The 72,089-nt window shown below is 33.1% G+C and overlaps 4 protein-coding genes and 1 non-coding gene across 6 annotated transcripts; 2 read left to right on the plus strand and 3 right to left on the minus strand.

Moving 5' to 3' along the window:
• The first annotated feature begins 609 nt into the window (after nucleotides 1-609).
• LOC145627261 (cationic amino acid transporter 5-like) lies at nucleotides 610-8,393 on the plus strand. 2 transcript variants are annotated; one of them, XM_081679657.1, is made up of 3 exons: nucleotides 610-703; nucleotides 1,228-1,393; nucleotides 6,565-8,393. In XM_081679657.1, the coding sequence occupies exon 3, from the start codon at nucleotides 6,639-6,641 to the stop codon at nucleotides 8,238-8,240; it is 1,602 nt and encodes a 533-aa protein (XP_081535783.1). In that variant the 5' UTR covers nucleotides 610-703; nucleotides 1,228-1,393; nucleotides 6,565-6,638; the 3' UTR covers nucleotides 8,241-8,393. The 2 variants fall into 2 exon arrangements, with proteins under 2 accessions (XP_081535783.1, XP_081535782.1); XM_081679656.1 differs by lacking the exons at nucleotides 610-703; nucleotides 1,228-1,393 and having other exon boundaries at nucleotides 6,439-8,393.
• A 1,220-nt stretch (nucleotides 8,394-9,613) lies between these two features.
• On the minus strand, nucleotides 9,614-17,418 carry LOC145627262 (Dynein light chain type 1 family protein). The gene is made up of 2 exons (XM_081679658.1): nucleotides 17,131-17,418; nucleotides 9,614-10,039 (listed from the first exon to the last, which is right to left on the minus strand). The coding sequence occupies exons 1-2, from the start codon at nucleotides 17,266-17,268 to the stop codon at nucleotides 9,845-9,847; spliced, it is 333 nt and encodes a 110-aa protein (XP_081535784.1). The 5' UTR covers nucleotides 17,269-17,418; the 3' UTR covers nucleotides 9,614-9,844.
• A 2,080-nt stretch (nucleotides 17,419-19,498) lies between these two features.
• Nucleotides 19,499-19,582, minus strand: TRNAL-CAA (transfer RNA leucine (anticodon CAA)). Its single transcript has one exon. It is a non-coding gene; the product is annotated as a tRNA-Leu (tRNA).
• Nucleotides 19,583-20,167: 585 nt separating this feature from the next.
• LOC145629317 (membrane lipoprotein lipid attachment site-like protein, putative (DUF1223)) lies at nucleotides 20,168-24,040 on the plus strand. Its single transcript, XM_081681883.1, has 2 exons — nucleotides 20,168-20,891; nucleotides 23,386-24,040. The coding sequence occupies exons 1-2, from the start codon at nucleotides 20,433-20,435 to the stop codon at nucleotides 23,746-23,748; spliced, it is 822 nt and encodes a 273-aa protein (XP_081538009.1). The 5' UTR covers nucleotides 20,168-20,432; the 3' UTR covers nucleotides 23,749-24,040.
• Nucleotides 24,041-24,726: 686 nt separating this feature from the next.
• LOC145629318 (vesicle-associated protein 4-1-like) lies at nucleotides 24,727-29,884 on the minus strand. Its single transcript, XM_081681885.1, has 7 exons — nucleotides 29,395-29,884; nucleotides 28,198-28,268; nucleotides 27,927-28,008; nucleotides 27,196-27,314; nucleotides 25,416-25,493; nucleotides 25,195-25,314; nucleotides 24,727-25,040 (listed from the first exon to the last, which is right to left on the minus strand). The coding sequence occupies exons 1-7, from the start codon at nucleotides 29,711-29,713 to the stop codon at nucleotides 24,978-24,980; spliced, it is 852 nt and encodes a 283-aa protein (XP_081538011.1). The 5' UTR covers nucleotides 29,714-29,884; the 3' UTR covers nucleotides 24,727-24,977.
• Nucleotides 29,885-72,089: the final 42,205 nt, after the last annotated feature.

Below are 72,089 nucleotides of genomic sequence, written 5' to 3' on the forward strand. Positions count from 1 at the left end.
CTTTGGAAAAAGGTAGGATATGTTGAAGAACTTATGATCATGACTTAATTTGTTTTTCAAAAAATAAAGTAAGAAATAAAATCAAACATAGCCAAAAGAAGCAATGTAATCCCCTGTAACATTTGCCACTTGGGTGTATATATTGTAAAGCGATTATGATTTTTAAGTAAATACATGGACAGACAAAAAAGGCCTTGCACAATATTGGCTCGACCACCCACACACAATATTGATATCAGTTAGATTATCCCCTTCGATATATGTGAGAGATATTATAGTCTTAAACTTATAGAATACCATTGCAAAATAAGGCATTCGAAATACAAGTAAATGTCTTATGTAGATTGAGTATTTGCAATAAAATTAATACTCGTTTTTAATGTAGTACTTGTATCATCAATAAGTAAAAATTATACTCCGAACTTCATAACAACTCAATATTTATAAGGAAAATCAATTCTAAAAAGTACCCATGATGAATAGTGTGAAAAGTGTGATTGTGAGGGCACTGAGGTTCGAACACTCGACCTTATTGCCATGTTGAGTTGGTGTCATGAGTGATGAGTCTTCCTCCTGTATCTTCATTTGGATCTTTTCACTCACTGTTACGCTGCTCCTCTCTCTCTCTTCTCCATTGAAGCATATTCCCAGTTATCCCTCCAAGCGGCTTCTGATATTTCTCTCCTCCATTGTTTCATCTCAAGTAGGATTCATTTTTAATCATCATTTTTCAATTGCAAAATCTAGGGTTTATCGTTGATTTATTTGTCAGTATAGTCAATTTGGGGTTTTATTATGTTGGATTATTGAATTATTGATTGGGATTGCTGAAATTATGAAAGTTTAGAAAGGGTCATTTTGTTGATATTCTTATGCTAGAAGTTTTTTATGTGATTTTTGGAGCTTAATTTGACAATTGAGTTCAATTTGGTTGCCATTTTGTAGCAGCCTTTTGTTTATGACCATTCAATGTTTGATTAGTAGCATGAAATTGACCTATGATTTGAAGAGTTTAACTCAATGTGTGTAGTTTAGTCGATTAGTTTGTGAATGTATTGAGTTTTGATTAGTTGGCTGTTAATTTTGGCTTCATGGGTGTATCTAGATGAAGAAATTGATTGAAATTTGTAATTTGTAATCGGTTTATTTGTTATTGTACTCACAAGAGTCACAGCCCCATTGCTAATTTCTAAATGCTAACAAAGAAACTTGTGATTTCCTTTGTAGTTCATCAATGGCAATTTCCTCCCCTCATTGTATACGAAATTCCATTGTTCCTCGCGTTGCATTACCCAGGGGTTTGAATTATAGATGTGTGAATTTAAAGAAGACGCGGTTCCAAGTTTTGGCATGCTCTTCTATGGCAAACAAAGGTCTTTCCTTTGACAAGAGAGTGAGTTCTCATTCCCTGCTTCTTGCTTGTTTTGGTACTGGTTTGCACTTGCTTTGGCTGCTTACATAGCCTTGTGGTATGCTTTTATAAAAATATTGTGTTTTGCTTATAATAAAAAATATTTGTAAAATTTGGGTTTTAAAAAAAGATATGACTATTCACAGAGGGTAAGTTTGAGATAACTTCTTTGTAGACGATGTTCTTTGTGCTCCTTTTGTATGGACCAAAAAAAATTTAAGTCCTGAAAGCTACAATACAGACCAAACATGATAACTTGCCACGATGTCCGAGGACTAAAACATTTATGCAGCGTTTATTTTTCCTTTCATTTGTCTCATGACTCTCATCTGTTTCAAACCTTGAGGAAAAAAATTTATTCAACTTCCTTTAATTTAAGGAACACAAACTATTAAAACTTTTTAAAAAATTATTTTAAAAAATTAGGAAAATATAGAATTGCACCATAAAACCCTAGCTACTATATTATAGAATTATTTACCCACTGCATTATAGAATTGCACCATTGAACCCTACTCCCTCCGTCTCATTCATAATAAAGTGTTCGCATATACTACCCCCGTTTCTTTTTAGTTAACACGTATTCCTTTTTAGGAAGTTTTTTTAGTTGACACGTTTTCTTTTAGGGTAACTTTTTTACCTTGCATTTACAAGCTACCCCACTTGCCTTTTCATTTTCTCTCACTCTCTTTCCTCTCCTTAATATATGTGCCTAAATCAAACGCATCAACTAAATAGAAATGGAGGAATGAAGTATTATTTTAGAGAATTAAAGAAAGTGAAGGAAGTGTAAAAAATGCCTTAGAAGTTTCTCCATAGAATACTCCATTTAGTCTCAATTGATGTATTAATTGGCGGTTTTTACACCATATGCCCCTGAGTTTTTTGTCTATCCATCATATAAACCTCTGAAATTTTCTTGTTAGATGTTGACTATTGATTGTTAACTTCGTCGGTCATTAGATTTAATTATGACCCGAAATCACCCTAAATACATTTTCCCCACCCCTAAAATCATTCACATTCCTTTTTCCCACTCCCGAAACCACCTTAAATTTCCTTTTCTCATCCTCAAAATCAATCATACGGATATGGTTAATTGGTTATAGAGGTTTAGAGTGGTTTCGGGGGTTAGAGAAAAGAGATGAGTGATTTCGGGGATGGTGGGAGAGATCTAAGGTATGATTTTGATGCATAATTAACCAAATTTCACTCATCTTGTCATTAGAGGTGTATGATGAATTTTTGTCAAAACACGGGATATAAGATGTGTACATTATCGGATCAAATATGTAACTTTCGACAAGTGCAATTTTTTAATAAGTCATAGGTTTTTTTTTTTTTTTTTTTTTTTTTTTTGGTGTGTATGTTTTTTGAAAACTTGATTAATTATTGCAAAAAACCCTAAAAACCCTATGGTTACTCTCAAACGTGAATGAGGTGTATAGCGTTAATTAACCACCAAGTGTAATGCGGTATCTTCTTCTGCGTGGTGTAACAAAGACCCTTAATTAAACAAAATTAAAAAAACATAAGATTTTTTTTTTTTAAAACCAAATACATACATAAGATTATACACATTATATTAGAAGTATAATTAATTAATTAGTCGATGATGAAAAATTATACCTGATGAAATTGTAGTGTTTCCACTCGATCTAGATGATGATGGCCTTCCTCTCCCACCCTTCTTCCACACCATAATTCTGCAATTGCCTGACGACTCTTTAGGAAAATTTTGGCCTGCTACTGCAAAACTTGACCTAAACGTGTTATACAAGTTGTACTGCTGTATTTTTCTTTTTTACACATACTTAGCCCTTTTATTTTCTAAATAAATGCTATTAGCCTACTTCCCTTTTTTTATTTTTATTTTTATGAGGTGCTCCAATAAATTTGACACACATGCAGATAATTTTTTTTTTATTTATAATAATAGTTTAAATTATCAATGAATATAAATTACAACCATTAAATTTTAATAATCTATTAAATTATTAATTGAGACAATTTCAACAAATACCACATTTTTTTTTTTTTTTTTATGAATAATTCACAAACATTGGTTAAAGTAAGTTAAGTAAATACTGCAAAAAGTCCCAATAAAGCACTTGAAAAAAATGGAAGGATTACTTGACCAATGTTATATGGTTACTCGCTCAATATTATAACTTAAAAGATTATTTAGCCAATGTTATATGTGTTACTTCGTCGGTATTATGAGGGTCATTTTGTTCTTTCGTAAGCGGTCACACAACATGGTCAGCCACACAAAAAAATTATGCTACTAATATAAATTATAACTAGGTGATCATTAGTTAATTTAAAACTTTCAATATATGAAAGTGATGCAACTAAAAAGAAATAAAACCCTTAATATACAGAGATATTATTTTATTTAGGAAAAATTAGAAAAAATAATCCCAACTTTCATTAATTTTGGTACAATAATCCCAACTTTGGATTATTATGGAATAATCCGAACTTTGGGGGGTCTTCATTTTCTTCATTCCTAATGTCCGGTTACCTGCTGACAAGGTTAAATTTTTTTTTTCATGTTTTTTAAAAGCCACGTGTCAACACATGATTTGTCCAAAATTAAAAAAAAATAAATAAAAACTTTGAAAATTAAAAAAAAAAAACATATAACCCACCCCTTCCTCCTTAACCGCCACCTAAACCACCCCCTCCCACCAGCCCCCACCCCGAAAACACCCCACCCCAGGAAAACCTCCCCCACCCCGAAAACATCCCCACCCCAACCGAAACACCTCCCCCTCCCTTCCCCCACCCACGAAACCCCTCCCCTTCCCCCACCTCGTAAACCCTCCCCCCCTCCCTTCCCCCACCCCGTAAAAACTCCCCCCTCCCCTTCCCCCACCTCGTAAACCCTCCCCCCCTCCCTTCCCCCACCCCGTAAAAACTCCCCCCTCCCCTTCCCCCACCCTCGAAAACGCCGAAAACGGCAAGGGGGCTTAATTTCCGGCCGTTTTCGGGTGGGGGAAGGGGGGGAGTTTTTACGGGGTGGGGGAAGGGAGGGGAGGGGTTTCAATTCGTGGGTGGGGGAAGGGAGGGGGAGGTGTTTCAGCTGGGGTGGGGGTGTTTTCGGGGTGGGGGAGGTTTTCCGGTTGGGGTGGGGGGTGTTTTCGGGGGTGGGGGCGGAGGAAAGGGTGGGGGAGGGGCTGGTGGAGGGGTGGTTTAGGTGGGGGAACTGGTGGTTTGGGGGGGGGGGGAATTTATTTTATTTTAGGAAAAATTAGAAAAAATAATCCCAACTTTCTTCAGTTTTCGTAGAATAATCCCAACTTTCATTTATTCTGGAATAATCCGAACTTTGAGGGGTCTTCTTTTTCTTCAATCCCAAACACCGGTTACCGGTTGAATGGGTTTCCTGGTTTTTTTTTAAAAAATTTAAAGTGACACGTGTCACGCGTTAATTGGTTAAAAAATATATATAAAAAAAAAAAAATAAAATAAAAAAAAATCAGCAAAACCCCAAATCCGGCCACCCTGCGCTGGTGATTCGAGCCATCTCCGGCGGCTGCTGCTACTCCCCTCCCCAAACCCCGACGCTGGTTTCCCCCCTCCCCTGCGCCGGTTTCCTTCCCCCCTCCCCTGCGCCAGTTTCCCCCTCCCCCAACGCTGGTGATGCGACCCAATCTCCTCCTTTCCATTTCCGCCGCCACCACCAATCGCAACTCCTTTTCCAGCCACCACAAGCACTCGAAACTTCCTTTAAATGTCTCCCCAACTCCCGAAAACCTTTAAACACCCTTCCCCCACCATCGAAAATCCTAGCCGCTAGGGTTTTCGACGGTGAGGAAGTGGTTGTTGGGGGTTTTTGAGAGGGGTTTCGAATGGAAAAGGAGGAGATTGGGGGTGGAGGTGGGTCGAAACGCCGGCACAGAGGGTTTGGGGGGGAAAGGGGCGCACATTTTGGGCAGGGGAAGGGAGGGGTTGGCGCGGCTGGCGGTGGCAGTTGGTGGTGGTGGTGGGGGTTACGGTGGCAGGCAGGGTATTAAGGGTTTTTTGGTTTTTTTTTTTTTTTTTTAAAATTTTTTTTTTTAAAATTAAATTATTTGTTTTTGGACCAATTGCAGTTTGACACGTGGCACATAACCTATTACAGCAGGTCATTGACTTTCGTTGACCGGTTTGGGATTGAAGAAAAAGAAGACCCCCCAAAGTTCGGATTATTCCAGAATAAATGAAAGTTGGGATTATTCTACGAAAATTGAAGAAAGTTGGGATTATTTTTTCTAATTTTTCCTTTATTTTATTTTTTAATTTCTGATTTTTAATTTATTTTTTTTGGACCAATGATAAGCTGACACGTGTCATGGTGACCTCTTATTAAAGGTTGTTAACTCTCGTTGACCGGTTTGGAACTGAAGAAAATGAAGACCCCCTAAAGTTCGGATTATTCCAGAATAATCCAAAATTGGGATTATTATACCAAAATTGATGAAAGTTGGGATTATTTTTTCTAATTTTTCCTTTTATTTATTAATTAATTAAAAAATTGGTTAAAAGTTGATGATAATATTTTTTTTTTTTTTTTTTTTGAAACAAAACTTGATGATAATATGATATCATTGCAACCCTCTATATGCTTCGAAAAATGTTGCCTTTTGTTGAGTTAAAGCAATATGGATTAAGAGTGATTTGGGAGGGAGTAATAAATTTTTTATTTATAGACTTGCTGATTAAAATTAATTCCTTGTAAAAGTAGGTGATGGAATTAACTTCCCCTTCCAAATTCTTATTGTACTGAAGCACATGGCAATGAATAAAAGGACCAAACAAATGAACAGTGCCAGAAATTGATTACACATACAGGACACAGACCTTAACTGACAATGTGATAATTTCTTAAATTCAAGAAAAGATTAACTTGATATGCAATCAAACTCAAGAAAAATATACCCTTATCTTGATTTGATGTTGCTAAAATGCAAATGAATCTGGTTCACAAACTTATAGTCCAAAAACTTTAAAGTCAACAACTGCGTACTACTACTAATTCTACAATTCCTTATTTCATTGTTGCCAAAAGAACATTCTTACTTAGAAAAAAATGGCTAATCTAAGTGAATCTGACACTGCAAACCCACAAAGTTACTGGAAAATGAGTAAGACTGATTTTTTCCCAGGAGAGTCCTTTAAAAACTGGAGTGCCTACAGATCTGCAGTCTCGCAGACGTGCCACCGGTTCACAGACCGTCTTATGAGTCGTTCAAATGATGCGAATGAGCTTGGTGATATTCGACAGCAGAGTAAGAACGATATGAAGCGTTGCCTGAATTGGTGGGATTTAATCTGGTTCGGGTTTGGATCAGTGATCGGTGCAGGAATATTTGTTCTTACAGGAAAAGAAGCCCATGATGATGCTGGACCTGCTATTGTCATGTCTTATTTGGTTTCAGGTTTCTCAGCAATGCTTTCTGTGTTCTGCTATACAGAATTCGCGGTAGAGATTCCCGTCGCAGGTGGTTCATTTGCTTATCTGAGAATAGAATTGGGAGATTTTGCTGCATTCGTAGCAGCAGGTAACATTCTGTTAGAAGGAATTGTTGGGAGTGCAGCAGTTGCAAGAGGTTGGACCTCTTATTTCACAACTTTGTTGAATCTTCAGCCGAATTCTTTAAGGATTCATACTGATCTTTCTCAAGGGTTCAACATGTTGGATCCTATTGCAGTAGGAGTTCTTATAATTTCGTCTACAATCGCTATCATCAGTACTCGGAAAACTTCCATCTTTAACTGGATTGCATCAGCAATAAACACTGCTGTGATATTCTTTGTGATCATTGCAGGACTTTTACACGGAAAAACATCAAATATGACCCCATTTCTTCCCTATGGAGTAAAAGGGATCTTTCAGGCAGCTGCAATCATCTACTTTGCTTATGGTGGATTCGATACAATAGCCAACCTGGCCGAGGAAACAAGAAACCCAGCAGTAGATATACCAATAGGATTACTCGGGTCTATGTCCTGTATCATAGTGATATACTGCTTGATGGCTCTTTCACTGAGCATGATGCAGCCTTACTCAAGTATAGACCCTGATGCAGCATACTCACTGGCGTTCCAGAGTGTGGGATTGAAGTGGGCAAAGCCGCTGGTAGCTCTTGGTGCACTAAAGGGAATGACAACAGTACTACTGGTGGGATCACTAGGCCAAGCCCGATACATGACTCATATAGCACGAGCACACATGATCCCACCAGTATTTGCTTTTGTACACCTGAAAACAGGCACTCCTATAAATGCCACACTCTTAACAACCATATTAAGTGCCAGCTTTGCATTCTTCTCAAGCTTAGACACATTGTCAAGCTTGTTATCTATCAGCACTTTGTTTATCTTCATGATGATGGCGGTAGCACTCCTCGTGAGAAGGTACTACGTGAAAGGTGTCACCAGTCACAAAAATCTGAGGACACTAATTGGTTTATTGCTGATCATCATTGCTGCTTCGATAGGTAGTGCAGCTTATTGGAGTTCAAATCCTAAAGGTTGGTTAGCGTATACTATAACAGTCCCGTGTTGGTTATTGGCAACCATGGGTATAGCACTCAAGCTGCCTCAACAGCGTACATCAAAGGTCTGGGGTGTTCCTTTGGTCCCGTGGCTTCCATCCTTATCTATCGCCATCAATGTGTTTCTGATGGGTTCATTAAGGGCTGAAGCTTTCATTAGATTTGGCATTTGTACTGCTGTAATGTTGATCTACTATGTACTCTTTGGTCTCCATACAACTTACGACTTGGCACATCAGGAACACTTGGAAATTCAGAAGGTTCCTGACAGCAGCACAGTTTGATCAGGATAGCCTAAAAATTGTGAGGCCAGTCGATGATTTAGAAGAATTATGTAAATAATCCTTCTATCTGATTATCACAAAGATTGGAGTAGTTTAAATTACACTGTTATTGTGAGTTTGATGCAGGGAATATATACAAATCTAATAATAAGATTTTAATATACAAATAATATTTGCAATATTCTTATAAGTTTTTATGCCTCTTTATTTTCATTCGACTCAAAATAGGAGGGATGAGACCTTAAGAATAGGTAGTATGGATTGTCATGTGCGTTCTCTCAAGTCAAAACTGTAAGAAAATCCTTGTAAAGTAGGCATTTTTGGATAGCATTGGGAGTGCCACATAAGAATAGGCATATTTTCGACCAATTAAAAATTAGATTTCTATTTTATTTTAGAATTAAAAAAATCACTCGCCACCTAAACAAAAGTGACGAATGAAATTTTAAATTTTTGCCACGTAGGTAAAAACGACGAATAGTAATTTATTAGGATTTTAATTATTTAAGAACACTAAATTTTATCATTTTTATTTGTTACAAAACTAAAAATTTTCTTTAGATATTAGGATTTATATTATTTAAAAAACTAAAAATTATATTTTGATATTTAAAAAATATAAATTATCATTTGATGTTAATTGTTTATGTAAATATTTGATGATATGATACTTTCATACAAAATTTTAAAACTTATAATGCAAGAAAAAAATTAAGAGATCACCAAAAAAAAAATATTTATATACAAAATGTATATAAAAATTCGTGCATCGCACGCCACATAAGCAAAAGTAATATTTCGACCAATGAAAAATTAGATTTATATATTAATTTAGAATTTTAATTTTCAGTCGCCATTTAAGAAAAAATTAACAAATGAAATTTGAGAATTGAAAACAAAAAATAGTAATTTAATATTTAAATTATGAAAAAAAACAAAAATTATCTTTTACATTAGGATTTATATTATTTTAACAAATAATTAGAAATTAAAAAATAAATTTTTTTTAATGATTTTATCTAACTATCCGATGAATGAGATAATATTTATTTCAATTTATATATTCAAGTTCTATATACATAAAATTTGAATAATAATAATTTAAAACTTAAAAAATATTTTAATTTAAATTAATGTTAAAATAATAAAATAGAAAATAAAAACAAAAAATATTAAGAAATTACAAAAAAATATACAAAATGAAATATTTAAAAACCGTGCATCGCACAGGCTTACATCTAGTACTAGTATTATTATAGGACACACTCTTAAACAAGAGCTGATTATGGGCCGAACTTAAAATCAAATATTGGACCGTTTGAGGAATGAGAGTCAAGGCCCTCAAGGGAAAATCAATGCTTGGACCACAATCATTTCGGGCTAAAATGATTAACTTTATCTTAAACACCAAGTAATGCGTTACAAATGACAAACAATTTGTTTTCCGAAATTGATTGTACCAAATATACAACAAATTAAATGATTTACAATGATTACAAACAAATCGAAATTCCCTACACGAATTCACAAATTAAAAATATACAAACATTGACAAATTGACAAAATTACATATAGAAAGAAAAGACTAAAAGAGTGAACAAGTTTCAAGCTTTAGCGGTAGAATCAAAGGATGACAACTTGGTAGTCTGAGCTTGAGGAGCAGCCGAACCCTTGAAGAGCAAAAAAGCTAAGCTTCCAATGCAAAAGTAAATGAAACATCCATGACAATGTGTTACAAATGAACCAAAATCTGTCCCTACTATGCATTGCCACCCACTTCCATACACATTATCAAATTCCTGCATGTCAATTACATACTGTTGAAATATTTAGAGTATTGGTGACAAAATTCATGTTGTTTAATTAGATTGCTTAGGCAAAGGTGTTGCAATTAATTAATCAAATAATAAGAGCAAACCAAGGGAGTTGAGAACTCCATTAAAGCCGCCAGATCGAGCTATGGCAGCCCGATCGACCGCAAGAGTGAGGGTGAATCTCACTGAATCGCCGCCCGATCGGGCCACCACCATTCGATCGGGCGCGTGTGCGATTTGAAGAATTGACGATCTGGCAGCTGATCGAGCCACAGCCGCTCGATCGGGCCCGCACGCACATGTTTGTTGCTGGAATTCTTTTGCCCGATCGGGTGGTTGTTAGCCCGATCGGGCCCGGACGTTTTCTGGGTTTGATGTTGTTTGCGTTTGACGGTTATTCAGTATTCACGTGGGTATGCTCTTGTATATATATTATCTAATATGTGATGAAAGTTGGGGGTAATGAAAATGTACGAACTATAACTTCTTTCATTTTTCTCTTGTTTTGCAAATATTCTCTAATGATCATCATCACAAATCACATACACTTATCTACATTGTATTGTAATCATCCTACTTGTGATTGCAATTGTTATTCGTTGTATCTCTTAAGTAAATTTCCGTGATACTCGATTGTAGTATAGGGTCGGAATTATACTTTTGGGAAAGTGATCCCGTTCACGCCTCGAAGATTTTACCAGTTTATTTTACTTGTTTTCTTTGTGACCCTTGTTAAACACAAAATCCCCAACAATCCAAAAGTATAATCTCTACAAAGATGGAAAATGTGAAGGAAATGATGACAAATTTCCAGAAGTAGAGGGTGTAGATCTTGGTATGGAGATGGAAACGAAGATGGTGATATTTCTTGTGGGATTACAAGAAAAAAGGTTTGATGGAAGGTTTTCTCTAGTCATTTGTATGATCAAAGTCACTCCATTCAAGTAAGAGGTTTCTTATTTGTGATTAATATATATTTATATGTCTGATTATTTATCTCTATGGTTAATTCTTGACATGTTTAATTAATCTAAGTTTATTGATTGTGTCTTGGTTATTATTAGAGATATGCTGTCATGTAATTTTTATGCCGTTAAAGATGATTGGTAAAAATCATGATGATTGGTTAAAACCATGTAATTTAACATTGTTAATGGATGAACTAAGTATTATTATAGTTCATGAAATTGGTGTGAATTACTGTTTATTTTTACATTGATAATAAGATACTTAAGATGTTTTTTGGGGTATTGTTAATACATTTGCTATATAGACGGTTAATGCTTGCTGTGTATGGACGGTTTAATAGCCATGATTTGTTATACAAAGTATGTATTATTTCATCTTGTTACATGGGTTGTCAGTTGATAGTTTGTACTTTGTATGGCCTAAATGATGTCATTTCATGTATGGCAGTTATTTATAGCGGTTACTCATGTATGATGAATTATGTATGGTCTAATAATGTGTTACTCCATGGTACTTATTCATGAAAGGTTGAATGACCTTGTTTTGGTTTATTTGTAATTGTAAGTTTACATGCATGAATTAAATCAAGTAGTCATTTATTATTGACAAAGGTATATGTCACTTTGTGATGTGATGGTATTGTATATCATGGCAAGTATAATCTTGTGATTAATATGTTATAATTATTAGGTTTATTGATGCCTTGTTGTCTTGATATAAAAGTAATAATGACATATGTTAAATTGATGATTAATTTGATTCAAGTTTTTATTCTATGGTATAATAGAATAATGAAACTGCAATGATAAATTATGTTGTAGTTATAGTGAATTAATCATGAATATATAATTCCTTGGTTTAGAGGGTTATGAGTTATATGTCAAGAATGGTTGATTAATAATGATGAATATTTTATGGTGAAATAGAATAAAGGTATGCAATGAGTGTCATGGTCTATGATATGGATTTTGTATTGAAATTATTGTAATTGATTATATCAATGTTTAATTTAATTATTGATGGTATTTTATGCCTCTATGGTGATAGCAGTATAATGAAGTGTTTGTTGATATTATTTGTGAAATTTATTCAAGTTATATGGATAATTATAACCTCTTTGTGATTATGAGTTTATACTCTTGGTTACAAAAGGGTATATATGCATGTATCAGACAAAAGCTATGTAAGTAGGCGAATATCGCTTATGTGATTGGTCAATTGAGTAGGTTCACTAGTAATTCTAGAATGCTATGTTGGCAAACGGTTATTATTTGTTGAAGTACTTGTTGAAAATCATGGATTATGGCTTGTGGTTTAGTGGGTATCCTTCCGTTATTGAAGGATATTCGGATGCAAGTTGGATCTCAAATAGAGATTGTTCATTCACAAGTGGATGGGTATTCTCATATGGGGGAGGTGTCATGTAATGGGCATCAAAGAAGCAAATTAACTTGCATTGTGCGTTCTATAAGACATTGGAGGTCATTGCATTACATTCCACTGGTAAAGAAGCATAATGGTTAAGGGTTTTAATGCATGATGAGATTTCTTTGTTGCAAAAGCCAATATCACTAATAGTGATGAATTATTGGGACAACAATGTAAATTTGGCTAAGGAATATAGCCAAGTGTAAAATTATAAAATGGTGAGTTAAGGTATATTGGTGTAAGGTATAGTTACATCCAAGGACTTAACAAGGATAGTGTTAAAAACTATTGTTTATTTTCGTACGAAATTTAGTCTCGCCGATTGTTTAAAAAGTATGGGTTAGAGATGTTAATAAAATGATGGCAATCATTTTAGATTGGAGCCCCATTGTAATCACAATTAGGAGAATCTCAACTTAACGCCCAATATGACGCTGGGTCTTAAGTTCAATGAGATCAATTCTCTTATTTGATGATTGGGAACTTGTTTATCATCCAAGGTTAAGTTCCGGTTTTACTGTGATGAAAAGAGGTTGTTTTAACTTAATAGAATTCCTGATATACTGCTTGGTCACAGGAGCATGTTTGGAAAGTCTACCTATATGAGTACGAAGTTTAGCCGCTTTAAGAAGCTATTTGGGCATAGCTTTGATGTACTTATGAATGGATATGGACACATGGCTTATAGTGTCAAATTAATATGTATTTAAGTAATTAATCTTGTTTGTGTAACATCTTCAAGTATCCAATATGTGTCGCTTTTGGTTCAAACGTTTATCGATACCAAATGGATACAGATTCTTGAATTGTATGTTGCACTAAGTGGTAGTTCAAGTCTTTGTACACTTTCATTTATGCATGAGATTGTTTTGTGAAGATGATGTTATTTTGCAATGAGTCAATTTTAATACTCTAAATAGGGGAGGATTGTTGAAATATTTAGAGTATTGGTGCAAAATTCATGTTGTTTAATTAGATTAATTAGGCAAAGGTGTTGCAATTAATTAATCAAATAATAAGAGCAAACCAAGGGAGTTGAGAACACCATTAAAGCCGCCAGATCGAGCTATGGCAGCCCGATCGAGCGTGAGAGTGAGGGTGAATCTCACTGAATCGCCGCCTGATCGGGCCACCACCATTCGATCGGGCGCGTGTGCGAGGTGAAGAATTGACGATCAGCCGCCCGATCGATCCACAGCCGCTCGATCGGGCCCGCACGCACATGTTTGTTGCTGGAATTCTTCCGCCTGATCGGGTGGTTGTTAGCCCGATCGGGCCCGGACGTTTTCTGGGTTTGATGTTGTTTGCGTTTGACGGTTATTCACGTGGGTATGCTCTTGTATATATATTATCTAATATGTGATGAAAGTTGGGGGTAATGAAAAAGTACAAACAGTAACTTCTTTCATTTTTCTCTTATTTTGCAAAGATTCTCTAATGATCATCATCACATACACTTATCTACATTGTATTGTAATCATCCTACTTGTGATTGCAATTGTTTTTCGTTGTATCTCCTAAGTAAATTTCCGTAATACTTGGTTGTAGTATAGGGTCGGAATTATAATTTTGGGAAAGTGATCCCGTTCACGCCTCAAAAATTTTACCAGTTTATTTTATTTGCTTTCTTTGTGAACCTCGTTAAACACAAAATCCCCAACACATACATCCCACTTTAATTGGTCATTATGTTTTGGTTCCAACATTATATATAATTGTTTGTTCACTTTGGTAGTTTGGTGACCAATGTTTTTTTGACATGTGTAGTTGTTATCTTCTAATAATATCGTTACATTATCTAATTTTATTATATTTTTTTATTATGCTAGTTAAATCTATTTATCGTAAAAAAAACCTTATGAAAAAAGAACGGATTTTTCACCAAATGCCCTTAAGTTATTTTTTTACTCACCATATATCCATATCAATTTTCAAATTCACCAGATTTTCCCGAGTTTTACAAAAAATAATACAAAATGCCCAAATAACTAACGGATGTTAACTGCGTTAGTGGTTACGGCTAAATTTGCCATGTGGCAGCCTATGATTGATTGCCATTTATATTATTTAAATTTTAAAATAATAACTTAATTAATTATCAAAAAATATAAATAAAAAACTAACCCACCCACCACAACCACAACCCAGCCCCAGCCCCAGCCACCACCCGTCGGCGTCGGCGCCATCCTAAACCCGACGCAAACCACTGCCACCCTGAATCCGTCACCGCATCAGCCGTCACCAATGAACCACCATTCCACAATCCTAAAAACCCCTCATCTTTCCCTCGAAATCCTTGCTCCCACCACCGTTGGTGTCGAAATTCCCATCCCCATGCCGACAAACCTAAATCGCACCTCCCCCAACCACCCCCGAACCATCACGCCAAACCCCAAAATGAAAAAAAAAACCCAAAATTGAAACCTTAGATGTTGATGTTTGGGGTTTCAATTTTGGGTAGGGGTGAAAGTAATGCGGATTAAAACCAAACCGAACCGAAAACAAAACCGAATTAGTAATTTCGTTTGTATTTTTTTGTTTAATTTGGATTGAATTGGTTTGGAAAAATTAAAATATATGGATTACGGATTGGATTCGATTTGGGGTTTTAAAAAATCATAAACCGAATTTCGACCCATAACTTTAAGCCCATTTTTCTTTTTCAAAGTATCCAACCACTTTCCCCTTTCATATATAAACTAAAAAAAAACCCTAATTCTCAATTTTCCTCTCTCAATATCTTAATCTCTAACAATGAATGTAGTTAACAAGAAAAGGTTGGTAATCGTAGGAATTTTCTGGGTGAAGTTCGGGTTTCGGGTTTGAATGTTGTAAAAGAAGAGAACAAATTTCACTTTGGATTGGATTCTAATTTGAAAAACCGAAATAAATCGGTTTGGTTTGAATTGGATTGAATCTTAATTTGATTTGGATTCGGACTGAGATTTCCAAAACCGAATTAATCGAATTGGATTCGGTTTTGGCTATAATCCAAACCGCAAACCGAACTTTCACTCCTAATTTTGGGGTTTAAGGATTTCGGGGGTGGTGGTCTTTGGCTAAGGTGAGCGGCGGCGAGCCGGCGACGTGGGGGGTGGAACCTGGCTGCCGGCAAAGGTTTTCGGCTCAGTTAAGTTAGTTGACAAAGTTAGCCTAGCACTGGGTTTTTTCGAGTGTGGGCTAGGGTTTTAGGGTAGGGGGAAGGTGTTTCTGGGAAGGATAGGGGCGGCAATGGAATGAAATAAGGGGAGGGAGGGTGGCTACCGGTGTTGGTGCCGTTAGTGGGGAAAAGGGGCAAGGGAATAGGCTGCCGTGAGGGTGGTGGTGTGGTGAGGAGAGTGTCTGGGTTTGGGTTTTTTTTTTTTTAATTTATTTTTTTTAACTTTTTTTGTTAAATAAAATTATTTTTAAAATGAACCAATTAGAAGTCGCCACATGGCATAATTAGCCTTAACTCCTTCAGTCATTAAGGGCATTTGGTGACAATTTTGTGAAACTCAAGTGTATTTGGTGAACTTGAAAATTATTATAGGTATATGGTGATTGAATAAAAAAATAACTCAGGAGCATTTGGTGAAAAATCCGAAGAAAAAAAAAAAAACACAGTATATCACAATACAACTATTTAATTCTAATTCAAATTGTAAAAATTAAGTTGTCCAAAATCTCATTAATGTTAGAAATTTATATACTACAATAAGTTAATCGATAAAAACCAAATATATATGATCCGAATTTGAACCACTCACATAGTCATAGTATTGTAACTCATTGTGTGACCAGATCAAATTGTTTAACATTCCACTCAAATCAATAAAGTTCTCCAAAGTCTCATCAATTGAAATTTTCTTTGCGGAGGAATGAACCTATAGTTGTTTTTATAAGGAACATATAATTGTTTTGTAAAAAACATATATCTATTTTACAAAGAATATCGTGTTTTTATGTTCTTTTTTGTATATCTAAAGAACATCCATAACATTAATAAAGAACATGATAATATTACGTAATGAACATTATTTATATTCATCCACCATTATATAAAGACAAAATTTAAAGAACATTTCACAGTACAATTAACAATGAATATTATGTCACAAATAAAAATACATTACACTTACAATCAAAGAACACGGAGATAAAAAATATTATTTAACAGTGTGTTCTTTATAAATAGTGTCATATACTGTACATTGTTATTAATAGCTTTATGTTCTTTTTTTTTTAGGTTCATTACATTTTAACAATATGTTCTTTCACTTTATATATATGTTCTTTACCATTCTATACCATGTTCTTTTTACTTTAACTAAATGTTCTTTACATTTATATACAATATTCTTTCCTTTTTTTTTTTTTTGAATGGATGTACCATGCATGGTACATCCGCCTCCATGAACCACTGATTGCTCATCAATTCGCAATAAACTAATTGACAATAAATTCAGATCCGAAGCTGAACCCTATATCTCATTGTCACTACTGCACTTATAGCATCGCCACATTAATTACCTCTAATTAATGTTCGATATGATATGACACATTTGCCACCTCTAATCTTTAGGCTTATATCTATAATATTGCATGAAGTATAATGATTGAGCAACATTTCCAATCATTATTCAAATTATTATGCATGTACCTTCAACTTTAAGGATATAGTAAAGTCATGGTTTTACCTTTTTGATGAAGCGAGCTATGTCAGTTGCCTCAGTGACATCATAGCAATCAAGGGCTTTTGCTGCCAATTCGAGGGCATCTTGTCGCATTGTTTGTAGCATATCTGTCTCTCCTACAACTGCCTTTCCTTCTAACATGTTTACCTTAATTAGGTTTATTAACTTGTTAAAAATATGCCTTAGAAAGCTAGAAAAGTAGTTAGAAAAATAACAAGAGGACTCTTTTTGAAGACCTTTTTTATGTCTAAAATTGAGTGCTTTTTGGGTGATGAAAGAGAGGATTAAATTGCTTCTAAGTGGGTCAACCGAAGGAGGGAGTAGGGTGTTTGGGACCCTTTTATCTTGTGGCCATTAAACACACAGAATTATGTACTTTGTTTAGGACAAATTTGTTTTGGGCCCTTTTTCTTTTTTATCATACAATCCAAAGTCATATATGGTTATGGATTAATGAGATACAATTTATCTAGGGTATATATGGCCTATTTCGATCACTGTGATTGCTCCCGGTATTTTCCTGATATTGGTTATGACGATTGTTTTTTAATTGACACGTTTGTATAGATAAAGTATAAAGCACGTAGTTAATTGCTATGGTATGTAATCAATAGTAATAACTTAAAATTGAAGTACATAGTATGTAGAAATGCATGTGCACGATACCAAATGAAGATTTATATAAACATATTTTAGCATGATTTAGGTTAAGAATTAGCTAGAAATATGACCTTACTCATACAATTACACTAAGGGCTTGGTCTCTTACGTTGAAATTCAGTTCAGTTCAGTTCAGCTCAGTTCAGTTCAGCTCAGTTCAGTTCAGTTCAGCTCCTAATTTCCTTTTCTTATAAAATATTCATTTCATTTCAGTTCAGTTCAGTTCAGTTCAGCTCAGCTCAGTTCAGTTCAATTCAGTTCAGCTCAGTTCAGTTCAGTTCAGCTGAGTTCAGTCAATAAAAACAGGCCCTAATAATATGTCATGGTTCATTATGAAGTTACTTGTCACTCAATCGATCAGTAGAAAATTAAAAATAAATAAATAAATATAAATAAATAAAAACTCCTAGAATAAAAATATTTTTTTTCTTGAGATTAGAATAATTAGGATAAATTTTTTTATTTCAGCAGGTTAAGATTATAATCCATATCAATTTTTTGTTTCTTAGGCATATTTGGAATGGATTTTTAGCCATGCACTTTTTATATTATTTAGTGTATATTCTTGTTGGACTAGTTTCGATATAATTACTTTCAAATGTTATATATTTACAATTTGTTAGAATAACTAAAGAACGAAGAAAGTATTTTTCATCTTAGCTAGGAGGAATGTCATGTATTTATTACAATTTGTTAGAATTACTAAAGAACGAAGAAAGTGTGTTCTTCAATTCTTAGCTAGGAGGACACCGCTAAACATAATAGTTAGTCTAGAATATTCAAATTCTATGGCAGGGAATGATTCAAAAGTCTCTTTACATGCACAAAAGAGTAGGATATTAGGTTTGTCTTTTAATTTGTAATGAAAACGAATGAGAGTTGGATTATTATTGTTCTTTGGATTTGAGTGTTGCTTTCTTGTGGTTGCCAATTTACATAATAAGGTTTCTACAATTTTCATTTTCAAGAACTTCAATCATATACATTTTTTTATTTTTATAAAAAAAGAAGCCCTAATTTTAATAAGATATGTCATTTTCTAATTCATATGTAAATGGATATATTATCGCAATTTTCAATATATTACGCACTCTAACATATTTATGTGTATGTTGTGTGAGACAGTGAGAATGTAATTATGTGATAAAGATAAGTGTGTAATGGGCAACCCTAATTAACTAACACATCATGATCATCGGACTTTTAGGCTGGGCATTCATGATCCATATGGATTACGGAGTAGCTATATATGGTAATTGATATAGTGGTAGCTCAAGGTGGTGCAAATGTGCAATGATGTTGACCTGAATAAAGGTGGTTGTTTAGATCAGGTTGATATGGGTAAAAGTCATTTGATAAATGTTTATAATTATATTCTATACAAACGTCGATGATGTGGAGTAAAAGAACGAGTTTCCATTGAGATGTTTTAAACACCGATTGTTATTTTTTTGACAAAAAATTTAGTTTTGATGATTATGTTAAAATAAAAGGCTATCGAAGTTAAGTAAATTTAAGGAAAAATAAGAGAGCGAGATAATGTTAATAGGTAAAGTGAACAAATTGTTAATTAACAAAATGATCAATGTTAGGTGAATTTGATAAAAATTTCAAATTCAAGAGAATGAGAAATTTTTTTTTTTTTTGTAAAAGGTCTAAATTAATTGAATAAAATGTTAAAAATATGATTCTGGCGAAAAAAAAAATAAAATGTCAGAAGTGGGATTTGAACCCACGCCCTCTTTCGAAGACCAGAACTTGAGTCTGGCGCCTTAGACCACTCGGCCATCCTGACTTTGCTGAACATTTTATCACACTTAAAGACTTAACCTATAATTTAATCCATAATTTTAAAATACCCCAATCTCACCGTCTTCCATAATAAGAAAGTTGAAAAAACAAAGAAAATAACGCAACTTCGATGGTGTTGTTGCACCTTCCACTGCTTGGAACGTGTCACCGACTCTGTCGTGTCCCCAACAAATCTCTTACCCAACTTCATTTTTTCTAATTTTATTAATTAAACTATATACTTTTTTTTTTTTTCATTTTTAATCAAGCTCAAACAAAATTACACGTACAAAAACAAGAATCTCCAAAACAGAGCATCTAAACTTTATCAATTGTACCTTCAGATCAAATCGCGTCTATATTATTAACCTTTCAGCTTCCCGTAAACATATACGGCTCCAAAAAGCATATACTACCTCCGTTTCTTATTATGTGCAATAAAGGAATATTTTATGTCTCATATTACGTGCAACAAAAGAATAATACCCTTTGTTGCACATAATAAAAAACAGAGATAGTAAATATAATTATAAATAAAAATATATATTTAAAAATAAGATTTAAAATATTTGAAGACCTTTATTCTCATATTCCATCTTTAAGCCCTCATTTCTCTCTTCTCCTCACAATTCATCTTCCACCCACATTTCACAGAATCCAAAACCCACTTTCTAAGAAAACACAAGATTCTTTTTTTTTGTTTTTTTTTTTAATATCATTTCATACATTCCCATTTTTCATTTTATTTAAAAAAAAAAAAAAATACAAAATCCATTGATTCTGATCAGATCATTTTATTATAATCTTGCTCTCCTCTCTTTCACGAGCCAAAACGAGGTCGTTTTGAATTCGTGATGGCTCCTCGGCTAATCTCCTGCTTCGGAAAATCAGGAAGAGCTTCAAAAGGCGGTAAAAACGACGTCGCAGCAACCGCGGACGAGGCGGCGGAGGAGCAAAGAAGAGGCGGAGACAGCCCTGTATTGGTGGAGCTATTTTCATCACAAGGATGTAAAACATCTCCTGAAGCTGAGCTAGTAATATCAAGATTGGGCCGAGGAGATTTTAGTTTGGGCCAGCCCATAATTATATTGGGCTTTCATGTGGATTATTGGGATTATATGGGCTGGAAAGATCCATTTGGGTCAAGTCAATGGACTGTTAGACAAAAGGCCTATGTTGAGTCTTTACAACTTGATACCATGTTTACCCCTCAAATTGTGGTACAAGGTGGGTCCCAATGTGTTGGTAATGAAGAGGATAAACTTCTCTCTAATATTGCTAATGCTCCTAGATTTCCTTCCCCTAATTTTCAGGTTAGTTGTTCATTTCATTTTTTTAATTTATGTCTTTAATTTGCTAATTCTATTATTTCTTGCCTTTCAAATGATGGTTATAATCGTGCTTTTATGTATAGACATGGCCTTGTTTGGTTTTCACCAAAAAAAAAAAAAATGGCCTTGTTTGGTGAATAGCTTAAAGATGAAGTTGATTCTGACTAGCTGATTGTATTAACTAATTTGACTAGTTTATTTTATTAGCTGATTGTATAAAACTAAAAAATTGTTTGGTAAATAGCTGATAGCTAGGGCCGTCTTGAAGATTTTAGAGGCCCTGTTCTAAATTATATATTGGGGCCCTTTAATTTTTTTTTTTCGAGGATAGTACATATATATTTTAATAAGTATGTTGAAATTGAAAATAAACACAATAAAAATTGTATGTTTTATTAATAATAACTTAATAAAAATCTAAAAATTAGATCAACCAATACTTTAAGATCTTTTTTAAATTAAAAAAGAATAACTACAGTAAATTAAACAATCTAAAAATTAATAAAGATTATCCTGAACCATGGAATTTTTTTTTCAGAATTATCATACTCCGTACTTGTATTTAATTTATAGTGTTGTATTATTGTGGAGTATACTTGTATGAAAAAGAGGAATGGTATTAAAATTAATTGATTATTTTGGTAAAGATATAAAATTAATTTAGAAATTTGGAGAATTAAAGAAGGAAAATAGAAATTTAAATGTGATAAATGAGGCATAATGAACGTGTAGTGGGAATTGAAATTTGAGTTGTACTTTGTAGAGCAATAATAGGATGATTTTAGGATGTGTCATGAAAGAGAAAAGGTTAAAAAGGTGAAATATAAATCGGGCAGACTAAACAAAAAATGGGCTTGTTAAATATTGGGGCCCTTAAATTTTTGGAGGCCCTGTGCTTGTGCACACTTTGCACACCCTCATCTACGCCTATGCATATAGCTTAAAGTTGTTTGAGTATGTGAAATGACCAATAAAGTAATTGTGAGATAGATAGTTTAGGTAGGATTTTAAATTAAATAGGGGTCTAAGTGTCATTTCACCATACATTGGAATAAGCTCTTTAAATAAGCTTCCCACCAAACACCTTAAATTAGCTTATTTAATAGTCAATAAGCTAATATTGGTCAAATAAGCTAATTTTGCTCAAATAAGTTGTTTTACATAATACTGGATTAAACGTGTTGCATACGAGTTTTGATTTATCTGTCTTATAGGTTCATGATTATTTATTCTTATTTTTAAGTTAGGTGTGGATTTATATATACATGCCTTTTATTGTTTGGTTTATGTTGTAATTTGGGTGAGTTTAATATAATAGATATGTCAAATTGTGAACTTAGTTTACATAAATCATCTATTATAGGAGGTTTGTGGTGAACTACTGCTAGCCTGCTAGGTGCCTAGGTTGGTAATTGTCCTTAAACGTAGAAACTAGAAACAAACAAATTAAGTTACTTTCAACATAAATTACAAGTAATTAATTAAATGATTCTATTTTAGATAGAGGACATTCTCTTGTTTATGCTGTGCATGTTATGTTTAAAGGCAATGTCAACTTTATGCAATACGAATCTTTTTTTTCTTTTTTTTTCTTTTTTTTTTTTCTTTTTTTTTTCCCCTCTCTTTTACAATCTGTATATAGCCAATATAGGCCAGTTAAGATTAAGTTGCATGCACGAATATTAGTTGATTATTTAGTTACAAACTTTTATTAATATTGCATCCTTCAAATATAGAAGTTTGCATGCAATTATGCAATTAAGTTGTACCTCTATGTATCCCTAAATCCGCCACTGTTGTTGAGTGTTACGACCCTTAAGTGAATACACGAGACAAACATCATACAAAGCTAGGAATCCAAAATTACCGGGATGAGGTTGCCTTAATGAGTGAAATTGGACCATGGGAGGCCAGGGCCCTTGTCAAAACCCCTGGCTTCCTTCGCCTCTGTTATAGATGAAGCTAACTAGCCTATCGCGTATCCACACTCCACACAAAGTACTTATCAAGACATTAAGTTAACCTCAGCACATACATGAACATGAAAATTGAGATGAACATAATCATCATTCATCAGTAAGACAACCAAAATCGAAACCATTAGATCAAACTAACCAATACATGCAACTCCGAAAGAGGGTTAATTTGCTATGGAGTACATAACAAATTAATGTTTTGAATGTAGTTGAGATGACGTGACTCTTAGTGCTCACCTTACAAGTACATTTGACAAACTAACCAATGATACTCATTTCGCGACCTTTCTAAAAGTGATATCTATTGTGAGTCTGATTATAACTGTGTCATGATCGATTAGGTCCTTCACGTATAAACCATCATCTATGTGTTTGGAATCGATAGATAATAAAGTAATGTATAAACTATGAACTTACATTGGTCTTCCTTGAATAATGGTACGTAACTTGATATTGTGCATAGATGCTTAGCTAAAGTATAAAACGTTTCTGTGGAGCAGGCAATCATCAAAAGACCAACACCTGAAACCTTAGAAGTTACATTCACAGGACAAATTCGGATGAAGATAGACAATCAGGGTGCTAACATTATGGTGGCATTGTACGAGAATGGATTGATGACTGATTGTCCAAAGGGGGAGAATAAAGGCAGACTCCTCTCCAATGATTTTGTCGTTAGGAGACTCGAGAAGCTATGCTCCCTCAAAGACACCTCTGCCAAGAAGAATATCTCAGGGACTATTAACTTCGCTCTTTGGGAGCCATTCATCAGCCATAACTGTGGTATGGCTCTCTTTGTACAGCAGAACAGCTCCCATCATATCTTTGGCTCTCAGAAATTTGACGTTCCACCAGATCTGTGATTTCGGAAGAGAAGTTTAAGGGCATTTTTACTTCTAAAGAGATGGAACAAATTCACTGATAATGTGAATGAGAAATGGCTTCTTATTTTGTTTCGGATTTGAAACATGATCCTAAGCCACACTATATGGCTTTGTACAGAGTTTCATTTGGGTTAGACCGATGTATTTTTGTATCATTTATGTTGGTTTTTGTATCTTTGATTTGAGCTAGGGTCTGGAAGAGAGGATTGGCATTTGATGAAATGATGCTATTTTTAGTAGACATACTGATTTGAATATTCATCTTTGTTTATTTTGCGATCTTCTAATAACTCGCGGACGGTTGGATGTTTAAAATATCGTGTTCGTGTTATGTTAAAGGCCGAAACCATTGCTTATTAGGATACCCTTTGCATGAGAAAAACACCAAAGAGTTAAGAGCGGAATATTTACGAAGTATCATTTTCAGAATATATGGCATGTTACCTCGCAAAAATATGTACAGAATACCATGGATCATTGTATATTGAGGCAGAGATGAACATATTCAGCAGAGATGGCAAAGGAGATCCTATGAGTCAATTAGATCAGTCGACAGGCACGGGATGATGCTGAATTGATTATAGCTAGGCTGTGCTTGAGCAGATATTCCATATCAGATTCTGGCATAGTTTCTAACTTTCTAAGAGCTTGTTATGGAAATCGTCTGTTCGGTTCAATATGATGTTTTTCAAAATCCGTTCCATGAACTTGTTCGAATCAAATGCTCCAACTCCATCCCACCTTGTACATTAAATCGCCTCTCTGACCCTAATCAAACTACTCTAATAGCTATCAACCATTAGCCGGGAACTATGGGACTGTAAAAGACCAACCTCAGAAAAGCAACTTCATCTGAACTAGAAACTGAGATACCCTTAAAGGCCTTAAGCCCTTAAGTTAATGAACATGGATAAAATTTGATATCTACAATGAAGCCCCCACCAGGCCACCACAATATAGCAATTATATTTCATAAAGCAAAATTCAATATCTACAATGAGAAGAATAGGTGCCCTGATAACCATCGCAAGTGATGCTTTCAGTTTCAACTAAAAAAAGGAAATGAAGCTGCCAAATTATTGTCGACTTTACACAATGATGCTTTGCATACGTCGTAAAAGCCATACCACTATCCACAAGTATTTAATTGCAAAACATTGTCATACTAAAAGATGACACTTTACCCACAAAAGTACACACTTCACAGTTCACACTGATAGATCCACTGCGTCACCCTGCTGCTGAGCTAGATATTTCTCTCTGCGCTCTTTCTGGAGTTCAAAATTATAAAGCAACAATAATCCTTGTTAGAAAACATAGAAAGGATAAGAATATAACAATTACTTCATTCTTTGTATGGATTTGTGTGTCTGTGAGTAGCGGGGAAGGGAGCCATCAAACAAATTTGAGGAGACATGAACGTACCCATTCATCTATGACAAGACCTTCACCAACCACCTTTGGACCATTATCTGTTGGAGGTTTCTTCCGTGTTTCAACAGCAGCATCAGCTTCAGCCAACTGGCGTTTCAGCTTATCAAGTGCCTAGCATGAGCATGAGCATGAGCATGAGATTCATTCCAAAAAAACTCTAAATATTTATGCAAGTATCATAAGAAGTGAGGGAAATGAATATGGAAACTCACTGAGTTAGGACGATCAGGATCCAAGAAAATAGCGCGTAATACCCGTTCTACTGTAGCCTGCTCCCTTTGTTCATCAAACTGCAGGAATGGAGAAGTGAGGAGTTGGGAAAATGATTCTGAAATTCACTTTGTTTCTCACATTTATCTAATATAATACTTGTATTAAGAAGATCGATTGCAGATCTTCCAATAACATTCTAATATTCCCACTCAACTAATTCTACACTACCATATCCTCCTATGCAAACAATGGTAAATGACGGATAATAAAAAACAGAAGAAAAAAAGAGAGTACTAATTTGTAATTCCTCTGCAAGTATGTTACATGGACTCTGCCCCATGTGTATAGATCAAGTGTACAGGGCTTGACTTGATGTACGTGTATTAAAGTAATAGACTAATTTTCAATAATTCAGCACAGATCTTGCTTATATTCTAATAACCAAGGATCCATATGAATGAAAAAAGTAAAATCAAGAAACTATGTAACATATATATAGCTGCTAACACACACACACACACACACACACACACACACACACACACACACAAACACACACACACACACTTCCATATGAGATGCATGCACGCTTTCTGGTTTCTGGAGAGGGAATGATGTAAAGTAATTCTTAATCAATATTCAGTACAAAAGTCACAGAACTGAAACCCCATCCAGAATAACTTGTTTATAAAAGAGATGCGAGTAGCCGAGTATAAGGTATACAACTGCTACTTATAAGTATCCACCGCTTCGGCAAAAAAAAACATTTTATCACACATTGATTTCCTCGATAAATTTGACGGTTATTGTAAACCACTTCCTACCACTCATTGCAGTGCACAGTCAACAACAGCATTGTATAAGCTAAAGATTTCTTCAATAGATTATAATATCCCAGATAAGGAAACAACAGTAAACTAATACTAGTCAAAGATCTTCACAAGATTTGATTGACGGGGTTATCATACAGGGGGAAATTTACGACAGGATATTCTTGTCCAAACGAGTATTCGGCTACATCAAGACCTTGGGAGAATGGGAGGGCCATAGCATCTACAAAAACCTCTGAACACCTCCCGCCCAACCCCCAGGGGAAAACCTCCCATATAGACTGTGGACCTGTGGTAGTAAAGAATTCATATTGACAATTAAAAAAAAGAAAAGAAAAGAAAAGAAATGGCACATGATTATCATAGGTAATGAAGTTCCAAGGTATGAACTACTTACGGCAACTAATGAATTCAGACATCTATTTCCTGAAGGCAAATACTTACGGCAATACTGTAGAACATGAACCAGTCCATAATATGAGTTGCCAGACCCAATAAGCAACATTGCATTGCGGCAACCATTTCAAACCTCCCACCAATATAGATATGGCATCCTAAGTTCCAAACTCAGATCCGTTAAATATCTATTCTACATAAGTACATCAAAAGTCTACAACACTTGTCCCTTATAGTTAGCATTCTAACTCAAATCAGTCAGGTACCCTAAATGGATAATGTCAATTGGAATTAAGCTTCAGAAATCCCAAATTTATAACTTTAGTTTGATTGTTGACTCTTATTTGCTGACGAAATCAAAGAAAGTCCAATTCAAGAACATCTACTCCACAAGGTGAGAGGCTTTAGAATGTCTTATTAAGCCATAAGCTATAGCAAGGACAACTAGTCTATAAATACCCAATTAATCAGGAGAGTAAAACTCAAGCAATAAGAGAAGCAATTTAAAGGCCAGGTAAAAGTTCCATTGCTAATGGAAGAGCAATATCCTCACCAGCTCAGGAGCATATTCTGTTTCTTCTTTCACCTTTAAACTCATAATCTTAAATTTAACCTTCTTCTTGAGGTCTTGCATTTTCTCATTATTCTCTGGTTGCTCCATGAACTTAAAGACTGCCAAATTCAAAACAAACAATTAGGGTTTTCTTATATGCACTGTCCCAATGTAAAGTGAAATTAAATATCATAACCTCGCTTTCAGACAATTCTATACAATACCCTTATGGTTTTACAACTACATAAGCTTATTGCTGCCAACTTTGTAATAAATTGTATTTCTAGTGAAACATTAAAAGCAATCTCAATATAAATAAGCTTATATGATCACTTTAATTTGACTGTTGTGAGGTTATGGAAAATTTCCTTCCATAGAAGGACTGCAACAGGTAATTAATATGTAGTACATGGTAAGAAAATCCCATCACCTCAAAACAATCCTGAAAAGGTAAGTAGATTAAGCTTACTTATGTTTAAAAAGCTTCGAATCATTCACTAACAGAACTTGTCAATGGAGAGTAGACCTCAAGCATAAAGCTTATGCAAAGCTAAAACGTAGTGGTATAGTCTAGAATAGTCTAAAAGCAAGGGGAAAATGTTGAATTTAATACATACACAAGATCATTACAAAGAAAATCCCCATCAAAAAGAGCCACAAAGTAAGAAAAGACGCCATGGAAAAAAAATGTTGTCAATAAAAATATAAGGAGAAGATCATGGTAATTTTACCGGTTGCTATAATACTTTCTCCAGGGGCAAGAATACCACCAGGTGGGCGCATGTAGCAACTTTTTGGTGCGGTTGTTTGAAACTGAGACAGAATGGCAATGCAAAAAAACCATTTTAGTGGTAGTTAAAATAGTTAGAGATAAAAATTGCCAACGAAAAGGCTGTTCGGGTGTTCATCCAACTTAATACTTGCTTAAAAAAACCAATTAGAAATTGCAATTACATAGATTTGTAACTGCCATGATCCATGGAAACTGAAAAGAAGTGATACCTTGAAAGCTGCGTGGGATTTGCTAGTGTTCTTGATTCTCACTGCACTCTTAACTTGTTTTCCTGGTTCATCTTCAAACATTCACAAAACAAGTATCACATTAGACGAAAGAGAACACAAGGAGAAAAACCCCTAAATTGCATAAACATCACTACATCAGTGTTTTTTTAACTTGCCAAATTCCAACCTAGCACTTAAATGAGCTTTTTCCTAGCACAAGTATACTCATAGAAACCACTTTCAAACCCATTACAGTAATGTAAGCTGAAAATATTCTCTCCCATTTTCAATGCTACCATTTCCTGTTATAAATAACGCATAAACTTTATGCAACAAAGTTAATTAGGAACAACATAATAACCAGCTCCTCCTTTATTAAAAAGGTTAATCATGACTATAGATGTAAATTCAGTTAAGGAGAGCAATCAAGATGAACAAATTCATCTTCTAAACAAAGAAACCGAAATGACAAGCTTCATCATGAAATCACACTAATCCAAGGCTACAACTAAATCACCAACCTAATACAATATGTCTATACATCAAACCTAAAACCAAATCTTATCTGCGAAACTCCAGCAGAAAATTCTCTCCAAAGTACATTTTTTTTTTTTTTGAAGAACTCTCCAAAGTACATTATAAAGAAAGGTCTAAACAGCTTTAAATTAAAGCAACCACATAATCAAATCCCCGAATTGTACTTTGATACCTCCTAAACACCAGTCTACAATCATTCAAGCATAGCACAAGCTCTTTTTATGACTATGTCATTCCTTTATTCAGCAACTTTAACACAACACTTAAATTCAAAATAACATTCATTCTTAAATACCTACCATATAAAACTAAACATTAATTTAACTTCAATTAATTTAACAAACCAAATATCACAAATTCACAAATAATATTCAAAATAGCATCATCCTTAAATACTTACCATATAAAACTAAACATTAATTTAACTTTAATTAATTTAACAAACCAAATATCACAAATTCACAAGTAATGTTCAAAATAGATCATCCTTAAATACCTACCATATAAAACTGAAAAAGTAACTTCAATTAAACTCAAATTCTCATTCAACATTACACTAACAAACCAAACATCACAAATTCACAAATAAAATTCCAAAATTACAAACACAAAATCAACCTCAACAAATTCAAATCAACTTCAAAAAACAAATAAACTCACAAGGAAAATACAAATTATTCGGAGGATCAAGGCGAAGCCGACGTTTCGCCGGAAGCAAAGAACGAGCAACAGAAGAAACCGTCGGTTTCGGCCTCAAACCAGCAGCACCGCCACTACCACCGCCGCCAATTCCGTGATGATTACCGTCATAATTATTGCGATAATTATGACTACTCTGGTGAAGTTGTTGAGTAGAAGAAGACGAAGAAGATGTATGATTAGTAGCAGAAGTACTACTAGTAGACTGCCAGAAATTACAGAGCTTCCATAGCTTAACTTCTGAGGTATGGTTACTTCCGCCGGAAGTTGCCGACGCCATTTTCGCCGTCGATTGGAGGAATTAGGGTTCCGGTGATCGGAGAATCCGGTGAAATTGGGTTGATTTTTTTGGTTATTGATTTTTCTCTCTCCTCTGAATAATAATTTGGCCGTGTAGAAAGGATTGACAAGTTGAAGAGAGAGAAAGAGACGGAAATGGAACAGTTCAGACTTCAGAGTTGGTTACTTCCTTTTTCTTATTTTTTTTGTTTTTATTTATTTAATTAATTGTAATCGCGTTGGAAAAGGGGGTTGAAGTTAATATTGACTTTTAATCTAGTCAAAAAATAAAGGAAATAAATTTTGGTAAAGTTCGTGTGAAATTCAAGCACTAGAGAAGTAGACAAGTCAAAAAAAAAAAAAAAAAAAGATAAGTCACAAATCCTTTTAGGGCCTGTTCACATTTATTGAAATGAGTTGAGCTGAACTGAACTGATTGGAGCTGAACTGAACTGAACTAAGCTGAAATGAATATTTTATGAGAGAGGGAAATTAAGAGCTGAACTGAACTGATTGGAGCTGAACTGAACTGAAATTAAGTAAATGTGAACAAGCCCTTAGTTATTCCATACGTTCTTTGTTGATAGTTCTTTATGGGTAATTTTCACGGAAATAAATAAACATAATAAGAAGTAGTAAAAATACATTGGAAGAGTAAATTTACATTGGGTATGCAAAAAAGTAAAGAGAGAAAATAATAAAAAAGTACATTAAAAAACAAAATTTATATGGAAAAGTTAAATTTGCATATATATTGTTGCAATTGGAGAGAATTTTGATAAAAAAAAAAATACGGAGTAATAATATTAATGGTACTGGAATAAAGGAAATAGGACGATCATTTTGGGACTTAAAAGTAACCGGACAATCAATAAAGGACTGAGGAGTATCTTGTACTATATTAATAATGAATTGTATCAATGTACCATTTATTCATTTGTACTGTGTTTTTGGTAAAGTTAAATTATGTTGAAACACTCCGGAGAGGTACTAAGGTAGTAATCGGGTCAATGATTTTCAGCGTGGCTTAGTCAATTTTTAAACACGTAGTTATGAAGCACGTACGTCTCTAGATTCAGGTTGGGTTTGGTTTAATGTTAGAAACTACAGTATATATTTACAAGACAAAGTCTTTTTCACAAATTTTTGGGGTAATTAGTAGTTCATTTCTTTCTCAAATATCTCTTCCTTTTTTTTTTTGCCCCCTATGACTTTTTTACGTTTTTTGAAATACGTGCTAAAACTTATATATTTTCGTTTCTATAAGCATAAAAATTATAAAAACTTAATATTAATAAAATGTTCAATTAAATGAGTTCAACAAGATCTCAAATGCCTATATTATCTCTTATAAATTAATAAGAATTTATGGTCAAAGTTTTTAAAAGTTGACCCATATATTGGCTATGGGGCAAAAAAAGAAAAGTGACAAAGAAAGTACAAGCTTCTTTTTATTACACCTTTTTTTTTTCAAAGAAGTTTCGAATTGATCAAACATTCTCTTATTTGTTAGATTATTACTTATTAGTTACCTCTAGCTCCAAGTTTGAATTGATAAGGAAATCCACCTCTTTAACTACACCTAGTTAATCTTTAGTCAAGGTGTGAAAAATATACATAAGAAATCTCTCTTTACGAGAAAATCTTAATGAAAAAGAACTATTTTCATTATAAAATATTGTACAAGTATTCGATTACACTTGTACAATTTGCTATTGACCCGTTTAGTATCACTGTGTTTTTCAGTTAATTATTTATTTTTAGTTTTTTAGATTATGTGTTATTTATTTCATTTTTAAAAAAAATAATACAAAGTAATTAGTTAAACCTTTTAATATAATCATGATTTTATGAGGTGACAACTGACAAGTGCACTATTTTTTTCTTTTTTTTTCAAAGAAAAGCAGCTAACAAAAATAAAAAAAAGTACTCCATAAATGAACGAGCTGGTTCAAGACTACAAACCAAAGGCCCAAAGCACTGTGGCCCAGTAGCCAAAAACAAAAATTAGCACTACTTCTTTACATGTGGTATACTTGGAACTTTGACAACATTCACTATTTCATTACATAATTTCTTCCAAATCATAACATAACATATAGGCCACGTTTGGTAATTGGCTTTATAATGGCTTTTTGGTTACTTTTAAGGTGGTCAAACAGCCAAAAAATGTGTTTGGTAATTTGCTTTTTAGTCAGAGAAAAAGGTGGCTTTTAAGCCAAAATGAAAAAGCTGCTTTGAGTAGCTTTTTTGTTGGCTTTTGGCTTGTTGGCCCACAAATTATCTAATAAACAGCCAACAACCAACAATTAATTTACCAAACACTTTTATAAACAGTCAATTTTAAAAGCCATTATAAACAGCCAAACATTCCAGCTGGTCAAACAAGCCAAGTGAACCAGCCAACAGCCAACCGCTAACAGCCATTTGCCAAACAAGGCCATAATCCGTAATGCAATTCCCAAAAAAAAAAAAAATAAAAAAAAAAAAAAGCAATACTTTCTACATGTAGATCAAGACTAACATTACATTATCAACCGTGTAACTTAAACGAGTAATGCGACAACTAAGTTCATACTATACTAAGAATATATAACGACAGTAGCACACACAGGTAGAGTACTCCTCAGTCGTCCTCAATCAGGACCCCAAAAAATCAATTGGAGAAGAGCGTAGGCCTTCTCTTCTTCCTTCAATCGCCATCCGTTTCTCAAATTACCCGAGCTTGTAACATTAGTAGCATGATCATCACCAACATGGCAATCTTTACTACCAATATTAGCAGTATTCTTCAATTCACTATTAGGGTTGGCAATATTATTCTTCTGTATAGCCTTAAACGCTGCCTCAAATTTGCACTTTCTTCCATTATTCAAATCACCCATCTCAAAAAAATTAAAAGAGTAAATTAAATTTCTCTAAAAATGACCCAAAATTTTGATATATGAGTTGGTAATATATATGGGTCCAAAGTGGTATATATAATAAATTAAGGTAGGGTACATTATGAAATTAATAAAAGTAACGATGTTCTAGTTGGTTCTTATTTAAAAAAAAAAGGGTGAGACATGGTTTGACGATAATTCTGTGGTCATTGTTAAATTATTAAGGTGTGTTTTTTGACTTTTAAGTTGCTTAATTATTGCATTGGGTCCTAGCTTAGTCTCAAACCCCCGGATTTATGGATAATGGTTTTCGATTGCAGCTGAATTTCGTTGGTTTTGTTATAGAAGTGTCAAAAAAAGATATAAATGACTCAAATACTTTTTGTCTCTACTTTGGTGTTTTTGTCTCTTATGGAGTCCAAATAATTCACGTAAAATGAACAATATATAATTCTCCGTGATAAAATAAAGGGAATTTCCAAAGTATATACGAGTACACAATAAGATTTATATGACCATTTTAAAATCATTTTGCACTTTGAGAAAAAAATTTGATGATTTTTAAATTTGTGGAGTTTGAAATTTTTTCTTTAGGGTTCAATGTTTCCCTATTTATATTTTTTGATGGGGGTTTTTAATAAATTTGGTAGCAAATGGGTTGAATAATATGTATGATTGTAGTTTAACTTGTGTTCATGAACATGCGTTTGATGAATTCAATTTTAAAATATACGAGTATTTGTGTTTTATAGATCCTTATTATTGTAGATGTCGTATGATCTGATTATTATTTAATGATATTATTATTTTTCGTTCAAAAAAAAAAAAATTGTTATTTGGGACAAGGGGAAACGCAAGACCTGTTCTGTTCAGGTTAATTTCAATTCAGTTCAATTCATCTCCAATCAGTTCAGTTTAGTTTAGCTCCAATTAGTTCAGCTCAGTTTAGATCAGTTCCTAATTTTCTTCTCTCTTAAACAATTCATTTCACCTCTATCCAGTTCAGTTCAACCCCAATTAGTTTTAGTCTAGTCCCAATCTGTTTAGTTCAATTATTTTCAGTAAATCGGAACAGGCTCTCAAATAGTTGGTTATATGGTAAAACATTTGTAAAAATATTTCATATTAACCATTTGGGCCTTGTTTTCTTGATTGGGCTTTAATTGTTTGCCACTTACAAATTGAACATTGTCCATTCGAACATATCAGTAGATCACTTTGTTCAATACCAACAACTACTCTTCAACATGGACGTTTGTAATTTTTAATTAGTGCATTAATAGTTTTGTCACATAAACTACACCAGTATTATCATTTTTCTAAATCTGTAGTTAATACGATTGTTTATTAGGATTAATCCATAAAGTTTCAAGTTTCTCAGTAATTAGCTCCTTGAATCCCTTAAACTCGGTTTACAACATATTCCACGCCTCACTGGCCGTTGTTGCAGCCATAATAATCCTAGCAAAGATTGTCATGTTAACTCCTTGGTGGATCAAAGTTAAGGCAGTAACAACTTAACGTATGGTTTTGTTGTACACTTTTCTCATCAAGAATTGGGATTGATGTTGATGGATTAAGAGTGGCCGGGTAGCTAGAAAGGAGTGAATAAGGCATATTTGATTCCATGTCTAGTACAATCTTGTGTTAGCGAATTTTTTTTTGAGGTTTATTGATGAAATAAAGGTTTTAAAAGAACAAAGTAACCATCATAAGTAGGCAATCAAGCGCGCACACATGAGTCAGTTCAAGGAGATGCACTCTCTAGAATTATCTAGACTTTTTCCTTTAATTCCTTTAATCTCTTATTATTTTCATGTTCGTGTCAATTTTAGTACTTTCATGTCTTAGCTAAATTTTTTGGGTTTTTGTTATGTAAACTTGTGTTAATCATCCTATTTTCTTAGGAGTCCCCAAATTTATGAATGTTTATGTTTATAAATAAGACCGGATTGATAAAAAAAATCTAGCCAAATCCAATTTAGTCTGATTGTCCAATTATCAGGAATTTAATTTTTTTTCTTTGTATCAATCTTCTGTTATTCATCTAATTCGGTCCAGTCCAATCTGGTTTTGGACTTGGATTGATATACATCCTATCTATGATATTAATCGGTACAAATCGTACAATTTGTACAAAATAAATATTTGAACAATATTCTTTACAAATTTAACACAGTCAATAGTTGCATAAAACATAATAAGTGTTGGTGCATAAATCAGGAGACTATCGCATAAATTAAGTTTCTTGAATCCCAAATTATAAAAAGTGGCATCAAAAAAAGTTGCCAAAATAATAAGAAACAGAGTATAAAAAGAAAAACAGTGGAAATGGAACACGTAAATCTTCAAGAACAGAAATTTATTAATGAAACTTGTTTTTTCATACAGTATACATAATTTTATAAAACCAAACATAACTCGGACTTTATTTCAAAAGCCGAGCATGACTTGGGTATTAACATTTCTTTTCCGGGAGAATGACCTTGATCAGACCTCAACCATCACGGTTCCTTAAACCACTATTTGCAAGCAAGGCACTTTGAGACTGATTAAAACATAAGGGGATACCACCCCCAGACACCCTCATTTGGTAAGATTCGAACTTGATAAGAAACGTACCAAGTGAGTCAAGCCATGCTTTGTATGACTCGATGTAGTATATACAAAAATACTACAACAACAACAACAAAAAGAAAGAAAAAGAAGAAACTAATTAGGACCCCAACAACTCAAGTACATAACAGTCCTAAGAGACTCTTCAGATTGTTTCAACTTTTCATCTTTCATCTTCTTAGAAACCATTGCAGAAGAATTAGAAGATAACTTCTTAGCTTGAGAATAAGATCTAATATTACTCTTCAAATGTTGATGAATACATCTAATTGGGTAATTCCATCTTGCAATTCCTTGATCTTTCAATGCTTCTACTGCTGCAATACTTGCTGCTACTGCCCATTTCATTCCTGATGATGAACTCATCTTTTTGTTTTGAGAATTTGAAGAAATAAAAACAGAGATTTTTGTGTAAGATTTTTCTGTGAGTTTGCTTGTAACTTTGTATGATGTTTTTGTTTGTGATTTGGTTGAATGATTTGAGAAATGAAGACTGAAGAGTGGTATTTATATAGTTGAGAGGAAATAAGGCGGTTGGAAATTCAGTGGGAAAAAGTTGATGGTATTTTGTGAAATACCAGAGGAATTTTCACATGGTTTGTGGGAGTTAAAGTTTATGGCAGAAAAAGCCTTAAAAATGGGGAAACTGACAAAAAATGCCGCAAATTTTTGTGTGGTTTGTTGCAAAAGGATAAATTAGCTTATATTATACAGTACAGTACATTTATACGAGTTGTACTATTATAGTAGTACTTGGACTGACTAATAAAACTCGTAGTTTAAAGTACGAGTAGTTGATGCAGTTCCTGGAAATTGCGTGTAATAAAGTACGAGTATTAGTAGATTTTCTTCAAATTGCGTGTAATAAAAGTGCTAGTGTATCATGATCTAAGATTTTATGATTGGCCACTGAAGTTTATAGTGTATAGTTTATAGTGTATAGTTTATTGTGTAATTAAGCAATGAGATAAACTTCTAAGAGTTAAATATATATTAAGGGGAAAAATAAGTAAAAATGCATCTTATAATACCTTGTACCTAGTGTATTTCTTTGTTCTTGTAATCTTGATGATCAACTCTCGATTTTATTTAGAGGGGTATGAGCATAACTATCCAAACATCTAAATAGTCGAAGATCTATTCACAATCAATTAGATATTAATTTTGGATATTAGATAGCTATTCTGATATTAATTTTCGCATTTTTGAAATCTCCAATTCAGATATCTGATTATATTCGGATATCCAAATATTGTGTCGCAGTTCATGTGTTTATGATAGGGTGACCCTTAAAGTTGTACATTAAAAAAAAAAAAAAAAAAAAAAGAAAAAATTAATCTAAAAATTTCTCATTTGTTGTAGAATTGTTGACAATTACATGTAAATGATTTCCTCAATATCATTTAGCTTTTAATACATTCAAGCTCTCTTTGCTACTACAACTTATTTTGTAAAAATCAATTTCACTAATAATTGGAATAATATTGAATTAACCGATGGTCAAATACACCTAAAAAAATTAACTCGAACTTATCAAATAAATTAATTCAACATCTTGTAAAAAAAATAAAATTAATTCAACATGAATCAAGTCGATCTTATATGAATGACCAATTTGTGAAATGCTCTATTGAACTTATAATTAAGATGAATCATGATATGATTCAAGACATATTTTATTTACCTTATTTTCACTTATTCCAGGTCTAGTAAGTTTAAATAAGTAAAAATCAGGTGAATTGAACACACCCTTCAGAGAATCGTGATTCAATCCAAAGTTAATATTCACCAAAATACATTTAACAATAATAAAATAATAACTACAACTATATTTAGTTTATCTAATTTTAACTTATTTTAGATCAGATCTGAAAAAATAAATTCCTATTAGATTAAAAAAAAAATTAGATACATTTCTCATTTTATGTTTGGGTTTTTTTTTTTTTTTTTTTATTTTTTTTTATCGCTAAATATCTTTAATTTAGTAAAAAAAATAAAATTGTTTATTCATCAAATACATATTATTATTACAAATCTAACAAAATCAAACTTGATACATATTTTGTTGTCGACTTACTTATTAAGTCAAAGTTTAGTCAAATCTGACAAATTACTTTAGAAAGTCAAAGTTTAGTCAAATCTGACAAATTACTTTAGAAAAAATAATTTCAAATCAAAAAAATATAAGTTTAGATCAAATTATATAAGCAAAAATAAGGTGAATTAAACATGCCCTATGTCATAATGATTTCAAGGGTAGATTATGTACTACCTTCGTTTTGACTTGATACATATTAGTTGACACGTTATGAAATGTTAGTTGACACGTTATGACATGTTAGTTGACATGTTTTGACTTTAGCACTATTCACACACTCCCCTTCGACCGTATTTTGTGCTTTATACGTAATGAAAAATATAGTCATATGACTCATATGGGTTTTTGTTAGATTCATCACAATATATATTTATAAAATATCAACTTTTTATAATTTTTGTTTATTGGTAATTAAAGATATTAATGGTTGAATTTGTGCATTGATAAACGTAACAAAGGAAACGTGTCAACTAAAAAGAAACGGAGGAAATGTGATGCAAGTTAAACCCACTAATCCACTATCATTGTCAAGGTGCAAAAGGATGATACTAGTAGAATTTTTATTGTGTAATGACAACATATTAGTGTTAACACAAATTATTAAAAAGGTGGACTTTCTAACAAGTAACAATAAGCTTGTTATACCATTGCTTAATTCTATATGCAACCTTTGTACGTAGTATTATTGAATAGGACCTACTATTGAATTACTTTATTCATTTAACCCTATTTGCTTTATAATTTCTCTAATAAAACTTAATAAAGTTAATATATCAATGTGACAAATTGGTAATAGGAGCTAAGATGATTAAAACCAAATTTTCATCTCATCTTTGAATTATAAATCAATGTAGAATAACAAATTCATTCAAAAATTGAATTAGCATTACTCCATGATATAAATCGACTACATTTACATACTCTCTACGAGGCTAAATTGTGGTAAAGAACAATACTATAAATTTCTTGTATAAATATTCCCCAAATTGAAGTCCAACATTTTTGATTTTTTTTACTTCAAACATAATCCAAACCAAAAAAAACAGGGGAAATAATCCAACAAATGCATTGATTATATATCCGTCTTAAAATCTAACAGTAGAAGGACCAAAACAATCAATCTCCATAACTTTCTTGATCTTCATTTCTGTCTGCATCATCTTCGCTTTCTTACTAATCTCCGAAGCGGCCGACGAAGACGCGGCCGCTTTGGAGGAATGCGGGATCGAAGATCGGAGATTGGTTTTAAGACGATTATGAAGTAATCGTAAAGGGTAATTCCATCGCGCAAAGCCTTGATCTTTGAGTGCTTCTACTGTTGCAATGCTTGCTGCTACGACGTATGTTCTGCACGCGCTAGTTGCACTCATATTTGATCGTTTTTATTTTGGGGTTTGAAAATTTGATTAAAATGAGTAGTGAATTGAAGAATATGGTGTTTAAATGGTGGAAAATATATGAGTTGTGTTTGATGATTGTTGGTTGGAAAAAATTGGTTTGATTTATATAAGTAGATAAAGTAAGAAAAATGTGAGGAAAGAGAACGGAAATATTGGGGAAAACAGGGGATGTAACTATGTATGAAGTAAAACTATGGGCTAAAGTGGCGAGTAGCAAAAGTAGTACCAACGGTTTCGGATGTCACGTTCTAGTTAAGTCTACCGCCTACCGGTTTAGTAGGGTCGTTTAATTTAAGAAAATGATATTTGTGGTTCTTAGGGTGACGTATAAGGATTAAAAATGACGATATTGAGTTAAAATGGAGATTAATGACTTTTTTTAACGTGTGATTTTGATATTCATTCTTAAATATTTTTAATTCAAGGAGAATAGATTTAATGATATTTCCAATTAATTTAATTATACAAAGCATGATTCAATTAGTCTCAATATATACTTTTATATAATTTTTGTATAGATTTTTTTGGTAGATTATTATAAATCGATATTATGGAGTATGAGTATTAGTTAGAGTAATACTTTGTAAATAAGACAATTAAACACAATGCATTTATCTAAAAATAATGAAGTATAAATTCAAGTTGAGTTTTGAGTGATGACTTATGTTAAAGATACCAAATAAGTATAGACATACATTTTTTATGGAGTAACATTTATCTTATTCAAATTTTAATCAATTCATTTCATTCTCATTTCAACTTACTCATATATATTACAGAGTCCCGTTTAAATGAATTCAACAACAATCTACTTTGATAGTGTTTTTTTTTTTTTTTTTTTTTTTTTTATTTTTTTTTTTATATTTTTTATTAGTGTATGTGTATAGAATATACTATAGAGATGCAATCAAAGAAGCAGATCTCAATAGACTAGCCTGTAAACCAAGCTAAGCTTGATCTAGTGGTAAGTATTGTACCTTCCGATTAACCTTGAGGTTCCCCTATTAGAGACACTTTAAGGGTGGAGATCTCTTACTCTTCTCCTTCACTCTCAAAGTGTCTGACCCACAAATACCGAACTAAAATAACCGTGAGGGTTACAAAGTAATTAAACTAGAACACGTCCTTGATATACATCTTTTAAAAAAATAAAATAAAAAATAATAAAAAAAACCATTGTGTGTGTGTGTATATATATATATATATATATATATATATATATATATATATATATATATATATATTACATTATTTCTATTTAATTTAAGAATAAGCACTATTTAAATTAAAGATGATTCATATAAAAATTAAGAATAAAATAAGTTTGGTCTAATTTATACTACGTAAAAATCAGTGAAAAAAAATTATATTAAATTATTTAAATAAACGAGAAATTAAAATATTTCAAATTATTCTTTACACATTAATAAAAACTACCTATTACAATCATTTATTCATTAAGTTGACAATATTTATAGACACTTTGATTGTGGCCTGTAATTTTTTAATTTATTCACAAAAACTAATGTTCTTTGGTCTACAATTGAAATTGGAAAGATAAAAAAATATCAACTTATTAATTACTTAATCTTGTATGAGACAAAGTCGCACTTAATTTATTATGAAATCAAGTGAACGCTAACTTATTTAAAAGGAATATTTGTGTCAGCTATCCTTTTTTTTTTTTTGCTCTTTTGTGAATATCCATTTTTAAGAAATTTGTTTACAATTATCCATTTTTTTCAAAAGTTTTTGAATCACTACCCACAAACGAATTCTGTCTAATTTCACAGTTATTGGGCCCACATTTTTGTTTTTCATCCGTTAACCCCTTTCCCACCCTAATTAACCATCCCAACCTATTTAACCCTCTTCCCACCCTCATTAACCCCTTTCTAGCCTAATTAAACCCCTTCTCAACTACCTCTTCTTCCTTAAATGCAGCCAACAAATCAAGGGAAATCATTTAGGGTTTAGGCTGGAAAAGGGGTTAATTAGGTTGGGAAGGGGTTAACTGGGGTGGAATGGGGTTAATTGGGGTGTGAGGGGGGTTAATTGGGGTAGGAATGGGTTAATCAGTTTGGGAATTGAAGCTGGTTAATTAGGTTGGGAAGGGGGTTAGAGCAACTCGCCAACTTCAATGGTTGCTTTTAGGGACTAGCTTGCAATTTTAATAATTTTAAGTTAATAGCCAAACCATTGGAGGATAGTTTAATAATTAGCTTGGCCAAGCTAATGCCAAGCAAATTAGCTTAGCTAAGCTGATTAGCTTAGAAATTAATTATCTCTAATAAAATACTAATTATTTAAAAAATAAAGCTGAAAAATCTAAATGTTAATTAGCTTAACCATTGTGGCATAAATTAGCTAGAAGGAAGAATAGTTTTGCAATTCTAGGTGGCATGGCAAGCCGTTAGAATTGCTGGGTAAGAAATGAAAAAGTGGGCCCCACAAACGGTGAAATTAGACGGAATCAGTTTGTGAGTAGTAGTTCACAAACTTTTGCAAAATATGGTTAGTTGTTATTTGTTAACAAATTTCTTAAAAACGGGTATTTGTTTACAAAAGAGCCATAAAAATGATAGTTGTACACAAATTTTCCTATTTAAATCTGGTTTTTAATCTTATCAATAAAGGTAACTTTTAAAAAGTGTTTGGTTTAACTTATTGAAATCAATACTCCGTAGTAAATAAATTTCGTTGACAAAATGAATGGGTTTGTTTTTGTCATCTTTATGAAGTGTTTTGCTTGATCAAGTAATACTGTAATAGAATTAACTATCAATTGATTTTCTTATTTACATTTTTCTCGATGATTGGTTGATATAATCAATAATCTAATCAAATTTTTCTCATCAAATAAACATATAAGTACACACGCAAGGTTGAAGATTGTGATAATTGGTATGAAAATTGACATTGTTTGTATGTCTCATATTGGTTTAAATGGTTTTTTCATCAATTTTAAAAAATTAATCACTAAAACACGAAAACTAATATAATTGATGAACAATGAGCTTTAATACCATTGTAAATATCATCAACAATATATACAATTTTTTAATTAGGTCCCCAACAACTCAAGAACATGACTTTTCTAAGAGATTCCTCAGATTGCTTCAATTTCTCATCTCTAATTTTCTGAGAGATTACAGAAGAAGAAGACCCAGAAATCTTTTTAGCTTGAGAATAAGATCTGACATTATTTTTAGCATGATTTTGAAGAGATCTTATAGTATAATTCCACCTTGCATAACCTTGATCTTTCATCCCTTCTACTGCTGCTACTATTATCCATGCTCTGCTTTTTACTGAACTCATTTTTACAAGTAGTAATTTTATGAGTAATTTTAAGAAGAAATTGGGTGTTTTTATTTCGTTGGATTTATGATTTAAATTGTTGAAAGTTTGATGATTTAGAATGGTAGATGAAATTGGGTTTTATAGAGGGGCATAAAAGAGGGAAGAGATAGTAGAGGACTAGAGGTAGAGCCAAGACGAGGTAGTTGTTTTGGCGAATACCGAAGGAAGAGATACCCCTGGTTTTTGGGACATACCATTGTCCTCATTAGTTTACTCCATCCGGAATATAAACTATAAAGTATGGAGTATGATTTTCCATGATCTTCAAAATTAAAGGTGTCAAAAATACATTTGATCCGACTCGATCCAAAACCGATCCGAAAAATATTCAATGTAGATTTAGACTCGTGTTGACATAATAATTTTGCATGATTCAAGTTTAAAATTGACCCAATCGACTCGACCCGACCTAACCTCATCAGACCCGATCGATCATTTGATTTGACACCTCTATTCAAAAACGTTTTTGAATTATGTCTCCATCAAACAATCCGGTCGTACACACCCATATGACCATTATATGCCCCTATGAAATTTTTTACTCCAATGGATGTTAGAGTGAAGGGAGTAAAAGACGTGTTGTTTGGTCGAATTATTGCTTTTCTAGATTGGTTAATTTACTCCATGGATAGGTTGTGGCTTATCACGTTTGTTCACGGGTTGGTTGTAGAGTAGACTTTTTAAATATAAGAGAAAAAATTTACCCAAAAAGAAAACGTGTCAACTAAAAATAAGCTTCCTAAAAAAGAATATTCATGTATACTTTTTTACTTGATTTGTTTCTTTTATCACACTTGTTAATCCAAAACTTTAACGATCAATAACTTTAATTTTCCACAGTTAAAAATTATAAATGTTGTGTATTATGATAATACTCTCTCCATTTTTAAACACTTGCTCCACTTTTCTTTTCTAGCCGTTTTTAAATACGTGCTCCATTTCCTTATCTGGAAAACTTTTACAGCACAATATTTAATTCATTTTATTTCACCTAGTGGATTCAACATAAATCATATTTTATTAATTTCATATTCTCTCTCCTCCAATTCTTTCAACTACTTTTGATTTTTACATTTTTTTTATTCTTTCCCCTGCTCCACTACCTCCATATTGTATTACTTTTTTCAATTTCTCCTAAAACTCCGCACATGGAGAAATGAAACAAGTATCTAAAAACGGAGGGAGTAATTAACTATTCATAAAGATGAATTTAAAAATATCCAACATGAATACGGAGTATATTTTTTCTTATATATTATTCACAAAAGATGGTCAAAGGAAGGGTGATGAATAGTGTAAAATTAAAGCGATTCAAGTAAAAAAGAACGGAAGTAATGAGGCAGGGCTATCTTGGTAAATTCAGCTAGGGAATCAAGTTAGTTATGCCAGCTCTCTTCTTGCCACCTTCTGAATTTGTTAAGGGGTCTGCATCTCTCCTCAGGGAATCTCAGCCGTTATTTTCTTTCTGTTTTGGCTCATTGTAATAAAGCTGTCATTTGTCTCATTATATATAATCATCTCTGTACTCAGTTAGATTTAATGAGAATGATCAGTTGCTTTTCTCTGTTAATTTCTTGATTTTATCCTCTTGCATCTTGCTGCTATTTTACTCTTCAGGAAGAAGTACGCGTCAACTAAAAAAACATAGGAAAATATTATTTTTGTTAAATTACTCCGTACGGATAGATAGGTAACAATCCTTTTGGTCAACAACGTCCAAAATAAGATCATTAACATTTAGCTCATACTCTCTCTATTTTTAAATACCTGCTCCATTTTTCTAAGTGCTGAGCTTTAGGAGAAATTGGAGAAAGTCACAAAACAAGGAGATAGTGAGGTAGGTGGAAGAAAAAAAGTTTCTAAAAAGTAAAACTAGTTGAGAGTATTGGAGGAGAGGGATGAAATTATTAAAATATGATTTTATGTTGGGTTCATTCGTTGAGAAAAATGAATTAAATATTGTAAAAACTTTTCAAATAAGAAATTGGAGCAGTTATTTAAAAACGACCGAAAAAGTAAAGTGGAGTGAGTATTTAAAAACCGAGGGAGTAGTTCCTTTTGGCTAAATTTTAGTTCCAAAATGTTCACCCTTTTTTGCATTTTTCAACAAACATTAATATTAATTTTTTACCAAAATTCCCTCCAATTTGTAATAATATTTATGCAAATTTAACTTTTTCATGTAAATTTTGTTTATTACTTTCTCTCTCTACTCTTTTTGCATACCCAATATAAATTTATCTTTTCAATGTAATTTTACTAATTCTTATTTATATATTTATTAATTTTCGTGAAAATTGCCTATTAGACACTATCAATAAGAGACGGAAGGAGTATTGCATCAGAAATTTGATATACAACCATTGTATGTTGTCTCTACATACAACACCATTAGAAATTTGACACATCAACAAAAAATGGGAGAAAATTAGGAGTTAAATATAAAATGAATTTAATGGAACTTGTGCCTACTATTTTAGCCAATAAAAACATGACAAATTAGAGTTGTATGTAGGGACCACATACAACAATTATATGTATAGCCTTAATATCAAAGCAATCTTATTAAATTGAGCAAAAATGATACTCCATACTTGTATTAATTATTAAAGGAGCATAAAAATACTTTTGAGTGTCTTTCCAAGAAGAAGAAGAAGAAAAAAAAAAAGAACTCATATGAGTGAATCTAAAATGAATGTATTTGTGTAAGATGAGTATCCTCTTCCGTCTCAAAAAAAAAAAAAGAAAAAAAGACGAGTATCCTCTATCTATCATCGATCAACGAAGTGACGAACTAATGTTATAAACTTATAATCAAAACGTTAAGCTTCAATAGATACCATAAATTATACATTACGGAGTAACTTTTACCATGTTTTTCCATTACAAATCATAAAGATCCAAATTACCAAATAGCAGTGCCATACTATCAACACAACACTTAAATGTGCTCATATTAAGTGATTTAATTAATTGCACAAAAGTTTAGTAAAAGATCACACTACAATCATATACGAAGTATATAACTAAAAATGTTAGTATCCTAGCTGGTGCTTGTATCATTTGGATTGATCTTATATTACGGAAAATTTGTTAGAAACCATCTTTTTATGGCTAATAGTTAAATAGCCTATTCGTCTGAATCCCTATAGTATGGTTCATCTTCACAAGTTTAGACTTAATAAATTATCAAAGGTGCGAATTTTGGCTAATTAAATCAATGATCAAACAACCAAATATGAGACCAAAAAAACTTGATTAAACACTATTTATATAACAAATATACAATCAAGATTATACAAATACAAGATTAAGAAGGACCCCAGCAATTCAAGTACATAACTTTCTTAAGAGATTCCTCAGTTTCTCTCAATTTCTCATCCCTAAAATTCTGAGAAATTACAGAAGAAGAAGACCCAGAAAGCTTTTTAGCTTGAGAATAAGATCTAATATTATTCTTAACATGTTGATTAACTGACTTTACTCCATAATTCCACTTTGCATAACCTTGATTTTTCATCCCTTCTACTGCTGCTACTATTATCCATGCTCTGCTTTTTACTGAACTCATTTTTTTTTATTATTTTTTTTAATAAGAAATTTTAATTTTAGAAATTTGGGATTTTTTTTTTTTTTTTTTAATTTTTTGGAGGAAGTTTGATTAATTTGATTGAAATTATGGTGAAGGTGTATTTATAGAAGAAGAGTGAATTGAATAGTGGGGTTGTTTTGGTAAAAACAAGAGGAATGGAACCCCTGGTTTTTTGGATGGAAAGTGGGGTCCATTATTAATAATGATGGGGCAATTAAAGTGGGTGTTAAAAAAAGATAAGATGGGGTCCACAAAAGGCAAGAACAATGAAAGGGCAGTTTGATGAAATGTCCCAAAATTGGTAGGACTGATTTAGGTGAGATTTGGATAAGGTGAGACTTTACTTACGTGTGAGAATCTTGGTTTATATAATTGTATTTTTTTAAGTGTACTTAGATCTAATTGTCCCCCTAAGCATACTCTTAATTTAGTCATGCCTTGGGGAAATGGGGAAGTAGTGTAAGGTTTAACTGTTGCACGTGCGCGCATATGTACATAGTAATAAAAAAAGGTTGTGGTTAAGATTTTATCATGGAGATTTCGGAGATAAAAACTCATACATATGATCAATGATAATTACCTTGGGTTTGATTTGATAGATAATACACTAGCCAATCTTTACCATCTAATGCTGGTGTGTAGTTTGAGTATTAAAGATTTATCAGGTATAATTAGTATTGAGTTGTCCTTCATGGTCGATATATAATATGATCGTTATGAGCATGAATGCAAGATGGTGGGATTATTTAGGCCAATCGAGCCACGATATGAAAATTTTGTACCAAATGAGTCACGATGGGAGGCATAATCAGTTTTTAACCAAATTATACAACTACAAAATGTTTAAGCTCATCATGCCAATTGTGAGAGAGTTCATAGAATAGCTAAAATGACCCTTCCTGAATTCCAATAGTTAGGGTCTGTTCTCATATGATTATTTTCAGTTCAATTCAGCTCTAATAAGTTCAGTTCAGTTTAGATCAGCTCCTAATTTCCTTCTCTTTATAAATTATTCAGTTCAGTTTAGTTCAGCTCTAATAAATTCAGTTTAGTTCAACTGATTTCAGTCAATAAAAACGGGCCCCTTTGCAAATGCTTACCAGTCACCACCCCTTTCTTTTCCCTCCCTCTAAAAAGATGTTGTACTAGTTGTTGGGTGTTAGAGGTTATATGTCAATAATTAGGGTTTTGATTAAAATTAAATGAACTTCAATACTATTGTTTGTTTGTTTGTTTTTTTTTTCTTTTTTTTTTAAATAAATAAAAATTAGTGTTGTTCTTACTTCAAAAAGTACATATAGCATTTCTCTTAAAAAGTAGATATAGCTGTCCAAGAATACTACTTCACCCAATACCATTTATCTTTAGTGAATATTTAACTTTAATCAAAACTATTAGAAGACATAATTACAAACAAAGGGCCAGTCCCTATCAAACTTTATTTAATTTATTTATTTTAATTATAGTTTCACAAATTATTTATACCACTTATTTTCTTTTTCATTTCTATAATACTAGTACTCGCCTAAAGTGATAGACAAAATAGATGCAACTTGCTACCAGCCCCACAATTCCAAATTACAATTATTACAGATGAAATAGAAAACAATAGAAAATTTTGTATACAATGCATTTTTCCCAAACTAATGATTACCTAGCACTTGCCTTAACATAGTGCTTTCATAATTTCATTATAAATATATTTAAATAACTTTAAAATACCTTTTTATATGGAAGGAGCCCAGTTAATCATCATGATAAATAAAAATTATTTATCTAATGTCATTTTTAAATAAATCAGCAAAAAAAAAAAAAATCTCAATCAACTTTTATATATATATATATATATATATATATATTTATTTATTTATTTATTTATTTATTTATTTATTTATTTATTTATTTATTTATTTATCATGAAGATACGTATACTTTCTTCTTTCATATGCTCTTATAAATTTATAATACAATTCTTTCAATGTTAATCTAATACAGAGTATTATTGTACATATAACTATATAAGTTGTCATTTTGAAATTCATGCACACATCTAGGCATGGAGCATATAGGATGTAATAGCTCTAAATTAATTTAATGTAATTATTATTCGTTGCTAATCATAATATAAGTCAGAAAAACTAATGAAATAAACCATCTATTAATTTATAACAAAAGATGTAATATACATTATGTACATATATTTCATAAATCATAATAATAAAGTTTATGATACAATTAATTGGTACCCCAACAATTGAAATACATAACATTCTTAAGAGATTCATCGGAATGTTTCAACTTATCATCCCTAATAATCTTATTGGATAAAACACTCGAGGCTGAAGAATTTACACTTTTACCCTCAGAATATGACCGAATATTGCTCTTAACTTGTTGATGAAGAGACCTAATTTGGTAATTCCACTTTGAGAATCCTTCATCTTTTAAACTTTCTACCGAGGCAATGCTTCCTGCTGCAATCAAGCATCTTGTAGTCATCTTTATTAACTTCAAAAATGTGAATGAAAACTATATGATAAAATTTTAGAATATGATGGTGATGATGATAAAAATTTGCTAGTTATTTCTGTTTTTGTTGAATGATATTAATTGCTTGTATATATAGGAAATTAGGGTGGAATACTTGAATGCTATTGGTTGTTAAAGAGATAAGAGGTGTGGGATGTCACGTGGGTTTGGTTGTACGGATAGAGTGATTAATAGCATAGGATTAGGAGGATGAGTCATACAATGAAATTAAGATCTATATGGACGTGTCTTGGTTACAAATTGCCACTGTCTATTACGGTATTACCCATATAATTGAGCCGTTTTTTATGGGTTTTTCGTGAGGTATTATTATAGGGGAGGCCTTCCAAAGGAGGGTTAGTTATGTATGAGTAAATGCATAACAAGGGGCATGGGGGTCATTTCACGTAAATGCATTTCTGAATTTAGAGTATTACCACTGGGTGATCAATTGTATCACTAGATGATTAGATGGTATCATTGAACATTACAGTGGTACTATTTATGTATGTAGTGGTACTATATATTCATTCAATGGTACTCATTACGTGTAGAAATAGTATCACTACGGTAGAAGTAGTATCACTACATAGTCAATGATATTATCTAAGCTTTCAACGGTACATTTAAAAAATGGCCCCACTTACCCATCTCTCTCCTCTTTTCTCTCACCCCCATGTGCTTTTTAATATTTTAGTATTTATTATGCATTTGCAAATGCATAACTAACCTTCCTAACTACTTCCTCATTATAGGGCTCACGATTGTCTCCCTTCAACCCCCTATAGGCCAAACCCATGTGACGAAGGATATTCTAGGTGGTATATAGGTCGTTTGAATGGACTTTAATTCTCTAATTTTAGTCGGATTGAGTTGTTTATACAATGATTATGTTTTAAGTTGTTTTTTTTTGTTGTTTTTCTTGAATTATTATTATTGAATGGTTTTTTTTTCCTGTATTGATGATATGTGGAGTTCTGTAAATGTTAATTGTTACAGTTATAAAAAATCGAGAAAATACTGACTTGATTAAAGCGTTTTTCCTTAGCTCGGATAAGTTTTTCAAATAAAAATATAAGTGAATTTAGCATTTTTACATGGAGAAGATTTTAAAGGGGTGTTGTTATTCGTCGCTACCATTTTACCGGGTAACGCTCCCTTTTTGTCTTGAAATTCCAATTTTACCCCTAACATATAAATACGTTTTTTTCCACTTCCCGACCAACATTTCTCACTTTCTTAATTCTCTCTCTAACTCTCTTACTCTCTAACTCTCTAAAAATTTATAAAAAAAAAAAAAAATTCAAATTTTTCTCTTCATTTTTTAAAAAAAACAACAATCATCAAAAACACAAAAAAATGGGTGATTCGAGGCGGATTAGGCTGAAATTCGGAGGGAGGAGCTTCGGCGGCGGTGGAGGCAGCGGCGGAGGCGGCGGCGACGGAGGCGACGAGGTAAATTTTTTTTTTTAATTACGGATCCAGGAACTTCCGCCCAAAAAATCCGGATGTTCCATGGAGGATCCGGAAATTCCAGGCAGATCCTCCATGGAACATCCGGATTTTCTGGGCGGATGTTCCATTTTTTTTTTTTTTTGTTTTTTTTTTTGCCCGTTAATAATATGGTTTTGTTATTTTTAATTGTTAATTGTTAATTTTTTTTTTGGATTTTGTTATTTTTTTTGTTATTTTGAAGTGTTATGGTTATTATTATTATTATTGTTATTATTATGGTTAGCATATTTTGTAGTGTTATTATTTTTAAAAATATGATTACTATTATTATTAAACTAATTTGATATTAGGGTTTTTATGGTTATTGTTGTTGTTTAATTTATTTTTTTTTTGTTGTTGTTGTTGTTATAATAATATTATTATTATTATTGTTATTGGTAGTACTATTATTAACATTTTTAATTATGATTAGTATTATTGTTGTTGATATTAGTGTTATTATTATTGTTATTATGGTTATTGTTGTTGTTGTTGTTGTTAAGTTTATTTGTTGTTGTTGTTGTTATTCTTGGCCTTCCATGGTTATTGTTATTGTTATTGTTATTATTATTATTATTATTATTATTATTATTATTATTATTATTATTATTATTATTATTATTATTATTATTATTATTATTATTATTATTATTATTATTATTATTATTATTATTACTAAAATCGGATTATTTTCTTATTTTATGTAGATTGAGGGTTCTGGTGCTCGACATGCAATATCACGACGTCTGAATGCGTCTGTTAGGAGACAAACATCTCGTTCAACATCGCTTCAGCCCGAGCAGCACTAATACGGGTCTACTAGTGGTTGGTCGGGAGACCAACAGTCTGGTAGTAATCGGCCCTTGTACTCTGCAATTTCTTCATCTGGCATGTTATATCCAACTAGAAAATTCTGGTTTGTCGGTGTCACGCCTACTATCTCAAAAAAAAGGCATGTTATATCGATTGGTCTTGTAAGTAGAATCCATACCTATGACATGTGGGTATGTGCGGAGTATGTTGACCATGATCGGGTGCACCATAAATGCATGTTGCAAAACGTTGTGATCATCGTTCGTGACCCAGTAAATGTATTTACTCTCTCTCGCCAGATGAAGAAATTGCTGAACAACTCCTCTTCCTTCGGACATCTCCATCCTGAAGTCATTTCGGCAATTGTAAATGTGTCGGATGTTTGGATGATCATCAGGAAATTGCTCGGCAATAGTGGACATGATGTTACGGGGAGCAACCTTGGACTTTGTCATGTCCCGCACAACCTGTTTTGCACCCGGACTCAATCCGCTCACTTTACGGTGACCCTCTGGGTACACAATCATTGGGTGGTTATGTGTCCTGGTGTGATCATTTTTCGCAATGATCTTCCAACTGTCGGTGCTGACTTCATAATATATCTTGATGTAGAATGGACAACCATTAGCTTTGGTTTTGGTGTCCTTCCGTATCGCGTTCTCCAAATCTCTCGGCTTGCTCCTTCGTGACCGATCACATCGCAAATACCGATACGGTCGACCATCTCTGGTTTTGTTTTTTTTTTAAACAGCCGACCATCTCTGGTTTTGTTATAAGACGATTTCACCAATATAAATCCCAATTTTATGGAAACACCATCAGCCCATGTAACTGCATCGTCAAATGTAGGAAAAAACGTATCTGTGACAAAATTCCCACTATAATTCTCACCGTCACCGCCTTCCTCAGATTCCATATCCTATACAAATTAAACAAAACATGGTTTATGTCAAAATAATAATAATAAAAACAATAATAATAATAATAATAATAATAATAATAATAATAATAATAATAATAATAATAATAATAATAATAATAATAATAATAATAATAACAATAATAATAATAATAACAATACTAATAATAATAACAACAAATAAAAAACAATAAAAATATTAATAATAATATTAAAAATAATAATAAACAATTATAACAACAAATACAAAACAATAATACCATAACATTAATTACTAAATAATAATAATAATAATAATAATAATAATAATAATAATAATAATAATAATAATAATAATAATAATGTAACAAAAAATAATCATATTACTAATAATCATATTAATACAAAAAAATTACATTAATTATCAAATACTAAATCACAACAATAATCACAAGACCACGAAAAAAAAAACATAAAAAAAAAAAACTTAATTAACATTAAAAAAAATAAATAAACGTACTTAACATTTTAAAAAAAATATATATATATAAACAGGGACATCCGCCTAAAATTTCCGGATTTCCCTAGGTACATCCGCCTAAAATTTCCGGATGTACCATGGAACATCCGGATTTTTCAGGCGGATCCCTACTTCCGCTTGAAATTTCCGGATGTTCCATGGTACATCCGGAAATTTTAGGCGGATGTACCTAGGACATCCGGAAATTTTAGGCGGATGTCCTATTTGCCGAAAAAAAAAACTTACAGAATGTTCCGACGCATTCTCCGGCGTACGAATGTTCCACTCGCCGTCCATGACCCAAGACCCGTCGGAAAATTTCACGATTAATTATTTTTTAAAAAAAAAAAAATTAAGGTGGTCGTGGGGACCGATTTTGGGAGGCTCGGGATAGTAAGGTCGTAAAGTGAGGGGACCGTTTCATGTAATGTGTCCAAATGGGGAACAAGTTCCTTTTTATAAGCCAAATTGCGTGCATAAAGGGCATAGTTGTCCATTCAAGTAAAAAAGGGAGCGTTACCCGGTAAAATGGGAGCGGCGAATAGCAGTTGAATTTTAAAGTGATTTAGATGTAAAATACGTTGTAAATGCTAGGAGTTAAAGTACATACAAAGTTTTAACAACTGTACTCAGGAAGAACCAAATAAATAAGTCTTACATATCTTTTACTTGGATTATATACATACATTATCAATATATGACACATATACAATGTTTTTAATTGTAATTGATGACATATAATTTGTTACACAAATTCATCAATTTATAATAGCCCTAGCTAGCCTACTATTACAATCAAATTTAGTTTATAATAACTTAAGCTCTACCACTGCCTGTTGAACTTTTTCAAGCAGTGAAAGTTTTTCTTTAAGCTCTTCTACTTCCTTATTAGTGATTTCCATACTAGCCATATCGGATAATGCTTCAGCTTCATAGGATGAAATTTCATTTTTGAGTTCCAATATCTGTTGTAATTTCATTCCCATGTCTTGTTGAGATCTTTCGGATTCAAAGAGTTGTTTCTTAAGCCTCTCTTCTTGCTTTCTCGATCCTTCTAAGCTAGTTTTGACAAACAAACCCTCTGCCCTAATGAACTGAAGTTGCTTCTCAAGATCCAAAACCTTTTGTAATTTTGTATTCATATCTTTATGCAAAATTTCACAACTTTGTAGGTGTTCTTTAAGCATATTTTCCTCCTTTTTTGACACTTCAAATTCACCCTTTGTTGTTAATACCTTATTCTTAGTATCCTCAAGTTCTTTCTCAAGCTTCATTACCATATTCAATTTCATTTCCATTTCTTCTAAGATCTTTTCTAGACCTAAAAATTGTTCATTGAGCATATCTTCCTCCTTTTTCGACGCTTCTAAATCAACTTTGGTAGACAACACTTCCTCATTGACACATACAACTTGTTTTTCTAACTCGATTACCTTTCGCAACTTCATTTCTACATCCTCTTCAATTTTTCGTCGATTTAAAAGTTGTTCTTTTAGTTCTTCTTCCTCTTTTCTCGATGCTTCTAAGTTACACTTATTTGTTAATGCCTCAACCTTAGTTGAAGCAAATTGTTCTTGGAGTTCCCCTAACTTTAACAATTTGTCTATCATAAGTTCACGACCCAAATTATCTTCTGTAAGCTTTTCTACCCTTTGGTTCAACCTTTCCAAACGAGCCCTAGTAGATGATAAATCATTCTGAGTTGATGAAAGTTGTGCTTCAAGCTGGCTGTTCCTATTTTCAGCTTCTTTTACTTTTTTATTACCGCCGGTAAAAAAATAAAAAAAAAACCCATATTTTTGCTGAGTTTGAAAAAAAAAAAAAAAATTGAAAACACCAAAAGGGTGTAAAATGTGTAACTTTTGGCTTAAATCAACAAAATCTAGCTAAGAAATTATCATACTAAAAGTTGTAACAAAGATTTCGATTAAGAAGGAGTTAAATTACATTTGATTATATGTAACTATGTAAGGCAAAATAATTAATGTATGTATTCTTTTCTTGTGCATAAGTTAATTCCTAGATTATATTGAATGGTGAAACATATATTCTTTTCCAAACTACTTGCCACCATAATGGAATAAATTCTGAAATATGAATAATTGAATAGTAAGAAAACTCAATTAAGAAGGCCAAATTATTTAATACAATAACAAATATACAATTGATACAATATAGTCAAAACCCCAAGGCGAGTGACCCAACTAGCTACATGCGAATTAACTTAGTGGGTAAAGTCTTAGAAATAATCGTAAAACTTTACAACAAGTCTCGTCCACATTATTAATTAACGAAACTCTAATTAGGACCCCAACAGCTTAAGTACATGACTTTCCTAAGAGATTCTTCAGATTGATTCAATTTTTCATCTCTAATTTTTTGGGGAATTAGAGAAGAAGATCTAACATTATTCTTAGCATGTTGATGAAGAGATCTTATTGCATGATTCCACCTTGCATAACCTTGATCTTTCATTCCTTCTATTGCTGCTAGTACTATCCATGCTCTGCTTTTTACTGAACTCATTCTTTTTTAATTAGAAACTTAAAAACTTAAAATGTAAATTTTTTAGATTTGAGAATTATTTTGGAAATTTGTTGATTAATTTGATTGAAAGTTTGAAGCTTGAGAAATGGTTGATTAATGGGGTTTAGGTTGGATTTATAAAGGAGGAAAAAGATGGTGATTATTTATTTTTCTTTTTTTTTTTGACACAAAAGATGGTGATTTGTTGATTGTATTGGCAAATACAGAAGAAAGGGTGCCCCTGGTTTTTTGGGACAGTTAATGTGAAAGTGAGCACTAAAATACAGCCAAAAAAAGGTTCATTGAATTAAGAGAAATTCAGAAATAGCATAATTTTTGTAATTTAGCCATATTATAATATGGATAAGGTGGGATTACGTGTGAGAATCTTTTGTAATTTTGGAAGTATTATCTTACACTAAATGAATTACATAAAGGGTCGTAAACAACATCAATTGAAACATTTGTCTTCTTCTATTGGGAGAATTAAGTGAATTGCAATTTAATCAATACTTATGTTTAGAGCACCAACATTGATTAAACCAATGTTTATGAATAGTGAGTTCAAATGTTATATAGAGACGCTTCAAAAAGAGGAAAAAAAACAAGAGAGTAATATAAAGCGCAATCCAAGACATAATAACATCAATTTGATATATCTATTGTAAATTTTAGTCTTGTTACTTAATACATGTCGATTAATAAATGATCATATTATAATGATAGAGAGCGAGTATGAGAAAAGTTGAAGAAAATAGATATCCAACAAAATGAGTATAACGCTCAATTTCAATATATACTTTTAGTGATAAAATAGTCTATCATTTGCCTTTTTTGTACCAAAATCAAATGTCATAATTTTTACTTGTTTATTTATTGGAAAACTTGCAAATAGCAGTCATTTAAAAAAAATTGCAAATTGCTACCCAAAAGTTCATATAAATTGTAAATTGCAGCCCGATTTAACTTTTTCATCGATTTACTAGTTGAAAAATCTTCGATTAAGGTTTTAGGAGCCATTTTAGACCTTAGGGGACCGAATTGAGCTCGTAATTAGCAAAAAAATAACGTAAGTATCTCGTTTTGCGTAACAAAAATATATCGATTTGTGGAAACTGTAAATATGAGACACTTTCGTTATTTTTTTTTTGCTAATTTCGAGCTCAATTCGGGTCCCTAAGGGTTAAAATGACCCTTAAAACCTTAACCGAAGATTTTTCAACATGTAACCGATGAAAAAATTGAATCGGACTGCAATTTACAATTTATACGAACTTTTGGGCTGCAATTTGCAAAAAAAATTTTAAATGCCTACAATTTGCAAAATACGAACTTTAAATGGCTGCAATTTGCAAATTTTCCTTATTTATTTATATAACTTCATTTTTTCATACCAAATTGTCTAGGATATGTCTACTCTTAAATCAAAATGGCGGATTGGCCGAGTTTGGAGTTGATAAAAAAAAAAAATAAAAAATAAAAAAGGGTTTCCTTCCTTTAAATATTACTACTCCCTCTGCCTAATTGTTTGCTCCACTTTCCTTTTTAAGGTGTCCCAAAAAGATTGCCCCATACTACTTTTGGCATGTTTTCCCACTTGCACTCTCTCTATCTTTCTCCTCATTGATATTTGTGTCAACCCATGTGCATCATATTTTGCCCAAAACCTTAATAAAGTGGATTTATGGTTTGGGGCAAACAATTGGGAACAGAGGGAGTACCAAGTATGAATTTTTGTTGTCTATGGGTACACCACCTGGTAGATCAGTATCGAAGCTTGACCTTGCTCAACTGTAATCAATCCCCCATAAAATGTTTACAAGTGAATCGGGTTCAAAGTCAATTTTTGTGATAAAGGAATTTTTTTTTTTTTCTTTTTTTGAAGCATAGTGATAAATTACTAGTTATTAAGTGATAATATAGATTGGGCCAAGTCATTTTGTCATTTTCAATTATTATCATTATTATTATTATTATTATTATTTTACAAGAAATTGGTAGAGAGCCGAGATACAATCTGGCCCCCCTACTCCTCTAGTTATAGCTAGGGGTGTTCATAAATCGGTCCGGACTGAAAAAATGGACCGGACCACCCCGGACCAAACCCGGACCGGACCAGACCGAATTAATCGGTCCGGTCTTCGGGTCTTGAAATTCATTTTTCCGGTCTTCGGTCCGGTCCAAAACCCTATAAAAACCGGTTTTGGACCGGATCGATTTTTTTATAAAAAATATGTGTGAAACCTTAAATAACGTTTAAAATTATCCTTAATAAGCTTAGAATACTTTAACTTTATAAGTTTTTTTGCACTAAACATACAAAAAAAGACGCAAAAATGACGTTACAATATCGTTTTTCCAATATTTTTTTTGTGTTTTCCTTGACTTTATTAAAAATTATATTCTTTTTAAAAAAAATTCTTAAATCGGTCCAAAACGGTCCGGTTCGGGTTTTGGACCGATTCTTTCGGTCCAGTCCGGGTTTGGTCCTAACTTAATCGGTCCGGTCTTCGGTTCTTAAAATTCTAATTTTCGGTCTTCGGTCTTATCCGGGTTGGTCCGGTCCGGTCCGGTCTTGGACCGATGAACAGCCCTAGTTATAGCGAACATGTTGAAGCTATTATTATTATTGTTATTATTATTATTATTATTATTATTATTATTATTATGATGATGATGATGATTATTATTATTATTATTATTATTATTATTATTATTATTATTATTATTATTATTATTATTATTATTTAAAAAAAACCTACAAAGTCAATCAATTTATAAGAAATTGGTGGGGAGCCAAGATACAATCTGGGCCCCCACCCCTCTAGCTATTGCGAACCCGATCCTGCTGAAGATGTGAGCAGCCGCACGAGCACCAATATCCCGAGTCTTAGAGAACGCCTGAACCCGCTTCAGCAACGCAATAGCATCCTTCTCTAATTCCCTCAACGAAGAAAAGGAGAAAGGAAGAAAACCATAGTCAATAGCTATGCAACGCGCCCCATACTTGTCCCGCTTCCACTGAGCCGCCGCCGACACAACACGACCAGGAATGAAGTCAGACAACCCCGATTGCGTTAAAGGTGAAGACCCCGTCAAGTCAACACATACATCAAGGCCTCTATCCCAAGAATAAAGCAACACATCTGCTGGTCGAAGAGCCCCGTCGTTCCCTCCAGTCAACCCAACGTTAACCTCCTTTCGAGCAAAAATCCCAAACCGAAAACAAATATCAACAAGGGTGTCATAAATTATTATTATTATTATTATTATTGTTATTATTATTATTATTATTATTATTATTATTATTATTATTATTATTATTATTATTATTATTATTATTATTATTATTATTATTATATCTCATAAACTAAAGTCATACAACCTACAATAAATTAGTGGGAAGCCAAGATACAATCTGGGCCCCCACTCCTCTAGCTATAGCAAAGCCTACCCTAGTGAATATATGAGCTGCAGCACGAGCCCCAATGTCTTGCGTCGTCGAGAACCTCTGAATCCGCTTTAGCAACGCAATAGTCTCCTTCTCTAAATCCCAAGCGAAGAAAAGGAAAAGGGAATGAAACGATATCCAATCGCCATACAATGAGCTTCATACTTAACCCGCTTCCGATGAGCCGCATCAGCACAACTCGTCCTGGAACAAAGTCAGATAGCCCTGTCTGTGTCAAAGGAGAAGACCCTGTGAACTCGACACATACATCACGACCACGATCCCATGAATAAAGTAACACATCGTCAGGTCTGAGGGCCCCGTCATTCCCTCCATACAATCCTATGTCAACCCCCTTTCTTGCTGAAATCCCAGATCTGTAGCAAATATCAACAAATGTATCCTGAACAACATTGTGTCGATGTTTAATACCTACAATGCCAGCACAAGACACCGCATGGTCGCCGAATACATCCCCAGTAAAAACCTGAGAGCAAGCAGAGCACGGTGTTGAGACAAAGAACGATGGAACACCCATCCGATAACACAACACAGATTGATATGTCTTAGCGTTCATTGTCTGACCTAATCCAGAAATAGGGATTGCCCGAAGCCAAGCAGAGGTGTGATCACCCTGCTGCGACTTCCACAATGCCGACTGCCTAGGAGACAAAGAAAAGGTGGATTCCGTAGAAGCGGTAATCTTTGTGAAATATATATCTGCCAATTTCTTTATAAGTTTAGGGGCAGCGACCTCACAAGGATTACCTAAAATGTCAGACTCAACCGTTCCATTAAACAGACTCAAGGCATCCTCAAAAGCTTGACCAAGACCCACAATACCAGTACGATGCAGAAGCTACGTCTGCAACCTAGCAGACTGCAATCGAGAAGCAAGCAAAGCATAATGACGAACATCACCTGCGGAATAAACACCAAGCCATCCAAACGCAAATGGTAAGGCGGCAAGCCGCCACTGCCATCACCAAACCCGGGCCTCGAAGCAGTAACAATACGCTCCAAGGAAGATCGAAGAGCCTCGTCAAAAACGCGCTGAGCCGCCTCGAAAGCATCTGGAGGACAAGTACGCAAGGCAAAGTAGAGTTTAGAAACTCCAGTACATGCCCTAAGTAATAACAACTCACATTGAGGATCATCCAGCATAGCAACCTTATCCATAAGCGCAATGGTCTTGGTCACCTTCTGCATCACAAGATCGCCACTAAACCTGGAATCAGAACTAACGGGACCACTAAGCAGCTTAACACCATGCAATGGTCGAGCAATAGAAGGGGAAAAAACACCCACAAGTCTGCTTTGAGGGTCTTATTTAACTAATTATTATTGTGGATAACACATTAGTTTTACTAAAAAAAAAAGTGTATGCTTTCCATTCTAGTGTATTAGTCCATTTTATTTTGGTTATTTGTTGAATGAATGATGGTAATAATTAATATTGGGTTAAACTTATACATAAAAAAAATTAAAAAAAAAAAATAATAAAAAAAAGGATAGAAAATTTTATTATTGGATAATTCAAGAGATAAGGTGGAAGGGACATTACATGGCTTTTGGTTAAAAAAAGAAAATATAAAAATAGGGTGTGATTTTGGAACCATTATTGGGAAACATTACAAAAAAAAAATCGGATTTCAATAAAAAATTATACGTTTATTATAAAGGTACTTTAAAATAATCTAAAGTTACCTTTTAACGATTGAAAGTTACTCTGTAAATATAAGTTATGTTGATGTAAATAAATGTTTTATTACAAATTTTTATATATGGCTGGTTACATGATGAGTCATATTTATATAGAGTTTATAGGCATGTTTATGCTAAGTTTATAGTAGCTTTTAGGTCTTTTGTTGCTTTTTAGGTCGTAAATACATAAGTTGTTTATTTTTTACTCTATTACGCTCCATTTGTGTTTTTCTTAATGTTTCAGGTGATTTGATAGACATTTGGACGCTTTCGTAGTGTTTGGAGTTGAATAGGACAATGAAAGGATGAAAAGTCGATGAATCGAGGTTGTTCAATGAAGGATATATATTTGTGCAATATTATTTTGAGATTTATATGCATAAGGAATGAATATAATATCCACAAGGGTTTCTATGCATCTTTCGGAAATGAATTTGAGCTAGAAACGAAGTAAAACGATGTTTTACAAAGTGGCAAAACTGACCTTTGCTCACTCTTTTGATCATAACTTGAGTTATACAAATTGGATTGAAGTGATTCAAGTTGCGTTGGAAACTAGACTTGAAGAGCTTTCCAACAGTAGGTCACACGCCTATATACAACATATAAATCAGAAGTTACAAGCCTGTGAAGTTGACACAATGCCCAGTAGCCCCGAGCGAAAGCTCGCAAGGTAGCTCGCATAGGCCTCGAGCAATAGCAGCCCCGAGCGAGAGCTCACTCGACCAGGGAGCTATAGCTCCAGTTTACCCACGAAAGCAGCAAGAAAGGGGCATCGTAGCACGTCTTTTGCTTGGCCCTCGATTCCATCGAGTTCTATTGTCCAATCGTTTGACAACTTGTGTAATTTATATTTTACTTTTCTTTAATTATTTTTAGATTAGTTTTAGGATAATATAAATACTCCAAGGGATATTATTTTTTCCCTTATGCCTTTTTATACTTTTTATTTTACGTTCGTTTTAGCTTTCTCTATAGCCCTAGTTTTTTCATGGACAACTCCATGGATTCCTCCATGGATTTGTCCTTTAATTTGTTACTTTAATTTATAGAGGTTATATTATTTCTTTACTTTAGATTATGCTTTCTTTATTAGTTTTAGTTTTAATTATTTATTTCATGCTAGAGTAGTTTATTTCTAGGGTTTGGGAATCCATGTTTATACTATGAATCTTGATTGAAGTTATTGATATTTTAATTATTGATTTCTCTAATTGATAGTGTTTTGTTGTTAATCTTGCAACCTGATCAATTGTATGATTAATTCATGTTAATAAGAGTTTGAATCGAAAGATCTTACTTTTAGAGGCTTACCTACAATTAGCAATTCTGATTATGTTAGCGACTGAACTACATATGTTGAATTGAGAGCGTTAAGACCCGACCGTAGGCTTAGCAATTGCTCTAGATAATTGATTGATTGAATTGTTATTGATATTTGATAGATTTAGAACTATAAGCATGGTGAACCACAACCCTAGGTCTTTTTATCAATTGTTTTATTCCTATTTTAATTTAGACTACTTCCCTATCCCAATTTCATGACATAGTTTAGTTTCTCCAATTTCTTAGAGGTTAGATTGAACACCATCTCCCTGTGGATTCGACCCTACTTACCCTACTACATTGTTAGTTGGTTTTGTTAGGAATTTATTTTTGATAGGTGTACGACAACCTATTATTACACTGTGTGGTCGTAGTTACTTGTAGGGGGTTACTTTTTTGGTCAGGGGTTACCTTTTTTTTTTTTTGGTCCGGGTAGGGGTTACTTATATTGGGGTTACTCATTTGATCAGGGGTTATCTATAGGGGTTACTCGTTTGGTCAGGAGTTACTTGTAATTTATTTTTTTCTAATGGGTGGTTACTTATTTTGGGGCTACTCGTTTGTTCAGGGGTAAATTATAGGGGTTATCTATAGGGGGTTACTCGTTTGGTCAGGGGTTACTTGTATTTTTTTTTTTTAACGGGTAGGGGTTACTTATTTTGGGCTACTAGTTTGGCAAGGGTTACTTTTTTGATGAGGGGTTATTTGTAAGGTTTTATTTTTATTTATTTATTTATTTTTTAAAACGGGTAGGGGTTACTTATTCTGGGAATACTCGTTTGGTTGAGGGTTACTTATAGGGGGTTACTCGTTTTAGTTAGGAATTACTTGTGAGGGTTATTATTATTATTATTTTTTTTCTAACGGTTAGGAGTTATTTATTTTGGGGCTACTCGTTTGGTCAAGAGTAAATTATAGGGGTTACTTATTTAGGGGCTACTTATTCAAGGGTTAGTTACTCGGTCAGTCAGGTGTTAATCTCACACTGAAAACGAGTTAACCGACTGAGTAAGTAACCCCTACCACGGCTACCAGTAACCCCTGAATAATTAACCCCTGAGTAAGTAGCCCATATAAATATTCTTGAATAAATAACCAATATAAGTAACTCCTGAATGTAACCCCTATAAGTAACCCTACCCCACCTGAAAACAAGCTAACCGACTGAGTAAGAAACCCTTACAAGTAACTCTATAGGTCATAAGTAACCCCTAAAAGTATCTTCTAAATACGTTATCCATACAAGTAACCGTTGACTAGCTAACCCCTACAAGTAACCCTGTCAAGTAGTGTGGCCAGACACAGAAAAATGACCGAAATTTTATATTAATATTATTGATAAAATTTTATTGATAAAATTTATACAAAAAAGGTCTACGCGTTACCCTAATTTATTAAAAGTTACCGTGTTTCAATAAATAAATAAATAAATAAATTTATTAAAAGTTACCTCTATGAATGTGACAAAAATTGTTGTCATTATTGATAGAGTCATTCAACGTTAATTAAAGCGTATTGGACGTGCATCCTCCCATCTCTATATCACGAGGGGCAACGCCCATTTTCCTGTGAGGAGGTATGGTGCCACCGTGCCATGGTCATGTATCTTTCAAGGTCCACCTTTAGGTACAACCTAGTTTTCATGTCCTTTACATCCATCTATCATTCAGTTCGATTTAGATTATGTCGGTTTAAATCATGTCTATGATACATTCGGATAATATAATCATTTTACACATTAAGTATATGATAATAATTTATAAACATATCGGAGTATTTCAAAATTTAGTTTTAAGCACTTGGATACTTATGGTATGATACGTCGTACTAATGGTTCTTAGTTATTCCACCCTTGTGAAGAACTACATAACCGGTTCGTTATACATTTTTTGTGCAAAAGTCAATTCCAATACTTGATATCAACTTGGTTTTATCATAAATAAATAAATCTGTAGATAAGCAAATAATTATAAAAGGATTACTACGAAATAAAGTATAGAATGAAAAAAAGTTTCTTCATTATAATGTAACTCAATTCGAATAGAAGCAACATACTACCTCCATTACAAGTTATGTGCAACGATTTGACATAAAGCAGAGAGGGAAAATGTGTAATCGTTGCTCATAACCTGTAACAGAGGTAGTATATAAATAAATTAAAACCCATTACCTATTGGACATTATCCCTTCATGAAACATAGAACACATCCTAATATAAATTATAAGTACGTGTTTTTTACAAAACTTGTACACAAGATCACGTTCCGGCTAATCGATTAATTAGGATCCCAACAATTTAAATACATAATCGTAAGGGTGATCAACTTCTCATTCTTACTACTCATAACAACGCTATTGGAATCAACAATTGAGGTTGAAGCTCTCAAATGCTGCAATGCTGCTTGATGCAACTACTCAGGTAATTGTGTTGTACTGTTCATCTTCTTTGAAATCCTAGAGGAAAAATAACACAACCACGTCCAAAAATTGTCCTTTGCTTCTCAAAAATACTATGATAAAAAAACTTGAAGGTAAAAAAGAAGTAAGATTTCAAGGTTTTAATTAAGGGGGGATCGAGCTAGATAGCTAGTATTTTTGTTGTTTGGTACTTTGGTTGAATGATAAATGTTGATTGATGAAAATATATGTTACACTTTGTTTGTGTATTTATAGATTTGGGATTTTTATTATGTTTTCTATAATTGGGTGCACATGGAAATGAAGATGAGTCATGTTGACAAAAATTTGGAGTAAAATTGTAGATCAACGTGTCCTTCTCCCAACGGTAGTGGCATTTTGAGTAATGATGTTGAACCCACGTAACAAACCCATGTTCAATACAAGTTAGACCCTTTTTTCTTGAGTTTATAGACAAGTAAAGCTAAGTAGAATACATTTCAACAGAGTTGAATAGACGTTAGTAGAACAGAGCTCAACAGAACAGAGGCTTAAAAAAAATAAAGGGCCTTACTCAATTTTTGAGTCCATTTTTCGAAATGGAGTAATACACTAGTACTTTGTATTTTATCATGTGAAACTTTGTTTTAGTAAATTAGAATCCTTCCGTTTTTAGTAGTACTAATTTGTATTGTTTTGGTTTTGCACAACATGAATAATTCGTTTTAGGTTGTTCTATTTTATATTTTCTCCTGTTTATTCAAAATCGCACTATGTCACTTAAATTAAACAATCATATAAATTTCAGGAAGAGATTTGAGTAGGTAAGCTTTCAAAAGACTTAACTACTAATTAACACAAACACCAATTTCTTGCGTGCAGTTTATCTTTTAATTTGTATGATAATCGAAGGATTTATGTCTTCGTCAAGTGCAATTACTACATATATAAATGGATTAAATTATGGAGATAATTAAGTTCGTACTTTTGGATTGTCGTTATATCATAGCTAGAGGTAGTAACGATCTTAGGCAAGTAAATTAGCATAAAGTCCAATTGGATGGATCCTATAAGGTCACACAAAGCGCAAATTTTAAGATGCACCATGGTGCACCTAGAAATAGGTGCACCACGCCTATACTTTTGAACATTTAGTAAAAAAAATCTGAACAATTGCAACTTTTTTGAACATGTAGTAAAAATATCTGAACATCGCAAATTTTGAACATTTAGTTAAAAAATCTGAACAATCGCAATGCATCACACCTATACTTTTGAACATTTAGTAAAAAAATCTGAACAATCGCGAATTTTGAACATTTAGTGAAAAAATCTTAACATCGCAAATTTTGAACATTTAGTAAAAAAAATCTGAACAATCGCAATGAACCACACATATACTTTTGAACATTTAGTAAAGAAATATGAATAATAACAAATTTTGAACATTTAGTAAAAAAAATATGAACAATCACAAATTTTGAATTATAGCAAATCAAACAAATTTTGAAAGAAGTTTGTCTAACTCGTAATAATTCAATAGTTTTGTAATATAAACTGAACATTTACTGTTTACAAAATGAACATTTTTTTTATAAAATATGAACATAAAAATTGCATGTTTATGTTCATTTTTTGTGACGTGTTCATATTTTTTTTACTAGATGTTCATATTTTTGTAAAATGTTCAAATTTTTTTCACTAAATGTTCAAAAGTATAGGAGCGGTGCACCTATTTCTAGGTGAACCATGGTGCACCTATTTCTAGGTGCACCATGGTGCACATAATACTAATTGCACACAAAGGACCTATATCGAACATTAGAGAACGAGGCCCATGATGGGCCTCATCCCCTAAGTGGCCGGTCATGATGAGGAGTTTGGAGGGTTTTGGGCTTCGTAACTTAGTCTAATTATAATACTTCTTACGTTTCAATATGATAGTCCCATATACAATCAATCACATAAAATGAGAAAAGGAGAATATTTGGAATCTAACATTAAAATAAAAAACAATTCATAAATAGTTTTGCCTTATTTAAATTTTTAGATTTTTTTTAGAAAATCATTAACCATGATTCCATAATTCAAGGGAGTAAATTTTTTTACTTAGAGACATGTCATCAATTCACAATCAATTAATTTAACCAATTAGAATTTAATATATATAAAATAGGAAATAAAAACTATGCTAAAAGTGGAATACATTCAATATGGGTAGTTTTTTTTGAAACGCCCAAAATAGTATATGTAGACACCCATTTGTGTCTCCCCAAAACCAAACCTAGTGATGAATACCTTTCGCGTCGAATCATAATCGAATGAAGTGAAAGTGGGGAAAGTCCAGTGTTGCGGATAGTTTTAATTTCTTTTCTCTTTTCTCTGTTTTTGAAAACTTATTTTAAGAAAACAGCCAATCCAGTTTGGTTGGTCCATGATATGGGTCCAATAATAGTGTAGTTGGATGGGGCTTGACAAGAGCTTTCCAACGATATATTATAAGCCCAATTCCGATGAATATTGAGGAAGTTATGGCCAATTTACTGAACTGGGCTCGGTTTGAGCCTTATATGCGGCCTAATGATCTAGGGGAGAGCCTAATATAGATTTATCATTCCTAATGCAATTAGGAATGGTTTTAGTCTTCTAGATTCTTCTAGAAGATTCTTTTCATTACTAATTGAATTAGCATTGATAAATTGACTTTTGTTGACTTTTTAGAGTTTTAATTAGAATCAAAGAACATTTTTTGAGGAAAATACGATTTTATCCTCCTGTACGGCAATTTTTATCTGATTTTAAGAAAACGCGTGGATTTCTGAGTCAGCGCCAAACACCAGCTGTAGTGCCCGACGCTACGATTGGCGCCTGGCGCTAGACTTGGCGTCTGGCGCCAACCTTAGCGTCTGGCGCTAAGGTCAGCGTCTGGCGCCAACTCGTTTTTTGCGTCAGAAATCTGTTTTTGATATTTTATCTTTTTGGCTGATTTTTCTTTATAAATAACGTCGTAACCACGTTACAATCCTTTAGCCTAACCACGTTACAATCCTTAAAAAGACTTTTTTGAGGTATACACACACTTGTGCGAGGTTCAGCTAGAGCTACGTTCGGCGTGATTCCTAACGGATACGTAGGCAACCTCACATCGAGGTGCGGCCGTAATAAAAATGCATTCATATTCACATTCACACACTTACACCATGATCATATCAAGGGATCTCCTATGCTCATCTCTATTCATGTAGAGCTAGACTTGGGGGCTTGATCCCTACATAATTAGCCTACCTAGCCTAAGAGTCACCATTATTTGATTCTTCTAAAAATAATATCTTTCCACACACTTAGCCCTTGCGGTCTAACTTTAGTGTCACTTTCACACACTGCACAGATACATGACCAAATATACTTTCCCTTAGGAACCCTTTGTCATGAAATCATAACACAATGTTGAAGCATGGCTTGTCATGTCAAAATGCCCAACATCACTCATAATCATTATTGCATCACGAAGTATGAAGTGCTTAGCCTCCGTGCCTAAGTTACCTAAATACTTTCATTATCAAGTCAACTAGGATAGTTTAAGATGTTACAATCCTTGTACTGTGAGAAACAACATTTGACTAAGCTCATTCAACATGCATTTGAAAACTTCGATTCTTTTTTTCGCGTCTTTCTTTTTCGGAAGAAAGTCGGTACCCTCCACAAAAATGACGGAAAAATTCCAAGAAAATTTTTTGCTTTTTTTGCATTTTTGAGTCGCACGATCAAAGTACAATGTACACACAGGTCATGAGTCTAACACACGTGTCATTTCACTTCAAGTCGAGTCAACCTCGAGTCAATCACAGCGAGTCACGTTTATACCTTGAGTAATGTCAAGTCAATGAGTCAAGCGACGTTAAACCTTAGGTCAACCCTAAGATAATTAAAGAGATTAGCAAAGTTCTATAGTAAAAAATAAATACAGGTGCAACAGAATAGGGAAGACCCTACTCCAGCGCCAGATGACAACATCTAGTGTCTGGCAACAGGTTTTAGCGCCTGCCGCTAGATCTCAGCGTCTGGCAACAGAGCCAATTCTTGGCGCCAGAGATATTTCAGCAGCGATAGAGCTCGAAGCCTCTCAGAAAGGTGATTTCGACCTCATACAGCAATTTCGGGTTCCTTGGTACGCCAGTTAGCCCCTATAAGCAATTTGACATGATTAAGTAGTCGATTTGATTACAGTCGCAATAAGTGATCGACCTGACGAAAGATCATCTCACTTAGCTTAAAACGCCTAAGCGTTGGCTTATCACGGACATAATGGTTCACAAGCAGCAAACCGTCGACGTACTGGCATAGCGGAAGCAAAGTTCAAGCGAGCTTTAGAGATCGACAAGCGTTGGTCTTCGAAAACTTTTCTTCGGAATATTATCTCAATAAACATTCAAGCTCTTTTGTTCAAAGACGCGTGGACATATCATTCAAAGCTCTTTTGTTCAGAGATGCGTGGACATATCATTCGAAGCTCTTTTGTTCAGAGACGCGAGGACAAATTATTATCAAGCTCTTTTGTTCAGAGACGCGTGGACATGTATTTCAAGCTCTTTTGTTCAGAGACGCGTGGACATATATTCAAAGCTCTTTTGTTCAGAGACGCGTGGACACATCATTCAGAAGATCATATTAAAAAAAATAAACAAGTTCTTTGTTTAGAGGCGCGTGAACATATCCAAAAAAAAGAAGCTCTTTGTTCAGAGGCGCGTGGACATATCCAAAAGAAGTTTTTTGTTCAGAGACGAGTGAACATCGAAACAGCAAGATGACGTTCCCTAGATTGTGGAGAGCTGTCACAAACAACTGAAGGTGATTTCAAGCGAAGTTGTCTTCGATCACGTTCCCTTAGACGTGGAGGATGGTCACAGAGCGGAAGAGGATTGTTTCAAGCGAAGCAATCTTCGATAGTGTTCCCTGGTTTGTGGAATATTGTCAAAGCGGAAGAAGATCGTTTCAAGCAAAGCAATATTCTAAATTGGAAGCAGTTACAAGAGTAGCGGTTTTCAAGCGGGATGGCATTCTCTTGGCAGGAGGTCATCAAAACAGTAAAGCGGCAGCAAATCGGTTACTTTAGAGACGTGTGCTCGACGGTGCAAGATACGCGCTTCTTAACTCTTTTATCTGTTTAACTAACGCTAGTTTGCAGGTATCGGCGTTACAAGAGTGATTTAGGATCGCATAACGTTCTGAATCATTCTCTGTCCCTATCGCTACTTTGACTTTTGTTTTCGAAACTTACGTTTCTCCAAACTCAAGTACCTTTCGCGTCGAATCATAATCGAATGAAGTGAAAGTGTGGAAAGTCCAGTGTTGCGGATAGTTTTAATTTCTTTTCTCTTTTCTCTGTTTTTGAAAACTTATTTTAAGAAAACAGCCAATCCAGTTTGGTTGGTCCATGATATGGGTCCAATAGTAGTGTATTTGGATGGGGCTTGACAAGAGCTTTCCAACGACATATTATAAGCCCAATTCCGATGAATATTGAGGAAGTTATGGCCAATTTACTGAATTGGGCCCGGTTTGAGCCTTATATGCGGCCTAATGATCTAGGGGAGGGCCTAATATAGATTTATCATTCCTAATGCAATTAGGAATGGTTTTAGTCTTCTTGATTTTTCTAGAAGGTTCTTTTCATTCCTAATTGAATTAGCATTGATAAATTGACTTTTGTTGACTTTTTAGAGTTTTAATTAGAATCAAAGAACATTTTTTGAGGAAAATACGATTTTATCCTCCTGTACGGCAATTTTTATCTGATTTTAAGAAAACGCGTGGATTTCCGAGTCAGCGCCAAACGCCAGCTGTAGCGCCTGACGCTACGATTGGCGCCTGGCGTTAGACTTGGCGCCTGGCGCCAACCTTAGCGTCTAGCCCCAACTCGGTTTTTTGCATCAGAAATCTGTTTATGATATTTTATCTTTTTGGCTGATTTTTCTTTATAAATAACGTCGTAAAAACTCCGTTTTGATTAACCAATTTTCACCAATTCTAATCAAGATTCTCTTGATTACTTTTTCTCTCTTTTCTAAACTAGCTTTTTCGCAAATATAAAAATTCCGCATTCATTTGATCTAGATACACCTAGCCATATTCGAAGTTGCCTTCGCCCTAGACGTGAAAGGTTTAATTTCTGAGGGTTTGGTCCCAAATCTCTCTTTCAATTATTTAATTTAATTGTTTGTTTATTATTTTCCTTGAAGTTACTAACGTGTGTATTTTGTTATTAGAAAGAGGTACGAGACATCAAAGTAAGTACTTTAATGGTTTTTATTGATGTTATGATATATAGTTCATGCTTAGGTTGTTATTGTGATATTCCTAGTATCATGTCTAGGGTAACTTTAATATCAAGTATGATGAAAAGTATGATGCCTTTTACGTTCTTCCTAATATTTATGATTGTTAGTATAGTGTTAGGGCTAAAGTTTTGATCTCTAATTTTTAGTGACATGCTAGGGTTTATTATTAATCTTATTAGTATCATGCCTAGGATCTTGCTATTATTATGCTTTAACATAATTATGATTATTTTTATGATTTATGATTATAATTGTTGTAATTATTGTTATGATGATTATTTTTATTTTGTTATTATCATGATGATGATTATTATAATGTTGCTTGATGATATTTATTGTTATTGCTTGATCACACCTTTTATGCATGTTTAAAGGGAATTGGTACTTGTAATCACGCTTAATAAGATAATTAATAATCTTGTTTAGGGTTAATTTGATTATAATTCAAGTGATCGCCAATAATAGTTTTATTTGTGCATTAATATTCAACCAACATAGATAAACATGTTTAGGGTTAATCCTATTGATTGCATGTTAGTCAGAAAGCGCACATGAATACGATCAGAATAAAGTAGAGGCCTATTATTAGGGCAGGTTCAATCTCTTTTAGGTTGGATTTGTACCTTCATCCCCGAACCCTATTTGGTTCAAGACCTTATGGAGTTGACGATCTCTTGGATCGTTAAGGGGTGTAACCTTCACCTCGTGAACGGTTTACAAGTTCCTAAAAAACTTGTTGGCGACTCTTTTGCTCTATCTTTTTTCCCTTTGGACGCCACCGTACTTTAGTGTATGATCACAGTGGGGTTCAAGCTAGGGGTTAATGCTTGAAATATTCCCTATAGTATATAAGACAAATAAATTGAAACGGAGGGAGTGTGATTATAAATAGACTAGGTGTCTAGGTAATTCTACAGAACAGTTTACTGTTAAGTTGAAACCCGAATTAGCAAACACGAAACCAAGTTTCTCAAACTCTCTCTTCCCTCAGCTAGCCCCCATGATGTGTTAGTGGTGGTGGTGGTTCGTGCGGTGTTCGGTTGTCCGCAAACGTGGTGATTGTGGTTTTCCTCTTCACTCGACCAATCTAGTATTGGTGGAAGGCTCGTTCGAATCTCGTGGACTAAGTAGAGGAGCAACGCTTGAGGCTCTATTCTCTCCTTGATAATAGGGTAATAGCTACGTGGAGATCACGCTTTAAATGTATGATTATGCGTCTTGTGTGCTATGCATGTGATCTTGGTTTAGGTGCTTATGAATATGATTCATGAATTTCCGCTTATAGTATCTATAAAGTATAAAGTCGTCCTACAGTGGTATGATGATTTTATATCTAATTAGTTTTATGATGATTTTAGACAATATTTTGGTTATCTATTGAGATACTGATTTGTTTTTACTTGGTTTGGACAAGTGTTGATCCATAACTAAGGTAATAAATTATTTTCATTTGTGCTAGCTATGAGTTAGGGGGTGTTTGGTTCACATAATTAAGGTATAAGGTATGGGTTTAGAATGGTTTAAACCCATACCTTATGTTTGTTTTATGATTTTATGAGTTTCAAACCCATACCTTAAACCCTCAAGGTATGGGGTTTAGAAACCTTAGGAGGGAGGTGGGTTTGGCTCATTCCCATACATTTAGGCATTAAATAAAAGAAAAACATTGCATTTTATAATTATACCAAACATATGGTATTAAGAATCAAGTTCCAAACCCATACAACTATGGTTTCATTCCTGATTCCAACCCCATACCAGTTTGCGAACCAAACGCTCCCTTAATTTGTTTTATGACACTGATATTAGTAGATCACAAAACCAAAATTAGATGATTTAACACAAACTTATTTATAACAAAGTAGGGTTGAGTCACATAAACCAATTGCGCATCCAAATCTTTCAAATGGATATACTCTTATTCTCATTTGATTATGAATCATTTGAAAATTAAAATTCATGCTTGTAAGGTAAAATGACTAAGTCGTCTTTTATAGTTGAAAGGATGAAGAAGCTAATGACCTTTTGGAACTCATAAATATGATGTGTGTGGAGTTGTGGACCAATAAAGTTCAAATCTAGTAAGAGATTTAACTATTTCATTGCTTTACTAACGATTTAAGTAAATATGTCCATAATTACTTAATGAAGTAAAGGTTGGAATCATTGAAATGTTCAAGAAATTCTACAATGAAATGTAAAATCAGCTTGAGATAAATAATTTAACACTACAATATGATTGTTGTGATAAATATTTAATTCAAAATTAATGATCATCTAAAGGAAATTGTGGAATTAATTCATACTTCAAGAACACAACAATTAAAAATGTGTTAGAAAGCAGGAATCAAAATTTGCTCGCCATGGTTCGATCCAAGATTAGCTTGAATGATTTACATATATCATTTTGAAGATATGCATTAGAAC

This window comes from Chenopodium album, chromosome 4 (assembly GCF_948465745.1).
Source record: "Chenopodium album chromosome 4, dcCheAlbu1.1, whole genome shotgun sequence".
In the NCBI taxonomy this organism is placed as follows: Eukaryota; Viridiplantae; Streptophyta; class Magnoliopsida; order Caryophyllales; family Amaranthaceae; genus Chenopodium; species Chenopodium album.

Coding starts and splice junctions, on each gene's coding strand:
- LOC145627261 (XM_081679656.1), top strand. CDS start 6,489: ATGGCTAATCTAAGTGAATCTGACACTGCAAACCCACAAAGTTACTGG.
- LOC145627262 (XM_081679658.1), bottom strand. CDS start 17,268: ATGTTAGAAGGAAAGGCAGTTGTAGGAGAGACAGATATGCTACAAACA. Junction 10,040..17,130: donor TAGCTCGCTTCATCAAAAAG/GTAAAACCATGA, acceptor ATTGACATGCAG/GAATTTGATAATGTGTATGG.
- LOC145629317 (XM_081681883.1), top strand. CDS start 20,433: ATGGCTCCTCGGCTAATCTCCTGCTTCGGAAAATCAGGAAGAGCTTCA. Junction 20,892..23,385: donor TTCCTTCCCCTAATTTTCAG/GTTAGTTGTTCA, acceptor TCTGTGGAGCAG/GCAATCATCAAAAGACCAAC.
- LOC145629318 (XM_081681885.1), bottom strand. CDS start 29,713: ATGGCGTCGGCAACTTCCGGCGGAAGTAACCATACCTCAGAAGTTAAG. Junction 28,009..28,197: donor AATCCCACGCAGCTTTCAAG/GTATCACTTCTT, acceptor ATTCTGTCTCAG/TTTCAAACAACCGCACCAAA. Junction 25,494..27,195: donor CAGAATATGCTCCTGAGCTG/GTGAGGATATTG, acceptor CCATTCCTGCAG/TTTGATGAACAAAGGGAGCA.